Below are 72089 nucleotides of genomic sequence, written 5' to 3'. Positions count from 1 at the left end.
TCCTGATGGGTTTTAATGGGCTCTCTCTTTTCTGAGGAATTGGTGCTCATGCATCCCTCTTTCTTGATAAAGACATCAATGTTCTCACAGAAAACCCAGAAAGTTAAAGGGCAGGAAGGACATTTGATCTGGCGTTCTGAATTCTTTTGTGATGCTGTAAGGGTCTGGCCTAAGCATCTTTCGTGCGTCTGCTCATTTTCCTCCAATCTGGGGGATAGACTCACCCATTGTTTTGCCCACATGTCAACTCTTCACAGTTTTAGCCACAGGAGATTCCTAGAGATTATGACCTAGGCCCCTTGTCCTGTTAACAAGACTGCCATAGGCTCCAATGACCACTGATATCTTCAACCAAGCAGCTCTTCTTATCACTTCAAGGAAGAGGCCCCCCTTTGGGCACTGCAGCACCAAGTGGGATGTAGTGAGATCACAGGATAAAAGCCACTTCCTGGCTTTAGTCTCTTTGATTTCTTCTTTAGAGAATCTCAAGAGGGAAGCAGATAGAGATGGGAAAGCCCACACCGCTCCTTTAAAGGTCTTCTTGGGGAACTCGCCACTCTTAGCGGGGCTTGAGTTAGTCATCCTGAATTCCATAGTCTCTTTGAATTGGGTTGTAGTAGTGTTAGAGGTTACTGAGAGAAATCTAATGAACTTCCACTCAACCCTTTCCTTCCTAATACACATTGTGGGACCTGTATAGTGAGGCTCAGCATCAACAGCCAAAACATCTCCATTGTGTCCTTTCCATTATAAGCGAATGAATCATTAGCTGTTGTTTTTGGAGGCACATCTTGATCCCTATGGTGAGTGCTGCTGTCCTCCCTAGCACCAGAATTCCTGTCAGTTCTTGTCCCAGTGGGAGCATCACACATCTCATCTGTGTCTTGGAGAGATAGAGCATGACAGGGTTTTTCCAGAACTTGCCTGCCATTTTTCATGAAAATCTCCAGACGTTCCCTTGTTAGGAAAACTTCCTTTTACCACCAGGTTCCCTCTTAGTGAGGTGTACTGTCCTCAGTCAGTTTGAAGCCTCATGGGACACAGATTCCTTGTCAAAGTCTTCTCTCTAACTGTAGTTGGTTCTTGCACTCATCTCTATAGGCTCGACCCCAATCCAGAAAACAAACAAAACAAAACCATGGGGCAACTGCTGTCATTCGATTTGAAAATACACTGATTTGGGGTCAAGTGTAACTCAGATCTCAGGTTTAGTTTCTGTCCCTTCATTTGGCTGCAAGTCTCTACCACAATAATAAGATCATCTCACCATGATGGGGCAGGAGGAGGAAGGAGGTATTTATGGTACAGGGGTTAAGAGTGAAGCCTTTGGAATCCTATCACTTGAGTTCACTGCTTGTGGGATCATGGGCAGGTTACTTGACCCTCCAAGTGTCAGTTTGTTCATCTGTAAAATGGAGACATCATATCAAATAATCTCCATAACAGTCATGTTAAACTAATCCAGGGAAAACATTCAGTGCAGTATCAAACATGTAGTAAGGAGAGGATACTGGATTGATCTGACACGACGTTACTAGTGACTTAAAGAGTGCAGCTTTAATGATGTGACATGGTATGAGAGGCCATTTCTAAAGCACTGTCCCATGGTCAGCTTTGATCCCTGGAGCACCAAGCAGAACCCTCAAGTTGGTTCTCAATCCCTCAACCCTTTCCTGTTCTTGTTTTATTTATCTAGTTCCTCCATTACCCAGACCTGCCCTTGTCCAAGCTCAATATCCTCCTCTCTGTCTATCCCATTCAGGACCTGATGGGTGAAGTCATCAGATGGTGAAGCCATCAGATGGGGAAGCTGCCCCAAGAAGTGAGTTCATGCAGTACCTTGACAGCATGTGCCAGCTTCCATGCTAGATATTGCAGAATACAGCACTGAGCCAGGTAGACGTGATCTCTCACAGGATGGAGCTTACAGCTTGGATTAAAGGCTGACATGGTCACTCTGCTCTAGCCACATCACCTCCTGCTTCTTCAATGTCCTGAATATGTCAAGTACATTCTTGGCTCAGTGCCTTTGCACTGTTTCTGGAATATGTGTCCCCAGACATCTTCATGGCTTATTCCCGATTCCTTTGAGCTGATGATAAAATGTTCCCTTATCAGGATGCCCTTCTGGATCGCTTCATCTAAAATAACCTTCCCACCCCTATTTCCCTCTGTCTTCCCTGCTTCATTTTTCTTTATAGGACTTAACACGTGACCTATTATATAGCTGTGTCTCCACTTGTTAATTGCTCATCTCTTTCCACTAAAATGTAATTTTAGGACAGGGATTTTGCCTATTTTGTTCACTACCAGGTCCCTGGTACCTAAAATAGTGCCTGAGAGATCATGGATGCACAATAAATATTTATTGATGAATAAGTAAATGAACACAACTACTTAAAAATGCAATTCCAGGTTAATGAGCTAAGCATGAAATCAGAGATACACAGGATAGGATCCCCGGTAAAGGGTGCTAAACTCAGATGTGGGTGTCAAAGGCAGGGGCAGGAAGGAAGACAGAAGAAACAGATGTGCAAACACCAGGTGGCAAAAGAGAGTGAACATAGTGCACTCAAGAGTCTGAAAGGTCTTCAGGTCAGTTGGAACATGTCACAAAGGGGTGAGAAGTGAAGCTGGAGGGACCAAATCATCCAGGGCTGAAGGGGTAAACTTTCCAGTTCTGGACTTTCACCTGCCATATCAGTCTCTCCTGGCAGCTGAAGCAGATAAAAAACAATCAAGAAGTGACCCGAAGTGCTGGGATTAGCATAGAAGCCATGGGTCTAAGCTAGAATGTAATGTAATGGAAAAAACAGGAGAATGATTAGTAGTTTAATCTTGTGTTAGACTAAGCTAGTAAATTCTATTTGTTCATTTCTTCTTTAATATTCATTTGTTCTTCTAATTTATCAAATATTCATTAAATGCCTACTATGTGCCAGTCACTGTGTGGTCACAGGGGTGATTAACCTGGACATATGACCTACTTCCTACCCGCACAGAGCTCATTGCTCAGGGGGTAAAAGAAAACAGACAAAGAGATAAAATCACTGCAAGTTGTAATAAAATCTGAAGACCGAGGGTACCTACCTGCAGCAAAAGGATATGAATCCAGTGAAAGGTACATTTAATCAAAGATGACAGGGTGTGTAGTGAAGGGTGGTCGAGGGGGTCATGAAAATGGTCAAGGTTGTGCCTCTCTCATCTTCGTTCCCAGTGCTGATGACAATTACCTAGAAATGCTTCGGTGAGGACCTGACCAGAGAATCATCATTGGTATGTTATCTGGGGGACATCCATTTTATTCTAAAACATCTCCTGCCTTCCATCTAATCACTGACCATTCTCCTTCCAAGAGGTGCCAAGAGCCTCTCCTTCTGTGTCCAGGCCTTTCGCTGGGCAGCTCTGGGCTGCCTAAAATGTCCCAGCCTACTTTTCAATGTCACCTCTCTGTTCCTTTGCCTTCAGTTCACTTAGGGCAGTAGGTATAAATGTGCTATCTTCACAGACTGTGCAATGCAGAGGAGAGAGCCCTCCAAAATAAGGGGGCTCCCCTCTCCTGGGGTTAGATAAATGCAGTCAGCTAACATCCACCTATTGCAGGCCTACCATCTCTGACGCTGTTCTAAGCTCACCCTAAAATTCCCACAGGTCACTTTACAATGAAGAAGTTGTCAGTCATGGGACCCCAAGATAAATGGGCCCCCTCATGAGTTGTGCTATTGCTCTGGTTAGGTTACCTCTCAGGCTGCACCTGTGTCTGGAATGTGCTTCCTCCCCCACACTGCACAAACGTCTCTTCTGCCACTGAAACAAGCTCTGAAATTTTCCTTCCTTCCCTGGAATCTCTTCTGTAAGAAAGGTTCTTTCCCTTTCACTCCACCCTGTCCAAGTATGTTCCTCCCACGACCTGTTCCCTCAAATACACCTTCCTTGTGACTGACATCAAGCGAATTGTCTGCTGTTTGTCCTTGGGTTCCTCTGAATACCTGTGGGTGGGCTTATCAGTAAGCTTCCAGAGGTCAAGAACTGTCTGTTTATTTGCACAATTATTATTACAAGGTAAATGCATGAATAAAGCAAATGGGAAAACATAGCACCTGTCCCAGAGAAGGGACAATAGAAAGTACTGATCAGTACTGAAGAATAGAAGAACAGATGGTTTAAAACTCTATTTACCTTTTTGGAGAAGGAATATATGAATATGATATGAAAGGGCATAGGGCAAATTCTCCTTCCCAGCCACACATTTCCCCTCTGCAGGTAGCCACTGTTGCCTGTGGCCTGTCCATCCTCCCAGAGGTTTCATGAACAGCCTCTTAATAAGTGAGGCTTCTCTATGGAGAACTAAGTACTAGAATCCAGCTTTAGTTACATGTGGAGATGGTCATCTATCCTTCCCGCGTGCTTCCAGTCCATCCCTGGTGTCACCCTGACATTCTCATTGAGCGATTCCACCTTGAAAGAGAAAATGAATCAAAGTCACCAAAAGGGTTTGAATGAATGTAGACTGGCCACTGTGAGCAATGTTAGTGGGGAGCTGTGCTCAGCCCAACCGGTGGGGCTCTACCTGCTGCCCAGCTCTCAGCCCGAAGCTACTGGCCCTACGATGCAGTTGTTCACTCTAATTGTTTGCTAATGACAAGGTGTTCAGAGTTAGAACAGTGATAGGATAGTTATGTATTTTAAAGCCTCCCGATAGAGGGGCGCCTGGGTGGCTCAGATGGTTAAGCATCTGCCTTCGGCTCAGGTCGTGATCCCGGGGTCCTGGGATCGAGCCCCACATCGAGCCCCACATCGAGCCCCACATCGAGCCCCACATCGGGCTCCTGGCTCGGCCGGGAGTCTGCTTCTCCCTCTCCCTCTGCCTCTCCCACTGCTCATGCTCTCTCTCTCTCTCTGTATCTCTGTGTCTCAAGTGAATAAATAAAAAAAAAATCTTTAAAGCCTCCTGATAGAATAAATATACTAATGCTAGTATACCAGCAGAAACTGATAGATGGGAAGGTGGTGAGACTATTAGTGAATTGTTTTCTTTCTTTTTTCTCCCCTATTTTTCGAAATACTCTTTAATGTGCTTTATAATAAAAATATACGCACTTTACAATTTACAGTATGTTATTGGATCTCATTGTCTCTTTCTGGCATTCAGTCCACATGTGTATTTAAATATTGAATATTAGGTAATTAATAATATTTAATACATTAATAACATTAAAAGGGGAAAGGTAGTAAGCGCTTCCATTAATACAAATACACTGAGCAAATGAAATTCGATTCCATTCTTGCCTATATGCTCATTTCTTGAGAACTCACAGAGCATCATATGAAGTGATGATTCTCTGCCTTGCCTGAATACTGGGATCACCTACTGATCTTTTGAAGAAAACTGGAGCTTAGTTCCTAACTAGAGACTGTGATGTGGGCCTGCTTTGGGGTTTTTACAAGCTTCCCAAGTAATTCCAATGTGCATTAAACGGTAAAAAATCTGATTTGAAAAAAGAAAACAGGAACACACTACACCAAAAACTAATGATGTACTGTATGTTGGCTGATTGAATTTAAATAAAAGAAAAAAATATATATATATATATATAAAAGAAAGCAGGAATAAATCCCATTGAGAATTTATCAAAATAAAGCATTGAAGACTATAAATTACAACCCATCTTGTTCGAATCTAGAGAAAAATATAGTATGTTTGCAGTTCAAGAATGAAAAATATTCTAGAATTTAAATAGTTTATTAGAAATAATAACAATCCCCACTATTGAGCATATGCCTGGCATTTTATGTATATCACCTCTAATCTTCATAAGAGCTCTGAAAGAGAAGTAGCATGACACCCATTTGAAAGGTGAGACTCAAAGAAGTTATATAATTTGCCTCAAAACACACAGCCAGTAATAGTAGGGACTGGGGGCTTAAGCACCGTTCTGATGCCCTGTACTGATCTATTAACCCACATTACTTCCATTCACAAATAAAGACGTAACATCACACAGAACAATGCACGGAGTGTGATGTAACTTTTGTTAAAACAAACACACAGCGTGCATTCTGGGAAGAGGCCTGAGTGGATGTCCCTCCAACCGCTAAGCCCCTTCTGGGGAAGCAGTCCTATTACTTTCTGCTTTAACTACTTTCGGTGTTTCTGTTGTTTGGACTTTTTCACAATGAACATGAATTATATTTGTAACTGATAATTTACAAAGGCCAATCTGTGAGGTAACCATCACAGTAGTGTGGGTGCTAAGGGCAAAACCTCTAGAGCCTGACAGAGGGGGCGGCATTCCCATCTCCCTCTGACTTGTCCTCCCTAAACATCTGTCCCCTCCTCTGTCAAGTGGGAATAATAATAGTACCTAACTCGGGGGTTGGGGGAGGGGGTTGAGGATTCTCACAAAAAGAATATCATGTATACTGTACCTATATTATATTATCTATAATCATTGTAATAATCATTACTTGATCATTCTTTATACTTTTTACACAAATATTGTGAAATTTCTTCCTTATTTAAACCTGGCAGCCAACTCATGGTAACTCTCATTCTTGTGGATGGGGAACAAGGTCCCAAATCACACAATACTTTAATGGCTGTTCAACCCAGCTCCAAAGGTCCTGAATTCCAAACCCCCTTCCCTCAGTGCCAGGCCGGCTTTGACTCCGCGCTCCCTGGAGGTTGGTGATTTCCCATGAAGTAACATTGGACAAACATGAGGTCATTTTAAAGATTTGTTTTTTCTTTTAAGCATGAGGACATTAAAAAAAAAAATCAAAATTAGTCAAACAAAAACAGCAACCATATGTGTCCAGAGAGGTCTGTGGAGCAGCTAAAGATAAACAAGCCGCCATCCTGCACATCCTAACAGCGGTTTGCCTCGACGGGCTCAACAGCCACGGGGGGCCAAGCCCCAGGTTTTATCAAATCTCCTTTCTAAACCCTCCTCATCCAGCCCCCTGGTTCTACCAGAGCTCACTGCAGGGGACCAATAGCCCATCTTGCGGTCTCTAAATGTCAGGGCAGGCCTCCGTCAGAAACATGTTTTTGCGTTTAGTATGAGAGAGAGAGAAAGTGAGCAAAAAAGCTCTGCAGACTGCTTTATCCTGGGTAGAGCTGATGAGGAGACACACTGCACCACACAGACACCTGTATCTATCTATCATCTATCTATCTATCTATCTATCTATCTATCTATCTATCTATCTATCTATCATCTATCTATTTAAAATGTTAGGTAGTTAACATACAGTGCAATATTGGTTTCTGGAACACAGACACCTTTTTTTTCAGATTTTTAAAAATTTATTCATTTGAGAGAGATACAGAGACAGAGACAGAGAGAGCACAAGCAGGGGGAGAGGCAGAGGGAGAGGGAGAAGCAGACTCCCCGCTGAGCTGGGAGCCCGACATGGGGCTCCATCCCAGGACCCTGAGATCCTGACCTGAGCCGAAGGCAGATGCTCAACCATCTGAGCCACCCAGGCGCCCCCCAACAGACACCTTTTAAATTAACAGGACCTACAGAAACCAGACATAATTATACGGGCAGGACCAAAGAAAGAGTACCTGCTTCGGAAGACTTTTAAAACCCTTTGGCTTCTCAAATTAGAAGCCCAACATGTAATGGTCGGCCTGACTTCCCGAAGGAAGTGGGCTGGAAGTCAAGGGGAAGGAGAGACTGACCTTCTCTCCGCAGGAAGCAGGGGGATCCTCCGTGTCTCCATTGCCCTTTCATTGGAACACGTAGCTGTGGAGACGGGGCTTCAGTCTGAGTTAATGAACAGTGCGTACGAGGAGAAAGTTCCTGAGCAGGATACGGAGGTGGAAGGAGGGGCCCACCAGAGCACGTAGCACTGTACCGTCCTGCTGGGTCACTGACGACAAATGGCACGCAGGGGTCTAGATTAAAAAGTGGTTCTGGCATTTAAGAGGGAAAAACAGACGCGTTTGGGAAAACACACGTGCTTTCCCTCTCACACACACAGGGGACAAATGACCCTTCCGTGTAGCCCAGATCCATTAATGGTAGGAAGCATAAGGGAAAAGATCTGTGTCCCAACAGGAGCAAGATGGGAAAATGGCTTTAGCCATCCAGTCACATACCCTCAAGGCATTGGGGACAGCGGAAATGAAGGGGCCAAAGAGAGAAAAATAATGGATGACGGGGAGTGTGTGTGAAGCTGGGAAGGTGAAATTTGCATGAACAGAGGAGGTTGTTTATCAGAGTCTGTGAGTGTGTGTGCGGACGGGAGTGCCCATGAACGCAAGTACTCATCAAAGAAAGAGGTCAAAGCCTAAGAGCAGGTTCTTGGATTTAGAAAGAATGAAGCAAGACTCGGAATCAGGGGAAATGAGAAAGTGACACAGGGAAGGGTTGGAGCAATAAGTGACACTTGGGGAGCAGCTCCTCTGGCTCAGGCAGTGTACCAGACCCTTCAGCTGCACTGTCTCTCTTCTTTCCATGAACTTGAAGGGCTTCTAGGATTCTCCTCTACGGACAGGAATCCCGAGGCTCAGAAAGATCAAGTAACACGGCCACTAAAGGAATGGAGATGAGATTTCAACTCATTTCCGCTTGATACCAAAGCCCCTTGCCCCATCCCCTCCACCATGTTATCATTCAAGGTGGGACAGACCACAGAATGCCTTCAAAAAAACAGCCTAAGAAAGGCGAGAGCAATAAGAAAGTATCACATCTAGTCTGGCTGACCCTCTCAAGAGCCCTGACATCTTAAGAGGGACTGGCCTGTCCCGGGCCATGCGTGTTCTACGTGACATAGTGCCTGAGTAGGATATTTTAATATTTTGGCATATTGTCTTTCTGGGTGTGGCACACTTGTTTCAGGCCGCACACCCAGACAACATTGTAGGAGGGTTGCTGCTTACCTGGAAACTCCGGGCATGGGGATTTTAACTGCAAGAGTCAGAAGGCGTCCACCCTGTGCAGGTATCTTGCTATAATAATAGCTGGTGGCTGTCTGTAACCCAGAACTTCACCAAGATGACAAAAGGAAGTATTCAAAAGAGAGCTTGAACCCATGCTATGAAATAAGGCCAATCCAGTTACTTCTGGTTAACTTACAATCTCATGCAGCGAGCTATAGGTGATAGAGAAATGCACTTTGTCATCAACTTCCAAATCCTTCTAAGGAGTAAGAAAAAATCTTAGCCAGGGATGGCTAAGAGAATGTTCCAGTCTGGTTTGAATTCCTCTAGGTCTTGGGTTTCCAAGTTCTGGTGATTCTCCTAAGAATATTCCATGTTGATCTTGTCATAGACCTCCAGTAAAGTCTATGTCTCTACATTGGGACTTGTTCAAATTTCATGTTACGCCCTAAATATGTAGTAATAAGATTCCTAAGGAGGTTTGTTCTCTCCCACAGGCTCATCTGAATGCCTGTTCCTCATCACTTCTGCTTTGCAAAGGGCCTCTCTATATTTTCGAGGCCCTGCAAGTCTGCAAACCCAGTGTTCTGGCCAGTTGCATTTGAATTCTGCCCTTTCGTGTGGTCAGAAATGATTATATTCAGTTTCTTTTGGTGGTAATAGTGACATCTTCATTTGGGAACTTCCTCTGATCAAAAACAGAGATACTGAGATCTTCTTGTTTAATTCCATTACAAATCTTTTGGGTCTAGCAGCTCAGGGGTGTTACTATTAACTGTTTCATCCTCAGTATTGTGTGGGCTGCACTGTGATAGGCTGCTAAAGGCCGAAATAGGTCTAGATCCTTAAAAGAAAACCATTCATGGGGCGCCTGGGTGGCTCAGTTGGTTAAGCGTCTGCCTTCGGCCCAGGTCATGGTCCCAGGGTCCTGGGATTGAGCCTTGAACTGGGCTCCCTGCTTAGTGGGGAGCCTGCTTCTTCCTCTCCCTCTGCCTGCCATTCCCCCAGAGAGCTTGTGCTCTCTCTCTCTCTGTCAAATAAATGAATAAAATTAAAAAAAAAAAAAAAAGAAAACCATTCAGGTATTAATAATAAGGAACTAAATTTAGTGTATTTCATTTAATTAAAATGTGACTACCTCTTCTGGGCTAGTGGTATGTTAGGAGCTTCATATACTTCTTTTCATTTAATCCTTAGAATATCTCTATGAGGTGCATATTCTATGCCCATCCTACAGGATTTTTTTTTTTTTTTTGATGGTGGTCATGGTAAAAAGCATATAAAATTTCCCACCTTAACCATTTTTTAAGGCTGTAATACAGTAGTGTTAACTCTACTCAAACTATACGTAGCACATTATGCAACAGATCTCTAGGAAGTTTTTCATCTTGCAAAACTATAACTCTATACCCACTGAACGAGAACTTCCCATCCAGCCTCGCTCCAGCCCCTGGCAACCACCGTTCAACTTTCTGTTTCTATGAGTTGACTACTCTAGGTACGTCATGTAAGTGGAATCATACGGATGGCATTTATCTTCTTGTGCCTGGCTTATTTCATGGAGCGTGATGTCCTCAAGGTTCTTCCAAGATGTACCACATGTCAGAATTCCTTTCTTTTTTAAGGCTCAATAATATTCCATTGTATGTGTATACTACATTGGCTTTCAGATCTAGGATTTTAATCCAAGTCTCGGGAGGACGCAAGTCCCATGCTCTTTTCTTGTGAGTAACCACGTTGCCTTGTCAGCATCATAAGTTAAAGAGAATCGCAAACTTCTCCTTATACGTGAAATGAAAGTGAAATGAGAGAGTGGTGTCCTGGCTCTGTTCTTAGCCTTCCAAGCTCAGAGATGGGGGGACAGAGGGCTGACAGGGCCCTTGGCTGACGTACACACTGGAGTCCCCGTCTTTCTCCCCGGTGAGAGCCCAGCTCCCCACTCCTCTGCTCACCTGGCACCACCCAGTACTGCCTCCCACCACCCTCCTACCCCAGCACATACCCTGGCCTTTCCTCTTCCCCAAGTCACGTACCAAGTGCTCCAGGACGTCTCCAGCTGAATGTAAACAGCCCTGAGACCCCAAACTCCCCACCCTTCCTCACCCAGCCTTCCCTGTTGCCCAGCCTCGTCCTATGGGCTGTGCCAATGTCCTGTTGCTCCTGCAAGTCCGACACCTCAGTCGTCGTGGCCTCCTCTCCAGTCTCAACCCTCACCTGCAGCTGCCAAGGGCGGCAGCTGCCCCCCTCCCAGCCCCTCGAATCTTTCCCTTCTCCACAGTCCCGTCCGAATCCCTTGACCCAGGCCCTGCTGGCCCTACAGCTGCAACATGGCGCTTCGTAGCCACTCCCAGCCCATTCCCACCCTCCTCGAGCTACCCCTTCGCTCCTCACCCCCCCCCCCCCAGCGGTCTTGAATGACTTACAGCCATTCCTCCCACAGGTTGATCTACTGCACTGGCCCCCTCTCCAGCATCTCATCAAATCAGACTCCACACCGTCCTGCTCAAACCTTTCCCCCACTGCCTGCCCACCTCCTCCATCTTCACCTAGGCTCTCCTTGTCAGCTCTCTTCTGATCAAGAATATTTCCTGCCCCATTTCCACCCCAATCTGTGCACTTCACAATTCACCTCCAACCTGTGGACGTTCACCTGAACCCCCTCCAGACCTGGGGCTCCTTTCTCTTCTATTGTTGAAGGGAACCCCCCTCTCTTCTCCCTCCCTCTCTTTGGATTGCCCTTTGCAATTCAGATGAATTCCACCCCGTCCTGTCATTTGTCATTTCTGACCTTTCTCAGATTTCAATATAATTAATGTTCCTTTATACATATTTTAAAAACAATATGGGGATTTATATCTATCTAAAATGATATATGGATATATATCTTTTCACCTAGGTTCCTTTGAGGATTAGCCAGGCCCACTCGTCATATGCCCAAATGGCTCCCTCACTCTCACAGCATATATTATACCATAAATAACATATCATAAATAACTTATACCATAAGCATCAGGGGAGAGGGGAGTCAAGATAACACAAGAGCTGTTTTTCCAGCCAAGATGAGTTTAATGGGGTCAGCGATGGAGAACTGGAGGAAATGGGGCTTGGGTCCAGACGTGGATGGGCTCCCGGGAAAGGGGCAGCATTTTTTAGCAAAACAAGCCCTGAGAGAGATCCCTGACAAGGTAGGGATGTTGGCTCACAGTGGACTCTGAAACCAAGAGCAACCTGCACAAGGTCCTTGGGCACTCTGTCAGAGCCCCCCACTTCCGCATGATGCCAGGGGAGCATTTTACAGGCCCCCAGCACCATCTGCCCTTCAGCCGGGGTTACAAAGAAGGGCCAAAGGAAGGAGGATGCCACGGGCAGGACATCATAATCAGGGGACCCCTCACCACCAGCAGGGACCGAGGGCCACACTCTGGACCCAAGAGGCCAGTCCCGGCTCACTGGAAGCCAAAGACAATCTCAGAACAGACAGAACTTGCTCTTGTCCCCTACCCCATCACAGACATGACAATATGTTAAATAAGACTTCCTAATCCAGAGCCTATCCCGAGAGGAGGAAATGAAAAGACAAAAGAGAGGATTCTGAACGGATTGAGGGGTTAGCCCAAGGCAACAGAGTTTAAACTGGAAGTGACTGAGTTACTCAAATTGGCCAGATTCACGCTTCCACCACCCTGAGGAAATGGGGCTGATGAGCGGAGCTGCCTTCATTACAAAGTCTGTGGAATTCCTCTCCTCTATACACATTGTGCACCCAGCAAACAGCCACAGGAACGTATGACTCGTGAATTAGGTCCTCTGGGATTGGTAGGGGCTTTGGAGGTGACCTAGGTGGAGCCTATCACTTTCGTGACAAGAACCCAGGACCCAAGGAGGAGCAGGGATGTGCCCATGCTCCTGCCTCTGGGGCCAGCCCGTCTCACCTCCCTCCCTGCCTGCTCAGCTCTGTTTGTCCCTGAATGCGGGAGATGCCATGGTGAGGGGAGCAAAGAAGACAAATCACGCTTAACGGGACAGTAGAGATTTAAATGAAAGGACTCAGTAATCCCAAGTATCATATTACACGTGTATGTATCAGGAATGTGGAATTTGGAGAGTAAAAAGATTCTGATTTTTTCTTGTCCTTTTTTTTAGATCAGAATCAAGGTGGTGTAGAGCGGGTTTGAGGAGTGGGAAGGCTAAGGCAGCTTCCTATCCTGCCCAGGCCCTGGGCCTGGGTGACTTGGGGTCAGAGGTGAGGTACGTGGAGCCATCATCCTGAGAGGCTCAGAGTAGCAGGTGTCTTGCTGGGCATCTCTGCAGCTAGGGTGTTAAACTCCCATCATTCCTCGCTCAACAGAATTTGCTTTATCTTTTATAGGGAGGGTGCTTTCCAAAAATATATACCCACTGTCACAATTATCTAACACTTTTTCATAGTTACAGAGAAGATTCAAACCCAACTTGTTCTTAACTTATGTGAGAGTACAGACCTGGCCCAACTCCCTCTCAGCTTCCAAGCCAAGAATAGAATATGTTAGTGTTGAATTAAGGAGTCACGGATCATCATTCTCTGATGATTAAGAATTCATCTTCCCTGTGCTAATGCTTCATTTCCCCCATGTGTAGCACAGAAGCAGAGAAATGTATTTAAAAGCTTATTATGAGTAATCTCATAAGCTTATTATGAGTACACTTATTCCAAGTAAGTGAAAGCAAATACATCTTTATATAGCGTCTAGATAAGCACGATGATGTTTGAAGAAGCACTTACTGAATGAAAAGTGTCCCAGTGATTACAGGCAAATGTCACTATCAATTTCACTGGATGGAATAAGTCAAGGCTTATTATGTTAATCACATCTGACATTTCTATCCAGAGTGTAATTGTTCTTACAAGTTTTCAAGTTTGTGAACCTCATTTACCCAGTCAACTTGTTTCTTGCTGACCTTTTAGGGGGATGGTGGGGGTGGGGAGAAATGAAGGAAAGTGCGGGAGACCCTTGGGGCCTTTGGCTGTGGGGTGATCATAAGCCTACGCTTATATCCATCCACAATAAACAGTCAAAAATGAATCCTGAGCTGTCAGGCCCTGGAAGCACGGAAGGGGTCCGCGCTCAGACTCATGCATGAGGCTGAGGACAAAAGAGCCAAGAGGGAAGTTTGCTGTCCTTTCTGCTTACAACCCCCCCAGATGATGTAACATTGCAGCAGATGAGCGGACCCGTCACCATATCCTTGCATTGCATGTTAAAGAATAGCTAATCATTCTCCAACATTTTTTTGTGTGCAAGAGTCAAAGGTTAATAGTAATGTAATGACCTTGTGAATGTCACGGCTGTGCTTAGCCCTTCACACACACTATCGAATTCAATGTTTCTAAATACCATATGAAGGAGGTATGATGGACCACTGCTACAGACTGAATGTTTGTGTCTGTCCCAAATTCATATATTGCAACCTAATCCCCAAGGTGATGGTATGAGGAGGTGGGGCCTTTGAAAGGTGATTCCATTGTTAGGATAGAGCCCCCATAAATGGGATTATTGCCCTGATAAAAGAGACCCCAGAGAGCTCCTTCCCCACTTCCCTCATGCTGTCTATGAACCAGGTGTTGTTCTATGAACCAGAAAACTAGAAGGTGCTGTCTACGAACCAGGAAACAGGCTCTCACCAGACCCTGAATCTGTTGGTGCCTTGATCTTGGACTTCCTAACCTCAAGAACTGTGAGAAATAAGTTTCTGCTGCTTATAAACCACCCAGCCTGTGGCAATTTGCTGTAGCAGCCCGAATGGATAAGACAACCCCTTTTTACAGATGAGAGGCCTTTGCATGTGTTGTATAAACATGTAAGTGGGGAGCTGAAATCTTAAGGATATACACTCGCTTTGTTTTATTTATTTATTTATTTTTATTTGTTTTAAAGATTTTATTTATTTATTTGAGAGAAGTGTGAGCGAGAGAGCACAAGTGGGGGGGCGGGGGGGAGGGGTAGAGGGAGAGGGAGAAGTAGGTTCCTGGCCAAGCAGGGAGCCTATTGTGGATCATGACCTGAGCTGAAGGCAGACGCTTAACCGACTGAGCCACCCAGGCGCCCTGCTTTGTTTTATTTTTAATACCAACATAATACTTACTATATGCCAGGCAATCTTCTAAATGCTCGACTCAGGCTAACTTGTTTGCCCCTCATAACAACCCTGAGGCTGGTCACTCACCCAGGGAGCTGGAGCTGGGACCATAGCCCCTTGGCGGTTGGTTCCAGTCTGTGCTCCATACCCTATGCCATGCTGCTTCTCTGAGAATCAGCAGTGCAAGCTCACATCTCCCCCTGTGTACCTCTCCTTCCTAGCCCTGATCACCTTGAGAGCCACGTGATCATTTGTTTTCTCCTTCACCACCCTGTGCACTCACAATGGTGAGGACTAGATCTTCCATACTCACCACCATCTTCAGGACCCAAAACAATACCTAGCACATTGTAGGCCCTGGAAGAGGGATGGCTGAATGCAAGGATCTATCTGTTCTATTCTTCTGTGATAATCATGCAGAACGGAGCTGACAACACAGTTTTATAATTAATCTCATTGGTTTGAAATTGATATATGCTAAATATATGAGACATTTCTAAAGCCTGAAAGAGTCTAAAAACTATGGTTTTGCAAAAGATATGGTTTTGCTTGAGATATCATCTATTAAAGATGGACTAGTTTCTGGGCAATCCGTTAAGCATTTGACATGCATTTTCTCATTTACTTCTCGTAACAACTCTATGATTTAGGTATGATTTTGTCTATTTTGGTTTTTTTTCAATTTCAGATGCACTCCCACAACATTGTGTTAATCGTAATCTTAAATTCAGAATGCACTGTCATTGTTCCAGGCATGGCCCCTTTTCATTCATCTTTTATTCATTTATTCATATATTTCTGGAATAAAGTTGACACACAACATTATATCAGTTTCAGGTGTACAACATAGTGATTTAACAAGTTTGTACATTACGTTTTGTTCACTGCAAGTGGAGCTCCCATCCTTCACCATACAACATTATTACAATACCATTGACTCTATTTCCTATGCTGTGCATTTCGTTCTTGTGACTTACTCATTCCATAACTGGAAGGCTATACCTCCTGCTCCCCTTTGCCCATTTTCCCCATCCCTCCATCCCTTTCCCCTCTGGCAACCATCAGTTTGTTCTCTGTATTTGGGGATCTGACTCTGCTTTTTGTTTGTTTATTCATTTGTTTTGTGTGTGTGTGTGTGTGGTTTTTTTTTTAGATTCCACTTATGACTGAACTTGGATGGTATTTGTCTTTCTCAGTCTGGCTTATTTTGTTTAGCATAATACCCTCAAGGAACTCCCGTGTTCTCTCAAAAGCTTTACTTACATTTTAAGTAATAAAATGAACTTGCCAATGAACTTCCCGCCCAACCCAAGAACAAGAACGTTAATAACTTACGTCCATCTCTGTGCTCCTCCCATCCCCTTCTCTTGCTCTCCCCACACATAACCACTCTCCAGAATTTTGTATTTCTTTTTATACTGTTTGCCTCATACTTTACTGCTGAGTTTTCATTATTTTTGGATTTTATAAAAAGAGTGGCACACTTTTCTTCACTCAGCATCGTATTCCTTACATTCATTGATGTTTTCATGAGGCGATGCCGTTCCTTTGCTTTCTCTGCTGTGTCTTTTTCCCGCCTATTCTTCTATTGATGGGCATTGCAGTTGCTTTCTGGTTTTGTTTTGATGAAAGCCTGTCTCTGTTGGGTGTAATGCTGATTTTAAAGAGGAAAAAAACTGAGGCACTGAGAAGTTAAGAAACTTGCCCAAGGTCTCCCAATGAGTGGCTGAATCAGGATTTGAACCTAGATCTCCCCAGCTCTAAAACATGCGGTCTTTCAGCACTACATTACACAGCCATTATCGGTCTTCCCATGAGATAAAGATAATAGGAGGTAAAGAGCACATTTTCCTTCCTTATTTTACTGGTAGAAGGTTACCCCACCCTCTCTTTGTCTATAGGAGAAGAAAACTTGTAAGTTGGGTTAATTAGCCATTCAAATAAAATCACCCTCTTGGATGCAGTAGCTATCCACTCCTTTCCATTTCAAAGTGATACTGTTGGGTACAATATTTTCTCAGAGACCACACACCCAAATACTTTGGCTTTGCACCTGTAATCTGCTTAGCTCTCGGTTTGGGACCTAAATTCCCTTTGCAATAGAATCAATTGTGTGTGCATGTGTGTGTGTGTATGTATTTTTAAATCAAGTGTTCTGGGCGCCTGGGTGGCTCGGTTGGTAAAGCAAATGCCTTTTGCTCGGGTCATGATCCTGGGGTCCTGGGATCGAGTCATACATCGGGCTTCCCCTGCTCTGCGGGGAGGCTGCTTCTCCCTCTGCCTCTGCCGGCCATTCTCCCCACTTGTGCTCTCTCTCTCTCTCTGTCAAATAAATAAATAAAATCTTTTAAAAAAATAAATCAAGTGTTCTAAAGAAGAAAATGATGAAAAAATTAAGAAATATGTTATTTTCTGCAGCCTGTTAAAATATTTCTAGAAGCAAGATAACTAAATTCACCTGTTCAGATTAAAAATAGATTTTACATGGAAAATAGCTCAGTAAAATAAAAGAAGCTCTGATCATATAAACTGTAGATCACAATTTTAAAACAGAAATGATTTCACTTATCTAGGAAGGAATTTTCTAAAAAAAAGCTTAGTTATTTAGAATTCAGAAAAAAATAGGAATGAATGCAATATGTGTTTGTATTTATAGTTTATTCTTTGAAAAAAAGAGACATTTCTGTACTTTGGTGCTAAACAAAGTAAACTCTGAGTTTAGGTAGATGTTAAATGTGGACCAGATTGAGGTCTGGTCTCTACGAGGTTATATCCTTCCACTCTTGACCTGCTCCCAAACTTCAGTTCCTCCTGTGTTTTCACCTGTTCTCCTTACAGCAGACTATTCTGGGGGCAGCCCACTTCTTCCATAGCTATTGCTTACGTCTGTTTCCAGCCTTCTGGGCATGTGGATTTGGGGCATGCAGATGTTTTCATTGCTGTTTAAAAATAGAAGACAAAAAAGACATTTAAAAGTCATATAACAACTTCACCGAAAGTTTAGAAGATAGAGGGCATAAACTCTAACGTGCTCTCACCATCCCCATTCAATGCTTGCCATTGTGGTTATTTCCTTTTCATCCTGGCCTGCCACACATCAGCTATGGTGGCAAAGAGAGCTAGTCTTCCTTTCCCTAGTCTGCAGGTCTTGGTTTGGATTGGCCCAGAAGCAGACCCTGAGAAATAGTAATTTCTGTGGGAAATGCAGGCAATGCTGGTTGGGTAGTGGGGAAGTACTATAGGGAGGGGAAACAGTCAATGAAAAGTGTACTTGGGAAGTGATAGAAGCGTATTCCCCAAGAAAATTTGGGGACATGATGCAAAACACACACCTCAGAATAATTCTACTCTAGGGTGATGGAGCTGGGCCCTTTATACATCAACTCCCCACAGTCATTGTTTGAGGACTGCTGGTGGGGGGAGGGTGGAGAAGGGGAGCCAATTCTTCAGCTCTGGGTATGTCCCCAGGTGGGGGTGGTCAAGAAAGAGCCACCAGGTTCAGAGATGCTCAATCTGGCAGCTGGAACTTGGCTGGAAAGACTGAGAGCCCTGAGTGACAGGGGCGGACCCAGAGCGTCTGCTATACTGCTCTGTTTCCTTAACATGAATTACAACACCAACACTTCTTGCTGCTACACAGCCTTTACATTGATGAGATGAGTTTCCGCATATTTCATAATGGAATCAGCATTTAACTCTCCCTCTAATATTGGATGTGTGCATTGCTTCAAAATGGAATGAGTGGGTTGGCAGCAAGTAGCTAACTCCTTTCAGTCTGAACTCTAAAAGCAGGGAGTATATATGCCCAGGAATGGAAGTGTCATATGTTCTTAAAGATACTGGCAAATCTGGGACGCCTGGGTGGCTCAGTTGGTTGGGCGACTGCTTTCGGCTCGGGTCATGATCCTGGAGTCCCGGGATCGAGTCCCGCATCGGGCTCCCTGCTCGGCGGGGAGTCTGCTTCTCCCTCTGACCCTCCCCCCTCTCATGTGTGTGCTCTCTCTCTCAAATAAATAAATAAATAAAATCTTTAAAAAAAAAAAAAAAGATACTGGAAGATCTCTCGGCAAACGAGCCAGGCAGAACATCTCAGACGAAGACACCCTGAAAATCATGACCAAGTAGCCTATGCGGGATGTGCTCCCAATCGGATGTGCTGTTATTTTAATTGACACTTAGGAGACTGGTGCACGTTCATGGAAGAGCTGTACTTTGTTCTTCAGAAGTGCTAGGATCTATACATTTTTGTATATCAGAACTTTGTACCAGGGCCATGATAGTTCAGAAGCATGGAGCTGTCAAATAATTTCGTGCCAAAAAGAAATAGTGAAACAAGAGCCCTGGATTTTGCCACGGTTAACTTCCAAGGAGCTGTGCCCCCCCGGGGGGCTTCATGCTTCTCTGCGCCTCACTTGCACATCAAGGTGTGTGGCAAACACAGTCTGCAGCTTCTCCAACCGGCCTTACTACCTTCCGTCTTTGTCCTTGCTGACACAGCTCAGATTTTCTGTAGCTGCCAGGGGAGGAATGCCTGTTCTCAGGGAAAGACCTCCTGTGACAACACCAGGGGACAGTCATGATCACTTTAAGTCACTTGCAGTCATTCCTTTTTCCTTAGCCACATACCCATGTTCCCAACTTCCTTTATAGGGAAGGCCAAGGTAAAATAATAATTCTTACACATTATGACACTTGCCATGGGCTACTCTTTAAGTACTTCATGTATACCTTAACTCACTTCATTCTCTCCACAACCCTGTGAGCTAAGTATATTGTTATCACCCTATTTTACCAAGGATCAAAAATGTGCAGCAGAGAAGTAAGTTTGCTCAGGTCACACCTAGTAAATGATGGAGCAAGGACCCTCATGCAGACTTGTCTGTCTTCACCATCTATGCTCCTTTGTTACATGCAGAATACCCGGGCTTGTCTTTATGTAACCAGTAGTATATCAAAGCAGTACACCTGAATCAGCAAGGGTTGGCCTTGGCTCTCCTATACAGCCTTCCTCATCACCACTGATTCCAACAGAAGTTACCTCCTGGCTTTGAACGATCAAAATTTGTAGTTTCCTCTTAAAGGTCCCATAATTAAATGCAAACATTAGTCAAAATCACATTACTGAAAGGTAGCTGGTAAGAATGCTCTTTCTCCTGGTCTTTGAAGGTCAAGCTGTGTAGGTTAGACTGCTTGCAAAATTGCCTCCCCTCTAGTTCTGCTCTGTGTCACACACACACGCATGTGCGTATACATACACACAACTTCTGTGGGCATCCATATATATGGTACTTCAGGATAGGCTCTCCTATGTGCTCATTCTTCAACATCCTATTTGAGGAAAACTTTCCTCACACCTCATGCCAACCTGATCTCAATTCTTGAAGTCACTGACTTCTACTTTTTCTTCGGTTTTTCTGTTGACTTTCTTTTTGGTCAGAGACACACTGTCATCTTTCATGCTAGAAGAAGAATGGAGGGCGCCTAGGTGGCTCAGTTGGTTGGGCGACTGCCTTCGGCTCAGGTCATGATCCTGGAGTCCCTGGATCGAGTCCCGCATCGGGCTCCCTGCTCTGCGGGGAGTCTGCTTCTCCCTCCGGCCCTCCCCCCTCTCATGTGCTCTCTCTCGTTCTCTCTCTCTCAAATAGATAAATAGAATCTTTAAAAAATATAAAAAATATATATAAAAAAAGAAGAAGAATGGATTCTTCTCATAGAGTCCTTATTTTGTTTTAGCAACCAGCTAATACCTCTTCCAATTCCACAGAGCCCTTAGGTCCAGCTTACCTTGACCCCAAACCCAAAATCGCAACTTCAACCAGAGCTTCAAAGACTCCAGGCAGTAACTTCTTAATGCTTTTGGTTGTCAGTGATTCAGTACTCTCCAGTGAGCTCTGCTCATCCTTCATTCCAGGTAATTATAACTATAGTAATGGGAAAAAATAACACGAGGTTTTGCCTGGAGAACCACTCCCAGTTCTCTTTGGGAAATCATATAGAATGAGAGTTTCCAAAGCACTGGTTATAGGAAAACATTGTCCCGGTTTTCAAATGGGTAAAGGCTGTATTACAGAAACTATAACACTTCAGTTGGACGTGACCATGAACATTCAGAAAAGGAAGCACCCCAAGAGTTGATATGAACTCACTAAGAACAAATCAGGCCAGGCTGAGCTTGTTTTCACTTTTGAGAGAGCTGGTAAATGAGAGAAGCAGATCTTAGCCTCAGCTCTAATACCCTGGTGTGTGACAACCAGTGGAAGGGGGTGGAGTAGGGTTATAATTTGCCCTCCAGGAATGATACATATATTCAATCTATATTGATCTGTTGCAGCCCCTTAAACTGTAAAAGAGAAAGCTACAAACTAAGCAACTGTTCCACTTAAATACTTAGAGGGGCTGTTGTGTGGAGGAAGCATTAGGTTCTAGGGGACAGAACTAGAATAAGTGCGTGCAGATCGCAAGGAGTCAGCTCTGCACTCCATATAGGGAAAAACTAATGCTTAGAATGGAGTTTCTTAAATCTGAGTCGTATACAGACCTTCTGATAGAGAAAAAATACTCTTGCAAATCCCCAAGGTTTACAAACATTTTTTCTATGATGTTTCTTAATTATAGGCATACAGCTAGGTACAAAGTCCTTATGCTTACAGTTACGCAAATTTACAAATTAAAGGTACAAACTACATCTACAAATGTATAAATTAAATGCAAACAAAGCGATGGCAACAATATTTAAATAACCGTATTTCAACGTGACAGATTATTTTGTTTTGCTGAAACAAAATCACCATTCAGAACCTGACTATGGTATCAATGGCTTTGTCTTGGGCAGGTGCAGACCACCACATAAACTGTGATAACCCAAACCTATTTCTTTTTTCTGAACCGCAGAGAAACCTTCATTTAGGAGGCATGCTGTGATGCACTTTCTTTCACTAAAACTGACACCATTTGTTGCCTGTTGAATCCAACACTGTTCTTTTCTTATTCATCCCAAACAATTAAAGTAGAGCTACTCTCGTAGCCCATAAACAAAATAAGCACTGACAAATATATTCTGGTGGTCCTCAGATAAAAAGATTTCACTACATTTGTCAAAGCGCATAGAATGTACAACACAAAGAGTGAACCTTAATGTAAAGAATGAACTTTAGTTAATAGCAATATATAGAGCGGTGCTTGGCTGGCTCAGTCAGTAGAGCACATGACTCTTGATCTTGGGGTCATGAGTTCGAGCCCCACATTGGATGTAGAGATTACTTAGATAAATAAATAAATAAACTTTAAAAATGTAGCAAGAATTTATCGATATTGGCTCATCAATTGTAACAAAAGTACACATTAATATAAGTCATTAATAATAAGGAAATTAGAGGTACAGTGTTTAGGGGTATATGGGAACTGTATACTTTCCGCTCATTTTCTCTGTAAACCTGAAACTGCTCAAAAAACAAAAAGTCTAATTTTAAAAAAAGGGTCACCATAACATGCTTATGTATTAGTTCTTTCTAGTTCATTGTCCAAATGAAAAGACAAAATTTCTCGGTCTTGTATAAAACTCTTAGACCTGCAGGAATATGTCTGTGTGTTGCAGATTCCCCACCATCGTTTAAGAAATGCTGAAATCAGGGGTTCAAGAATGGAATGGGGCATTCCGAAAAGTTGTTAGAGCTCTTTCCTCAAAGTGTTCCAGAAAATGTCTGGAGGGTCATCTTTCGGAGATGTCCTTCTGGGGAGTTTTGCTTTTGGTGGGAGGTCGGAAGACGTGATCTCCAATCCCAAGATTATATAATTCCAGTTTTTATGAAGTTTCACCCTGAATTAATTTGCTTTTGGTCCTACTTTTCACAGACTGCAGTGGCCTGATGCCAGAACCACAATGTACTTAAACTTGTAACTTTCTGTCTTTTTTTGAATTCCCACAACTCTGTCCAAAGAGTGACAATTTCATTTAGGCCAACCAATTGTCAATTTTTTGGTCCTGGGAAAGAATAATAAGTCCCACTTCATTCCAGGGAGCACAAATAGCATTCCTTCCCGATGGCCTATCACATTCCATTCTGAGCCAAGTACCATAGTTACAGTTCCATTTTTACATCTTTGGGCAGTCCATTTTCTAACTGTTCTCTTAGGCAAACCCTAGAAAACCTTTCTATTTCACTATTCCCTATGGAAAATATTTCCTTCCAGGAACCCGAGGCTAGGAGAGAATCTATAAAAGGACTCTTGTAATTGTAAACTTTTTTTTAAAACCACTTTTTATACTTTATTGCATTTACATGTGTACATCTTTGCTTAGTTTCAGCAAATGACACTGGCATGTTAGATGTTGTAATATCATTGGCATTAGTTTGTAAAATCCTTGTGCAAAGCATCAGTTGGGTCTAAAATACTGAATTGCTTCAGCTGGGGTAGAATTCCTAAATTGGGGTCTAATCGTTTTCTATTTGAAAGTAAGGAAGCTGGGTCCTATTCATAAACGTGGATACCTAAGGGAGGAGGAGACAGCCATGTGTTCTGATTCCAGTCTGTCCCCCTCTCTCTCCTGGGCAGCTCTTATCCCCTATCCCATTACATCGGACTTCTCACACTTTTGCCTTGGGACTTCCAGAAATGAAGGCTGGCTGAGAGACATGGCTTTTCAACTCCACCTACTGTCTGTTCCAAGAACTGCATTTAGGGTTTTTTTTGTTTCGTTTTTTAAGATTTATTTATTTGAGAGAGAGAGAAAGAGGGCAGGGGGAGGGGCAGAGGGAGAGGGAGGGAGAGAATCCCAAGCCGATTCCCCACTGGGCTCGATCCCACGACCCTGAGATCATGACCTGAGCCGAAATCAAGTGTGGGGCGCTCCACCCAGGCGCCCCTCCAAGAACTGCATTCGTATTTCAGACATCCCAGTCCCAAATCCAAGAGGGGAGATGGCTCTCCTAAGCAGAAAGAGGAAATGTATTGCAGTAGAAAGAAAGGATAAAATGGAAGAGCAAGTGAAAAATCACAGATTCTTGGGACGCCTGGGTGGCTTAGTTGGTTAAGAGTTGGCCTTTGGTCAGGCCGTGATCCCAGGGTCCTAAGATTGAGTCCCACCCACATCAGGCTCCTTGCTCAGCGGGGAGCCTGCTTCTCCCTTTGCCTGCCTCTCCCCCTGTTTGTGCTCTCTCTCTCTTTCTGACAAATAAATAAATAAAATCTTAAAAAAGAAAAGAAAAGAAAAGAAAATTCACAGATTCTGGGGAATAAGCCTGAAAAATAAGGCACAGAGGGAAACCTGTTTCTCTCTCTTTTGACATTTCCAAAAGGGAAGACTTATTTATACAAGATTACAACCAAACTCCAGTAGATTGAAGAGAGATGATGTTTTCCATGTAGTAATATAATCTACTAATTATTCTCAAGTTGAATTAATATCAGTCATCTGATAATATTTCTAGTAAAAGAGATATAAATATATTTCTTTTTGTAATTGTTATCCCAGTGTGTTCTCTGTTTGAAGGGTATTACAGAGTTAGTATCAATGCATTTTTGAACACGGTTAACAGTCTAAAAAGAGACAAAACATGCCTCCCTGGGGCGCCTGGGTGACTCAGTCAGTTAGACTTAGACGTCTGCTTTTGGCTCAGGTCATGTTGCTAAGGTAGGGCTCCCTGCTCAGTGGGGACCCTGCTTCTCCCTTTCCCTCTGCTCCTCACCTCTCCCCCCAACCCCCGCCCACCTGTGCTCTCTCTCTCACACACTCTCTCTCTTTCAAATAAATAAAACCTTAAAACAAAACAAAAAAAGCCTCCCTGATGTGTTGAAATTCTGCCTTTTTCTTTTTTTTTCACTTCAGTGGTTTTTTTTTTTTTTTTTTTTAATACTTTCACCAGTTTCAGGAAAGGGTGGGTTGGAGTCAGGGGCTTCCTGAAACCTTTCAGAACAAGAATTCTAATGAAGCAGTGTGTTTAGAGGGGCCCCCTGAGAATCGTGTTTTGGAACATACCGACCCCACGTGGTATTATCTTTGTCACATTTTGCAGTTTTGTGTGAAATTTATTTTTAATCTTTAACAAAGCCTGCCCATGTTTATCTTATGTTATGAAAAAGTGTAATGGTTTAAAACAAAACTTTTTAAAATAATTAAATATACAATGAATGCTGAAACATAAAAGTCAGACAGAATGTTACCTTAACAAGAAAGAGCTTCCTAAGAATCAAAGGGTTGTTGTTTGTTTTATTTGCTAAAGACAAATAACAAGTACTTTCACTTTAAGGGATTCTGATGGCTCTGGAAGGAGGTGAGGAGAAGCTTGGATTCCCCACACCCCCCCAAGACAAAGGCTTCCTACCCCTCGTATTCACAGAGCTGAATACTTATTGACACAAAAAACTATATACTTTGTGTTTAGAGTGGAATGCTGAGATTTGATTGAAGACAGCACATGGATCAAGCAAATGGCTTTCTTGAGCATGCTTTCAATCATATTTAAAATTATGGGAGAGAGAGAGAGAGAAGACACCTTGGGCTTGCCTTATTTTGTGTATGGGAAGTCAGTAATCAGGGCAGCACGGAGTGGGAATGAATTGCAGGGGCTGCTGTCTCATTGTATGTAAAAGCCTCGGAGTTCCATCCACTTTTCACGTTGAGCTGATTTCAGTGCTATCTTTGATAAAGAAGGGAAGATCTGGGCTTTTCAAGAAGGAGAGCCTTTTTTCTCTAAGTACCTACAGATTTGGGGTTTCTTTAAGTCAGTGATTACTTAAGTCAGTTATGGGCTAACGTCTCAGAATAGGACAAGATGGAAATATATTCTGTTTAGTTTGTGGTGGTATGTAAGACATGAGTTTGAATAGTGGTGGTCCCTTTCTTTATGGGACCACTGTAATTAGCCAAAGCACCTTTGGATAGTGTAATATCTATCTGGTCCTCCCGCCATCTGCAGCTATCTTAGGGGCCCTACCAAGTGCTACAAAAATGCTGTTCAAAGAGAAACAGTGGTTCTTTTTCTTTATTTTTTATGTGTTGCCTGCAAACAGCTTCAAAATACGTTTGGTAATTTTTATGAAAGCTCTCAACAAGTATTTATTTTGCATGTGGCTAGATAGTGATTTCTGTGTTTTTATGGAAGTGTTGCTGAATTTTCCACGCAGTTAGCATAGTAAAATGGTTAAGAGCTTGAGCTCTAGAATTTGACACACCGATTCTGTCACTTACTTGGCAAGATCTGGGCAAGTCAATGGAGACCAAATTTGCTCATTCACAAAATGGCAAGTAGTAATAGTATTTAACTTCAAAGGTTGTTGTGAGGATTGAACACAGGTAACGAAACAAGCTCAGCACAGGACCTGGCATTAAGCGGCAACTCTTCTTATGATAAGTACGGATATATGTCCAAGAACTTAAATCAGTTACAAAGAACATAATGCATGTTCGGCAGTAGTTGAGGGAAGTCTAACACTACCTCTCTTTTAAACTTGGTTCCTTTCTGTGATAGTCTCATGGAATGATATGCAAGTTCTTAGCAGAATGCTCATCTGTAGGCAGTCCACAGGCTTGTGCTGTGAGGAGGAAGGTCACAAAGCAAGGAGAGTGACCCTGATAAATATAGACATGACAGAAGTCATGCTGAAAAGGATTTTGTTGAACCAATCATTCTTTAAATCTCTATGTGGGACTGGATTTAATTGCAGTGTGTGTGATAAATGATATACCATGACTTCAGGAAATCTTACAGAAAACAAACAAACAAAAAAACCTCTCATGGTTGGAAGTGCAGTAATGCAAATATTCCAAACACCAGGTACTCCCTAAATCATGGCTTTGGAATGCACTGAATCAACAAATTTACTTTGTTTTGCTTAGTTTACTTTAATGGGAGGCAGTAGGGCAGAGTGGTGAAAGAGGCAGCTCGACTGCTATTACTATTTTACAGATTATTTCACAATATTGTTATTAATAATTGCTTGTGATTGTTGATTGGCATTTTATAATTATATACACATTAAAAGAGCTTCATATGTATTAGAGATGTATTAGAGATATGTATTAGGGATAATAAAAGTATGTATGTATTCATATGTATTAGAGATAATAAAAGTAAGTTTAAAAGTATCAAAGACATGAGGGCGCCTGGGTGGCTCAGTCGTTAAGTGTCTGCCTTTGGCTCAGGTCATGGTCCCACGGTCCTGGGATCGAGTCCCACATCGGGCTCTCTGCTTGGCAGGAAGCCTGCTTCTCCCTCTCCCACTCCCCCTGCTTGTGTTCCCTCTCTATGCCTCTGTCAAATAAATAAATAAAATAAAATAAAAAAGTATCAAAGACATGATAGGGGACTAGTTTTATAAGGAAGGATTCGGGAAATAAGACTAATTATTTTGAGTAGGCTAATTCTGTTATTTCAGGAGTCTAAGAGAGTTGTTTTGGTTTGCAGAAAGACTGGAGTTTGGATTATACCTATTGGATATATTTTACATACACTTTTTTTAATAAATAAAAGATTAATAATAAAAAGATTTTATTTATTTCTTTATTTGAGAGAGAGAGAGAGAGAGAGCACGAGCAGGGGGAGGGGCTGAGGAAGAGGGAGAAGCAGGTTCCCTGCCGAACCCAGAGCCCAACCTCCAGGCTCTATCCCAGGACCCTGAGATCTGACCTGAGCCAAAGTCAGAGGCTTAACTGACCAAGCCACCCAGACGCCCCTCATATATGTTTTTATTTACTTTTCAATTGATTGAATAGGTGAGTTTTAAAAACCCTTTACTTCATCCACAGCATGATTAACATTAGTATTAGGACTGAGTCTACAATGTTTTTCCTAACGTTAATTTCATAGTTGTTTTCAGTTCTGGATGTGAAGAAGGTTAGACCTGAGGATGGCTGATTCTGAATGAACGTAGGCTCTGCTATAAGATGGCCCCATAATACCTCTACTGGAATGTTCTTTATAGCAACATCCTGATCTGCAAAATTGATAGTGAGTAGACAGTTGTAGCTTCAATCCCATAACTCTACCACAAAAATAGATTTTCAGATTCTTTTAATATGAGCGTTATCTAGATAAAACTATATCTAGGTCCTCTTTGACAAGTTACATGATTCAGTGCTTTGTTTCTATAAACTAAAGTTAGAAACTCAGAGTGACTCACTTTTCTTTTTTGTATGCATCTAAGTGTACAAGGAAATCGGACTGCTTCTGGTGTTGCTTTCTTTAAAAGAAAAAAAAGATCTGCTCCTTCTCAAGTATCCTTTTTAGGTCAGCAATTTTGAAGTGTAAGACTTATTGATATCCGAGCGGAAAGGGCTGATGCTCTGCTTTATCACGACCCTGTGAGTAGAGCTCTTCCATAGCTGAAGAAAGGAAAACATTTGTTGTACTAATACTGAATGTGCTTCCTGTGTAAAATAACCTTTAACTCTGTGGAGATCCCCCATTTTAATGATCAGGGACATAGTGGAAAGAGAAGGAAATCCAAACACCCCACTGCAGCCATTCTCCTCAACAGCAGGTCAAGCTGCAATCTTCCTCATGACAGAAATGGCTGCTGGCAGAATGTTCAACTAGGCTCCTGTTTCTCCTATTTTAAGATATGATGACTTTAATTGTTTAAAAATGTGTGTGACATTTTGACCCCGTAAGAAGGCTGGGCCACATCAATCAAGGATCATGAGGTAGATGGACCAGAGGAATCCTCTTACTCATGCATCTGTCATGGGGATTGCAGGAATCTGGTCAACTGTAGAATCAGCTTTTAAATCCCAAGCATGACTGCATGTTTCTCGATCTCCATCTGTCTGTTATAGAAACGCTACTGAGTCTGCATTGACTGCCCTGGCCATTGGAACAGTTCTGTTTATGCAGAAACTTAAAGTGGGATTTCCTACTCCGAATGAGGGGGAAATCCAGCAGTGTTCACCTAGGGAAACAAACTTCTCAAGTATATTTTCGTTTTAGAAACCCCCTGCAGGAGCCCAGCTCCTTAATTTCTGTGAAAGTATGTCTATGTGTTAGGGAAAGAAAGAGGTTAAAATATGAGTTCTGAGCTTCCCTGGTATGCTTGCACTATGCATCCCACTGCAGGACACAATCACATTCTGTCTCAGCAAACTCACCTTGAGAACTGCATCTGGTATTCCCAGAATGCAGTTAGCATTGGATGAACATGAGAGCTTCCCACAGGTCAACCAATGTCACGTCTGCCTCCGAGCTCACTTGCAGATTGCTCCTTCTTAGAAAGATATGCCTACTTTCAAAAGACATCGGAACTGATTGGAAGAGAAAAGAAAAAGAGTAATGGGGACTGATTAATTTAATCTCCTTCCCACTCTGTATTTTCTCTGTCTGTCTGTCTTTCTCTCTCTATCCCACTCTCTCCTTCTCCTTCCCACTTACATGGGCAATCCCCTCAAGCCAGATCCTCTGATTCATCTTAATTTTCATCTGTTTTGTCTCCTAAGAATGAGTGATTGGTCTCTGAGTACAGATCAAACCTAATGACACAAGAGTTGTGTATTTCACATGCCTTAGATGGCATTACTGGGTTCTAAAACTCTAGAGAAGTCTGACATGGATTTATGGGATAGTGGAAAGAACACTATCTCGATCTTAGTAGGTGTTTGATAACTATTAACTTTGTTTGACATTTGATATTTCCTGATGGGTTAAACACTGGTTAGGAATCATGAGAGCCAGGCTCTGTCAGCATTCTGCTACTAATTTGATGTATAACCTTTGACAGTCTCCCATCCTCTCTGGGTTTACAATTTCCTGGCTTTCTAAAAAGGAATTGTACTTTCATGATTCTTGAAATGGGGCATTCATGCTCCCAGACAGAAGAGTTTAGGATTGTATCAGAGGATGTACATAGCCAGAAGAGAAATACCTTCCTAGAGTTATCAATTTCACTTGAGGGTAAAACCTGAAAGTTTTGTTTTCTGTTGTTATATGAAACCAAACAAGGATATATTAGGTACTCCTGAAATGTAAAGTGTGCCCAAATTTCATGCCTGCAGTCAAGTTTTGGGTCTTGACCACAGATTGCTTCTTATTCATATTCACTTTCTTCTGCTTTTAGAAGTTCTTCAGTGGAGAACTCTGAGAAGTCCTCTCAGGTGATAGGTACTCTCCCTTTTAGCTTCTGTTTCTTCTCCTAGTCTTAAAGTGTTATCTCTTTGAAGGATCTTCCTTGTGCCCTAGGCTTAGACTACCACTTACCTGCATCTATCCCTCTCATTTAGATGTCTCTTCTGGGCTCCAAAAGCCTGTATATCTAGTTGCCTACTTGGGATTTCCTTCTCGATATCTCAAACCCAACATGTCTAAGGCAGGACTCATGACTTTCCCCCCAAACCTGGTACCCTTGCAATGTCCCATATCTGAGTAAATGCTACTACCTCCATTAAATTGCACAAGCTGGAAAATTGTGTCATCCTTGACACCTGCTGATTTCCAACAACCGATCCATCACCCAAACTTGTAATTATTGACTTCTAAATAGCTCTCAAATCCATCGTCTCTCCATCTTCAAGCTACTCTCATCCCTTGTTTTAGCCTCATTACTCCACATCTATTGTGGCCCCCTGTGTAAGACCCTGCATTTTCCTGCCTGTACCCACCTGTAACAGCTTCATTTCCTGCTCTAGCCACACTGGCCTTCTCCTATTCGCTCATATACACCAGGCTACCTCTTCTCACTGTACCTTGCCTATGTCTATTTTCACTTTCTCCTTCCTTCACTCACTTAACTTCTACTCTTCAGACTCAAGAAGCCTTTTCTGACCTTGCTGACTAGTTCCAATCTCCTTTATTAGGACCACTTATTTCTCTTTTGTGGCACTTGCTGAAGCCATAATTTTTTGTTTATTTGATTATTTGATTGATAGGGCTTCCCTCTAAGGCTGAAATTCCATGAGGACAGGAATCATATCTGGCAGGCATTGTGACCCCATAAGCCATTAGTTACTTTAATAGTAGGCACTTTAATAAATAAATATTTGGTGAATGAATGAAGTAGTTATTCACTAGCAAAGGAATGGGAAGTATGGATAAATGCCACCAATAACAATGAGTTAATATACACAGAAGAATTTTGGGATTCTAAAATGTTCAATTATTAAATTTTGTTTGGAGTGATTAGTTGGGATGTTATTTTTCAAACATCAAGTGCTGATTGTTTGAAATATATTGTGCAGATATATAAAGACAAAATGCAAAAAAGCATTTGGAGTCAAGCACTTAGAGCTTTTAACAGAATCCAATCTTTTTTTTTTAAAGATTTTATTTATTTATTTGTTAGATAGAGAGGGAGGGTGCGCAAAAGCAGGGGGAGCATCAGGCAGAGGGAGAAGCAGGCTCCCTGCTGAGCAAGGAGGCCAATGTAAGACTCAATCCCAGGACCCTGGGATCATGACCTGAGCAGAAGGCAGACGCTTAACTGACTGAGCCACCCAGGAATCCCAGAATTTCCAGTCTTTTAATTTTAATGGCTGCTATACCATTAAAACAAAAGAGCATTCAAACAAAAGAGTGGTTTTTATACATATCCATAAACCAGATTCTTCATTTCTTTTAACAATTAAAATTATTTTTCTGCACTTGCATGACTTTTGTCCAAACAAGACAAATATATTTTCACAGTGTTCCCCACTTAAAACAAATCTCCTTAAGAATTAATGGCATGACATGGGAATGCCAACAGCAGAAATAACTTTAAAATGATCTTCCTTTTACTTGTAAGACCTAAGATTTCTGTTTAAATGACAACATGAGTCACAACACTAAGTTTAAAAAGTAATCTCAATATATACAGATTTCCAAATAAATTTTCAATGGAAGGTGAAATCCTACAAGTTGTCTTTAATAAGTGATTAATCTTTTCTTACTAGTCATTAATTAAGGCATACATATGCATAAAAATAAAACAGATTTCTTCAGGTACATGATACAAAATGAGCAGCGGTTATTTGAAAAACATTGAGCACTTACTCTGTTACAATGTTCTGTTTGCATTTCACAGGGAAAAATAAAGTATTATGTTTTAAGATTATTTTGGGGCCACAGACTATCTGACTAAAGAGTAGACATTAAGCAAAAAAGGCAATTATTTTTCTCCTATAACATGAAGTCTAGGGGTAGGCAATCTGTGTTCAGTGAGGTTATCAAGAACATGGGTTCCATTTCTCCATTCTTGTTTTTATCACCTCATGATCCCACAATTGCATTCAAAGAAAGTGGTGTTATAAGGGGGTAAGGATAGGCAAGGGTAAAATGTGACCATTTTAGAGTGGCCCTCCTGTTTTATCATAAAAGTTACCACATGCCTCAAAAATTCAAGGCGGGAGAAATAAAAAGGCATTCATACCAAGACACACTGTGGTCAAATGCAGACAAAAAGAAAATCTTAAAGCAGCCAGGGAGAAAAATACAGATTACCCACAAGGGAAAAACAGACTTATGGTATACTTATCAACAGCAACAATGGATGCCAGAAGGCAGTGGAACAATATTTTCAAAATGCAGAGAGAAAATAATTGACAGGCTAGATTTCTATATCTAGCAAAACTATCTTTTATGAGGGCAAAATAAAAACATTTTCCAACAAACACAAAATGAAAGTTTACTATCACTCACCAGAGAAATTTCTACAGGATGTATTCCAGGATGAAGAAAACTCATCCCAGAAAGTAGGTCTTAGATCCAGAGCAGATAGCAAAGAAAATAATAAACACATGGGTAAATCTAGCCAATCACTGTGGTAAACAACGATAGTAATGTCTTAATTATAAGATTAAAAAATACATATACAACTAAAATGCTGGTAAAAATGGCATGTAAGTTGGGAGGAGATAATCAGGAATAAGGCATCAAAGGTCTGTACTTTGTTCAGGAGGGTAAAACACTAACTTCAAAACTTATTAAATTACACACTTTATTAGTTACATACTTTATTAAATTACACATACACATATGTACGTTAAAATTATAGAACACCTCGTAAAATATTAAGAAACAAAGGTATAAACTCCAAGCTAATAAAGAGGAAAATAGATTAAGGAAAAAAAAAACAAAAACATAAAACAATCCCCCCAAAAAGTCAAGAAGATAAAAAAAGAATATAGAAAAGGCAGAATAATAGAATGCATAAAGTAAAATGGTAGAAATGAAATTCAAATAATTAAAATAACAATAAGGGTGAGTGAGCCAACCTTTTTATCAGATTAGATAGAAAGCAAAATTTTGCTACATGTTGTTTACATGAGATGTGTAAAACAAGTTCACAGAGGAGTGACAAGTAAAAGTAAACAACATTACTAAAGATAGAGGTTTATTACTTAAGGAAAGTCCAATTCATTAGAAAAACGTAAGCATTTCTAAACTCACATACTTCTAATAAGATAGCTTCAAAAAATGTCAAGCAAAAAATGACAAAACAAGAAAAAGAAATTGACAAATACACTATGATTGAGGTAGACTTGAACGAATCCTTGCCAGAAATTGACAAGATAAAAATATCAGTAATAATAGGGATGATTTGACCATCACAATAAACAAACCAGGTCTAATAAACATATATAGATGCCTGTACCCAATAAATGGAGAATACACTTTCTGTTCCCAGGAACAGTTATAATTGACAATGTACTAGCCTAGAAAGTAAGTCTCAACAAAGGCCAAAAAATCACTATCATATAGAACACATTCTCCGACCACAATGCAATAACAAAAAATAACCCCCAAAACTTGGAAATTTAAAAGTATAATTCTAAACTGTTCATGGGTTAAAAAAGCAAAAGGAAATAAGAAAATTAGAACCAACAATAACAATTCTATAGGAAAGCTTGTGAAATACAGCTAAAGTGGTAGATGGAGGAAGTGATAGCCTTATAATACATTAATAAAAAAAGTTGAGATTATAAAAAGAACAAAAAATCTAAATAGAATAGAATAAAGGAAATAATAAAAAGACCAAAATTAATGAAATAAAACATTCAGTAGAAAGGATAACAATGAAAATGTGGATTCATTGAAAAGAAATTAATAAAACTGGCAAACCCTTAGCAAACTGATGAAGAAAGAGAACAGATACAATTTTAAGAAAAAGGAAATCATAAATACAACAGCAATTACAAAGATAAAATATTACAAGCAATTTTTAAATAAATTTAAAAACAAGTAAAATAGGCAAATTTCTGAAAATACAAATTTACAAAACTGACTTAAGAAATTTAAAATTGTAAATAAGCCTGATATTTAGCTTGTATGCAATTGTAAACTATTCTGTTTGCTTAGGGCCAGGGTCAGTTCTGATTGATTAGTGTGACCATTCAAATTGATTGCTAAATAATTTGATTACCACCCAGCCCATAACCATTAATAAAAATTTTCCCACAAAGAAAACACCAGGTCCAGGAAGTTTTATAAGCAAGTTTACCAAGATTCAAGAAAGAGATAATTCCAATTGTAAACTCCTTTAGGGTGTATAAAAGGATGAACATCCCCTAACTGACTTATGAGGCCAGTATAACTTTATACACAAAACCAGACAAGAAAAAATTATAATCCAACTTCACTCTTCATTATGGATGCAAAAATCTTCAACAAAATATAAGCAACTGTATCAAGTGATATATATACAAATATAATAACCAATTGAGTCTACTCCAGGAGTAGAAGATTGTTGTACCATTAGAGGGACGCCTGGGTGGCTCGGTCGGTTAAGCATCTGACTTCGGCTCATGTCATGATCCCAGGGTCCTGGGATGGAGTCCCACATTGGGCTCCCTGATCAGCGGGGAGTCTGCTTCTCCCTCTGCCCTTTACCCCACTCATGCTCTCTCTCTCTCTCTCTCTCTCTCTGTCTCTCTTTCTCAAATAAATAAAATCTTAAAAAAAAAAGATTGTTGTACCATTAGAAATTTATTAACACAATTTACTCCATTAATAGATTAAAAGGGAAAAATCATATGGTCATTTCAAAAGAGGCAGAAAAACATTCAAAAAAATCTCACAAGCCATTTATAATAAAAACAAGCAAAAAACTTGTAACCAAAAAGGAATAGAAAAGAACATCCTTAGCCTACCTAATAAAGGGTATCTGCAAAACATCTCCAGCAAATATAATACTTGACAGTAAAAATGTTTAAGGCATTTCCTTTAAAAATAAAGACTAAGACGGAAATAAACTATTATAATTCCCAATTACTTTATGCTGGCATTTTAGCCACTGCAGAGCATCAAGAAAAATAGCAAAGGAGTATTAGAATTGGAGAGGAAGAGACTATTTTGTCATTATTTACAAATTAAATAATTGTGTAAAACTCAAAGAATCTACCACAAATTTTAATAAAAAATGTATCAAGATTACTAGATCTAGGATCAATAAATGAAAGTTAATGGCATTTCTATATACCAGTAAAAAGCAGCTAAAAATTTTAATTTTAAAGGATACCAGTTACAATAGCACAAAATAAGGTATCTATTAATAAATCCAACAAAAATATTTAAGAAACTTCATATCGAATATTATAAATATTTACTGAATCAAGAAAAAGATAGGCAGACCCACTATCACCATTATGTATTCAACATTATTTTGAAGGTTGTAGCAAGGAAAGGAAATAATATAAATTTGGTAAAGAAGAAATTATCTTTTTGTTGATAATATGATTACATATTTATAACCCCCAAGATATGCTTTCAAAAAGGGCCTACTAGAATTAACAAGATAATTGAGTAATGTAGCTGGAAACAAGATAAATATAATACAGAGACACATATATGTATATAAACATACATAGAGATGTGTGTGCACATTGTTCTCTATATGGTAGAAGCTTTCTTAATTCACTTCTACACAACTGCGGGATTTACACAAGTTCTCAATTTCATCTGTAGAACTTACAAACTATTACCTATGGCAGGCTAAATGCCCTTACCTTGTGAGATAACCATGTATTCCACTTCACCAGTTGAGTTGTATGCTTACTAATATCCAGTTGTGCATTCTCCTAAAATTTTTTTTATGACAGGTGTACTGCTATTAAAACTAAGTAATTTAAATAAGTATTACTGAATCCAATAAATAATAATGTGAAAAGAATGAATTGTTTTTATGAAAACTGTTAGTTGTCTGCTTTAGAAAGATTCAAGGGGCGCCTGGGTGGCACAGTCAGTTAAGCGTCCAACTCTTGGTTTCGGCTCAGGTCCTGATCTCGGGGTCGTGAGATCAAGCCCCACATCATGCTCTGTGCTCAGCACGGAGTCCTGCTTAAGACTCTCTCTTCCTTTCCCTCTCCCTCTCCCTCCCCTACCCCACCCTGTACTCTCTCTCTTTAAAAAATTGTTTAGAAAGATTCAATAAAGGCAAGTTACAGTGCTGTTGGTTTCAGTGTGACAATTATAAAACAGGAGGAGGAAGTTGTAAGATTCTACATTTACATTTTACTGCAAGTATAGTTCTTGACCCATGGTAGAGAAATGTAAACTGCAAATTGTTTAGGATGCATTATGAATGTGGTTTATGCAAGAAAGATATCATGGTACTCCAAATCAGTGGACCCATACTTAAAGAAAAGGACTTTGTCCTATATAACAATATGCATAAATGAATATATATGAAATATGAAATGAATATATATATGAATACACACACATGTTTGTTGAAATATTTAAAATATGTATGCTGTATTAGTCAGGATAGGCTAGGTTATGCTGTAGTAAACCCAAGAAGAACCCCACCACCCCCCAAAAAACCCTTAAATCTCAGTGATTTAAAACCACAAAGACCCTTCACCTGGATAGCATCCAGGGCAACTATCTTCTCCATTAAGGCCCAGCATTCTAACTACTTTGGTCTTTTGACACTTCCATATCAACACATACCTCCGTAATCACCAAGACAGGGAAGATATTATGAAGAATCATGCTCCAACTCCTCAATGCTTCCATGCAGAAGTGAAAAATATCACTTCCACTCACATTTTCATTGGTCAAGATTAGTCACACAGCTATATCTAATTTTAAGAGGTAAGAAAGTATAATCTTTTTTTTTTTTAAGATTTTATTTATTTATCAGAGAGACAGCGAGAGAGGGAACACCAGCAGGGGGAGTGGGAGAGGGAGAAGCAGGCTTCCGTCCGAGCAGGGAGCCCGATGCGGGGCTCGATCCCAGGACCCTGGGATCATGACTTGAGCCAAAGGCAGACGCTTAGCGACTGAGCCACCCAGGCGCCCTAAAAGTATAATCTTCTTACACATTTAGAAGTAGAGAGGAAATGGATATGGTTGAACAGTGATGTTTATCACACACATATTATTTTCTAAGATTTCTCAATCTTAAAAGCAAAACACTGTGACAGTTTGTATTACTGATCAAAATATTTGTTGTCCTTCCTGTTGGAAGATCATTTCAATCCCATTGGCACTGTGACTTGAAGGGCCCTTTCCTGTAAAATGATTATGGATCTCTTGACATTTCAATATCAGATATGAACATATGTCTTGCTTTGGCTTATGAAATGTGAGGGTAGGGGATGTGGGACACTTCTTTGTAGAAGCTTTAAGAGCCATAAGATGCTGTACCTTGATTTCCTTCCCTCTACTACAAAGCTGCAATGTGCTTAGCAGTTACTCCGTTAGCCTGGGTCCCACAGTGAAGATGGTGTGAAGCTGATCTGCTGTCAGCTTGTGATGGACATGCAATATGAGCAGATTGTCAACACAAACCACTGAGACCTTCGGGTTCGCACTGCAGCATAATTTACCCTAACCCGACTAAAATGCACACCATCTTTATGGCACTGGTAAGAATGCTGATAGGAATAGCCAGATAGAAATAAAAACGAAAGACATATATTCCATTTGTACTAGTGATAAAAGTACAGAATACTTAAGGCTAAATTTGACAAGACAGGTTTAAGACATATGAAGAAAATTATAAAATATTACTGAAGGATATATAGCATGTGACTCTTCCCAAAATCAATGTATAAATGTTATGCAATCCCAATCATAATCCTAATGGTTTCTTTTTAATTTGATAAAAGCATTTTAAAGTTCATGTGGACTATTAGAATTGACCTATAATGTTGCTGCCAAGATTAAATGGGCTAAAATATGTTAAGTGCTTAGGACAGTATTTGGCACATACAGGCACAATAAACGTTAGCTAGTTTTGCTGTTTGCAAAACTATTTAGATCATTAGAGTGGAGAGTCTCAAAATGTATCTTAGTGTAAATAGGATTTTAATATGCCTTTGGAGGAAAATAAAATTAGATTCCTCTCAATCTATATTGAAAAGTAAGTTCCATATGAACTAAAAACAGAGTATGAGAAATAGTATTTTAGAATAAAATTTGAGAATAAATTCATATACTAGGGGTTAGGGAAATGTTTTCAACTGAAACAGTTAGCCAGGAAGTTATAAAGGAAAAGAGACATTTATTTAAAAATGTATGGGGTGCCTGGGTAGAGTAGTCCATTAAGCATCCAACTCTTGGTTTTGGCTCAGGTCCTGATCCCAGTGTTGTGAGACTGAGCCCCCATTGGGCTCTAAGCTCAGCAGAGTCTGCTTGAGATTCTCTCTCTCCCCCTCTCTTGGCCCCTCTCACTTGTGCTTGTGCACACGCTCTCTCTCAAATAAATAAATCTTTAAAAAAAGAGTACAGGGGCACCTGGGTGGCACAGTCGTTAAGCGTGTGCTTTCATCTCAGGTCATGGTCCCACGGTCCTGGGATCGAGCCCTGCATCGGACTCCCTGCTCAGCGGGAAGCCTGCTTCTCCCTCTCCCTCTCCCCCTGCTTGTGTTCCCCCTCTCGCAGTCTCTCTCTCTGTGAAATAAATAAATAAAATCTTTAAAAAAAATAAATGAATAAATAAAAAGAGAGTATAGCTGGAAGATGCCAAAAGAAAAATATTAGAGATTATGAAAAATATCTGTGATGCATAAGACAAAGGTTAACATTTATAGTATATGAGCACCTACAAATTTATAGGAAGATGAAAAACTCCATAGAAAAATGAGAAAAGGATGTGTGAATAGGCATTTCCAGGAAAGCAAATCTAAACAATAAACAAATATGAAAAACTGCTTTATCTTACCAGTAATCAGGAAGAATCACACTGAAGTAACAATAAGCCATCATTTCTCACTCATCAGATCAAAAAAAAATTAATTGTTGACAGAAATGTGCATTTACACATTCTTAATCACTTTTTACATCTATTTAAGAAAAGGATGTCTCAGAACAATCCTTTAATAAATACAGTGGTAAAGGAAGAAATTATTTTATGTTACAATTAGTCACATACAAACTACACTATTTTGTAATTTCAGGTTCTCATGGAATGTATTTTGACAAGACTTTGACTTCTGTTGCTCTTTGTATCTTCCACACTGTAGGTCCCTCTCAGCTCCGAAGAATTTTGCAACTACTTTTGGTCACTGGACAGTGTTTTTTGTTGTTTTGTTTTGTTTTTTAATTTTAATTCCACTTAGTTAACATACAGTGTTATATTCATCTTAGGTGTACAATCTAGTAATTCAACACTTCTATATATCACCCTATGCTCATCATGACAAGTACACTCCTTAATCCCCATCACCTATTTAACCCATCCCTCCATCCCCTGGACAATGTTTTTTTGACTTCATTATCTTTTTGGATCTGTGACTTGCATGATTCTTCACCTAGTTTCTCACAGGTACTTTCCTACTTAACTCCTTACTCCTCCCCTACCACATTCTGGAATTTCTCAGCAGGGTGCTAGGGCCATGGCAGTCTTAATACTTACTGTAGGAAATAAATTCAACTCGGTGCTAACTGTGCCCTGGAGCTAATTTCACCCAGTCTCAACCACCAGACCTTTGAAACATGCAGCCATTGTTCCTTGAGTCTACTGACTGTGATGATGATGTGGAGAATGGATTAGGGAACAGGTGAGCAAGGAGAGAGGCAGGCAGGCCAGCTGAAAGGCTATTACAATGTACCTAATGAAAGATGAGAGCTACAAAAGGATACAATCAGCTCCAACAAAGATGGTGAATGGAGTTTACAGTCTAACAAGAAGAGGCACATGTGAAAAGAAGAAGGGCAACAATGTATTACAGATGCTGTTATACGATTTCTGTATGTATATGCAATGGAGCACCAATCTAGCCTCCCTGGAAGGGGGAAAGCAGGACAGTAGAGCAAGCCAGGAAAGGCTTCATTAGAGGAAGTGATGCTTGCCCTGAGACACTGCAACAGAGCCTTCTGGGAAAAAAGGGGAAGATAGGAGTAAAAGTACAGGGCATGAAATTCACAACATTTTCAAAGAATTCCAAGTAATTTAATATGACCAGAGTAAAGGATTTAAGAATGAGATGAGGTTGGCAGTCAGATCACAAAAGTCCTGTTTGACACTCTAAAGAGTCTGGAATTAATCCTGTAGGGTGGGCAACAAGGAGCTATTGAAGGGCTTTAAGTAGTAGATTTGAATTTTAGGGGACAAAACATCCTTGGCAGCACTATGGAAGATGGTTTGGAGTAAGGCAGGGAGCTCTTCCTAATGACCAGGCATCAGGCAATTATTCTGTTAACCATGATATCCTATTTGTCAGGCAATTTCACTGAGGTATTTGAGAAATAATACTTTTCTTTCTTGCTGATGTAAAAACACCTAACTAGAACAATAAACAAACAGGTCTTTTTTTTTCCCTATACTCTATTGTGCAAACTTAGTTGTACACTCTAATTTAATAAATGGAGTGAGTCTGAACAGCCTTTGGCATTAATCCCAGATACTAAAACAGTGAGAAAACAACAAAACAGGGAACATAATATCTATCCATAAATCCAATTGTATGGTTAAGGTTATGGAGCACTTTAAGAGTTATGATTTCCCTGGCAAAGTATCAAAAAAACATACCTTTGAAAATTATTCAGAACAGCCATTTGGCATCCTACCATGCTGACAGAATGAAAAATGTCAAGTAAATAGCCTACGTGTAATTCACCATTCTTGAAGAAGTAAAGGAAGGATGTTTTCTAAGGCTTCAGAATGACATATTTTATTAAATAAAAACATGGTCATGAAAAAAAGCCAAGTGAAAACTTCCCAACTCACTTAGAAAACAGAGTCAATTTATTTTTTTAAGAAATAGATATATTCTGTCATATAAAAGAATATCTGAGAGCCAATCTGTTCCCAGTGGTTCTTTCTGCTCTGATTTCATTCTTTTTGCCCTTTGGTGTTTTCTAATTTTCTACAATGAACATGCATTGCTCCCATAAGGAAAAACAAAAAAACTCAAATAGACTAACCATACAATCAGAATGACTCAGGCTGTCTTTCTCAGCTTTTAGATTCTAAATTCTGAAAAAGATTAGTGTAAACTGCTTTTGAGGTAACCTCCTAGTATGCTTTGAACATAGGCAAATTTTCTCTCCTCCAGTTTTTAACTGTCTTCAAGGAACAGAATTTTGAATTTTCAAAAATATAAAAGCTTCCCCTCAATTATTCATGCCACTGGAGGAGAAGATTGACCCTAGTATTCAAAAACAGCATCTGAATCGAAAATATCAGGTGTACATGCATATTTTATTTGGTTCTATATGCAACTATATGTTTTTGGCAGATCTGCCTTCTGAATTAAATTTTTCTTTAGCTAGTATTAACGTGACTCTATGCTTCTACACGTGGGCTGGTAAATGAAGGGTAATAGAAATGGGGCTAGCACTTAAACTCTGTTGCAAATAATCTACAACTCCACAGATTAGAATAAAGACTCTTTATGATGAAAGTATAAACCACTTTTTCAAAAGCATAGACCTGAAATAGGGCTACAAAAGCAGGGAACATGGAATGCTAACCTCTGCAATGCAGATGTAAAATAGTAAAATAAAACACCTGGATTCAAGAGTCCACTTTAGCACTTATTTTCAATACCCAGCTTTTCATATTCAGAGGACACTCTTTTAAAAGCAGCTCCATCTGAAATCATAGTCAGCAAGTATTTCAGAAGAAATATGAAACACTCATCTCTTAGGGTTAAGGAAAAGGGTCTGTCAAATAAACTGGGTGTAAAGTATTTCTCCATCCCTTAACACTTATGAAGGGACTTGCAAAGAGTTGTGTAAATATCATTTATCTGAAATTAAGCACTCTGAACCTTCCCCAACCCTACAAGAATTTAGATCATTTAAAGAAGAGTTGGGTGTACTATTTATAATTTATAGATTCTATTCAGGTCCTCTGAGCCATAGTAACTTTCTTATTAGTTGAGATTTGTACCACCCCTTCACAAAAACTCCCTCCCCAACCTCATAGGGGAACACAATATCTGAAACTTACACAGCCATACAATGTTCTAGTTAATAGGTACCTTAGGGAGAATATGATTTACAGAGTTTTTACACTAATTATTTCTCCCTCCCATCTTTCTAAAAAAATGGAGCTCTCATGCTTCTCCTATGCTAAACTCTGAGGGAAAACCATTGCCACCAACCCTTGTCGCCCGACCCTCTCCAAATCCCCCCATTCTGCTTTCAGAGCTCAAAAGAATCCATCTGGCTAAGAACTGTCAGAGACAGGGAGGAAAAAAGACCAAGCAGGATTGGCCAGACTTTGTAGCTGGGAGGGGAGGGGAAGGCTGGGCACGTTGTGCGCGCATGCGTGCGCGCACACACACATCTGTGGCTCTTAAAGTGAGTGATGTCAGAATTGTAGACTTTTTGGTGAGGTGCCAGTTTTTGTTGAGTCTAGCCCTGAGACAAAGGAGATAATTGGAACCAGATAAGGATTTAGGGCCTTAGCTTATAGTGCTGAGCTTTAAGGTTGTTCACCAGGCCCAGGGAAGTGCTTCTGGAAACTTCTTCAAATAAGTTTTCTTGGATCACCCATGTCCACCTCCACCTATTTCCCAATCATATTAGCCTAGTGTTGTCTATTAGCCACAACTATCCATTCATCTGTTCTTTCCCACACTTTTCATTCAACATTTACTGGTGCTTTCTGTGTGCCAGATACAGATACAGTAATGTGTAAGGCATAGCCCCTGACTGCAGAAGCTTGTTGAAAAGAAATAGATAGATGTGGAAATAGATCAACACAACGAAGTGCTAAAGGTTATGCTAGTGTATCGGTCACATCAACTGCATAAAGGAGAGAGCCTTGACTTCTCTACCCCCTGTACTCCTCTGGTACCATTAAATGCTCAGCCCCTGAACCTGCTACTCACTGGTCTTCCTTCCACAAAGCCTGCTACTAAGCCCCTTAGAACATTCAACTAGACCTCCCTAGTTTATTGCAACTAGATTTCCCAGTATTTTTAAATTTGTCACAAGTTCTCTTCCCACATCTTAGCCCTAACTGAAACCTATCTTTCTCATAAATGATGCCACTTTCCTCAAAAGCCTGTCCAGTGATGTCTACTCCTTCTCCCACTTTCCCTAACTCACAGAGTAAGAAAAATGTCAACCCAACTTCTTGCTCCCCACTTTACTGCTTGATCATTTGTCATTCAACTACCTTTTCTTTGAAATGCATGCATTTGTGGGGCGCCTGGGTGGCTGGATCAGTTAAGCATCTGCCTTCTGTCTTGGCTCAGGTCATGATCCCAGGGTCCTGGGATCAAGCCCCCACATTGGGCTCCCTGCTCAGTGGGGAGTCTGCTTCTCCCTCTCCCTCTTCCCCCTGCTCAGGCTCTCTCTCTCAATAAATAAATAAAATCTTTAAAAAAAAATGAAATGCATACATTTGCTTTACACCATCCTTTCTTTACTTTTGAAGGGATGAGGACTCAACCAATCCATGGGCATTTTTCAACTCAGCATGCTTTTACACCAACCCGAGCTGTTGCCTGGCTATCTTCATTCACATGCTCTCACCCATGTTTCAACAGCAGCCTGCATTCTAGATGGGTTTCTTCTGCTATGTTCAACAACATGCATTCAACAAATATTTTTGCCAGAAAAGCTTAAGAGTAAAGTCAAGGAAGACAACAAAAAGTAAAGTAAAATAGAGTACTTGTGCTACAACGCACATGAGCCTGTTTCTTATGTAAAATGTGGATAATAGTAGTACCTACCTCATAGAGTAATTGAAGATTAACTGAAACAAAAAGAACTAAGAATAGGGCCTGACATATAGCAGATGTCTATCCTCCAAACCATATTACATAAAGCCTAAGCGAACATATTAACCCATTCTAATATCCAATCTAACTTAATTCTTTAAACTACTTTAGCACACTCAACACTGACTTGTATTAGTTAATGCTGTAACAAACCTTTTTAGGATATAAATATGGGTGTGTGTATATGGCTCAAAATAAGGCAATTTTCCTCCTTGCTCTTCTACTGAAATTACCTTCACAATCAGTCACCAAAGATCTATTTTTGAGACTTCATGGTCTTTTAAAAGCTATCTTAAAACTACTTTCTAACCTTTCTTTTGAACTACTTTTCAACCGCTCAACACTTTCTTCCCCTTTGGATTCTATGATAGCACTTTGATTTTTCTTCTGATTCTCTGACCATCTCTTTTTTGTCTCCCCAGCAGGCTCTCTTTCCAATGGTTGCCTCATGAATTCTAGTATTTCTTAAGGTCCATCACTACTTTTCACTGCTTCTCAAAGTCTCTGCAATGTGCTGTGATACCTTTCTACCCTTATCTCTTCTGTGGACTACTGCAACCCTCTAAATGGTATCTTGGTTCCTAGTTTCTCCCAATTCCAGTATATTCTTCATGCTGCCACCAGAATAATTTTTTTTAACGTCAAATGTTTGTGAAAAGACCTCCATTATTGCCTATTTTCTCCAAAAAAAGAAAAAAAAAGGAAAAGGAAAAAAGGGGGGAAAAAAAAAAAAGCCCCAAGCCTCAGCACACCATACGGGCCCTTTACTTTACCCCCAACCAATCCTTCCAATCTCATTTCATCTTGTTCCATCTACTCCCCCAGAACTCCAAACACATGGAAATCCTCATTGTTCATATTACAACATGCCTTTTTGCAAATCTCTGCCTTTCCACATTTCCTCTTCCTCAAAAGCCTATTTTCCCTGTTCCCAACCACTTCCTGATCCAACTCCTTTCTCTATTAAGCATTTACCACATTTATTTACCATGTCTATTCCCCCAAGAAAATAAAAGCATCTCAAGTATAGGGAAATGGCTTTTTCTTCTCTTTAGCTCCAGAATCCTATGCTCAACAAAAACTTAACTAAATTGTGAGGAATCAACAACATTAAAATGATTTCTTTTTAAGAGTTGCAGTTTTAAAATTTCTCCTCAGGTGGACTGAGTGAAAGGAATAAGATGCAAGTGAAACATTCAAACTCAAATCTCAAGGTAGATATGGAGAGACAGAAGATAAGGACAGCAGTGCAGAATATTCAAAATCTGGGCTATCCTGGAACTTCAAGGTTGTAAGACCAGGGCTGTAGATATACAGAACATGTCTGACCTTATCGCCTCCCTCCTCAGAAATCCTTCAATGGCTGTTTAAAGTTAAAGCCTCATCCTTAATTGGCACAGAAGCCTCCATAATAAACTTGCCTCCACCTACTTAGCCTCATCTCCCACTACTCTCTACCGTACTTTCTGAACTTCAGCCACACAGACCTCCTTTCCCATTTTTTTACCTAAGCAAATGCCAGTAATGTTCTTTCATATATTCTCCTACCTCAAACGAGTTCATTCTATCCCTTCACTATCAGCCCAAGGATTCCTTAAGTTACCTCCATTATACAGTGACAAGAGTATGAGTCCATTTTATCACATTATATTTGGAAGACAACACAGTATAATGTTATGACAATGGATTATGGGTTCTTCGGCATATTTAACTTTTGTCTTGCTTTCCTTGACCGTAAAATTGAGACAACAGTAGTACCTACTACCTAAGATGATTGAAGGGATTAACGGAGATAGTTCATGTAAAGCACTTACAATTGTGTTGCTATAAATAGAAGGCCAATCTATGTAATTATCAACCGTACTTCATTCGGTATCACCCTTCCCCGCACCCCCGACGGTTCCGCGGCTCCTCTAGCCCAGGAACCGCATCAGCCTGATTCATTTCTGTATTCTTAGCCTCGGCACAGGATTCTGAACATAGCAGGCCTTCGACATATGATTTGTAAAAATGAACTGGCAAAGCCTCGTGTTCTACTTTTGCCTTACTAGCTGAAAGACTGCAAATTATTCATCCCACCTATGCTTAGTTTACCCTCACGAAAAATGTAGTATCTACTTCAGCGAGCTTTTGTATTAAATAAGGGGATGCATCTACCAAAGCACACTGCACATCTTCAAATACTGTACCAACGGTAGACGTTTATTATTAATCAAGCGGAGGTCCGCGTCTTCCCTCCTCTTCGGCACGTCTCGTCCCGAACCCGCCCTCCTCGCAGCCCACACCCTTACTGCGCCCTTGGCCCCGGGTCCCTCGGGACTTCAGGCGTGGGAGCCCCGGCCCCGCGCGGCTCCCTCCCGGCGCCCCGCGCCCTCCTTCCTTCCTCGCCCGGACGGACGCACTTCCGGCGGATGTGGGGGGGCAACCCCGGAAACGGAAGTGAGCGGCGGGGCCGGCTGACGGTAACGGGGCTGAGAGGCTGTTCACAGAGCAAGTGAAGATGGTGAGTGAGACCCTGAGCGACCCGAGTTCCCGGCGGGCTCGGGACCCTGGCCCGGCAGGAATGGTCCGCCTCCTCCTAGCTCGTCCCGGGGTGGCGGCGGCGGCGGGAGGATGAGGCCGGCCTCGGGCGCCATGATCTGTCGAGTCACGGGGTTGGGGGTTTCGTGGCTGTCGTCCGGGATGGGCTCCAGCGCGGGTCCCGCGAGCAGCGCTTCGGCTTTATTCCCTTCACTTGTTTCTCTCGATTTGCGCCCACTCAACCCCAAGTCCCCGAGCACGCCCCGGCCCCTTCCCCGTAGTTGGCGCCTAGCTGGCAAGGACAAATCCGAAAGTGTAGCGTTGTTCCGTGGTGTGTGGTGCGGCTCAGCCAACTACCCTTCCCATGAGGGTCGAACCTTGGGGGCCCAGAGCCCTCGAATTCTTCACTCACCCCTGACCTCGGAACTGCTTTGCTAACAAGCCCAGCTATAAAGTCTCCTTTTTATCTCTCACCTTTACAGACATTTGGGGGAACTTGTAGTATTCCAGAAGTTGGAGGGGGGAAAATCAGACAGTTGTAATTCCTCGTTTGTCAGGATTGTTAGTGCACCCCCTTTCTCTCTTTTTAACTTAAAAGTTGTGATGCTTGGGAAAGACTTCTGAATGGCCATGGCCACTGACTCTGATACTAGGCCATCTAAATCTAGAAAGTTTCTGTTGGTAATATTGCTGGTTATTGTGAAGAAGTTTTATAAACACTTTGAGGTCTAGTGGTACTTAACTTTTCATAGACTTATTTTCCTCTGCTGCTTTAATAGAAACATCAGGTACCAATCCTGATATTTTAACCAAGGAAATTGGGGGAAATCATAACAGTAAAACCCAGAAATCCGAATTCTCCTTTTCTTTGTGCATAGAAGAAACTTTTCTTCTGTTATTTTATAATAAAGCAGTCTGGGAGGAGGAGAATGTTTATGTGGGAAAGTACCAGGAGATGCATTTGGAAATGTACAATCATATAATTCTAGATCTGGAAAGAGTTCAGGCACCTGGAAGGATGAGTAAATGGGGGCAGAGAGATTGTATGCTTTGATTATAGTCACATAGTAGGTTAGAGACAGTCCACACTAGATTCCAGATTCTTTTCCTGATCAACTTTGACTTCTGTGTAGGGGAAACTCTTTTGTAGGTTCTTGAGTTGGACTTTATTTTTCAGAGAAGACATTGGCGAATCAGTGAAAAGTTTTATAACAGCTTGGTGGGGGAAATTATATGTTTTAGGAAAACCTTGATATGCAGAATTGGAAAATGGAAAAGTCTAGGGACGGCAAGACCCAGTCAAGTGCTGTTAAAGTTATCCAGGTGTGAGATCCTGAAGTAGAGTGGTGGATCGAAGAAACTCTGAACAGGATAAAGTACCTGACCAAATAAAATACACAGATAAATTAAGAAATCAATTTAAAATGCTGGTTTCTCAGAATAGTTTCTCCTAGAATAGTGTAAGGTGGATACCAAAATACCTGTAGCTGTTTTACATTTTTCTGCAGAATTAAAGCAATATTGTACTTGAGGAACAAGTGATTAAAAGTCAGCTTTTGTGTTTTACCTGTTGTAATGTTTATTGCATTTTATTTGCTTAATCTATCTTCATTAGACTAAACCCTGGAAGGTAGACATGTATCTTCAGCATCTACCAGAGTACCTGCCACATAGTAGATGTTTAATAAATATTTGATGATTAAATGTTTTATGGTATAGATGTGTAGGGTATAATACACCAGTACCAGATATACTGTGAGTCTTTGTTTTTGTTTGGTTTTGTTTATACTGTGCTGATCAGATTTATTTTTCATAGGGAGAACCCTGTTATAGAAACCAAATACTTTCTGAATGTCTCTTTTTTCCCTTAGCTTCTGTGACCACATTCTTCTAGCTATTCTGTTTGTTCTTAATCCCACTTCCTTGTTCTTCATTAAGGAATAGTATTCCCTGGGATTCTTTCTTCAACTTTTTTCATTCTGTGCTAATCACTCCATCCTAAGTGAGGGATCTTTCCAATGAAAGTAAATCTGATCAGGCCATAACCCTCAGAGGCTCTCTGTCAATCTCAGAATAAAACCTGAATTTCTTTGCATGTTTAAGCCTTTTTGTTTTTTTCATTTTGCCAGCCTTGCTTTATTTTTGCCTCACTAGACGTGTAGTTAGCTGGTCAGGTCAAACTACTTATAGCTTGTTCATTTATACTTTTGTACCTTCTTTACCCATGTTCTTTTTTCCTGGAATGCCTTTCAATTTGACAATATTCAGAGATCAACTCAGGAATCCTTCCTACGCCCAAATTTGATATTATTTAGTGTACCATGTATAATCACTCTACCATAATGCCAAGGCTCATCATCTAGACTGTGAGCTCTTTGAGGGCAGAGACTTTACTTTTTTTTGTCTAGTGCTTAAACTGTTTTTTATGTAGATGTTCAATGTGAGTTTTAAAACATTTTTGTATTTAATAGTGTTATTATTTGTGTTGTAGAATGCCAGAGGACTTGGATCTCAGTTAAAGGACAGTATTCCAGTTACGGAACTTTCAGCAAGTGGACCTTTTGAAAGTCATGATCTTCTTCGAAAAGGGTATACGGGGGAATTGTGACTTTGACTTTGTTATAATAAGATGTTTCTGTGATTTTTTTCACAGTATTCTTTAAATATTTTGATAGACCATAAATATGTATTTAATTTGGGACATAGCAAGTAATATACCTTAGCCTGGGGGAGGATGGGAGTGGATGTTTTCTATAATGGAAGAAGTGTCTTAACAGTAGTGGGTTCCCAGGACAGGGCATCCTTCAAGGAGCTGTTACCCAGTAGCATGATTTGGTAGGATGCTTCTTTTTGATACTGCTAACATGGAAAGCCATTTGTCTCCTTATCTTATTAACTACTGGAATAATTCTCTGGGAGACACTAGAGCACAGCAGTTAAGAGCCTACTCAGGAGTAGGCTGCCTGGGTTTTGATTCTGGCTCTGCTGTTTACTAGATGTATGACTTCAGGAAGGTAACTTAATTGCTCTATGTCTCATGTCTATATCTGTGAAATAGGGCTGTAAATAGTATAAATCTTATTTTGAGAAATAAATGAGTTAATACATGAAAAATACTTAGAATAGTACCTGACATTAATAAGCTCTCAGTAAGTGTTAGCTGCTGTTACTTTATTTTTCTAGCTTCAGCACAGTTGTACCCCTTCCCTTGATTTCTTCCATGTTTCTATATGTTTAGGTCTCAATTTCTGGTACTTTTGGCAGGTTGCTTTTCTGCTTAATCAAATAAGGGTAGTGTGCCTACCTCTGTAAACATCTGTTTTGAATTTTTGAATTTTATATGTAACTTTAAGGTAGTTTGGTCTTACTATAATAAAATGTCATTCTAATACTGATGTCTGGGGACAGACATAATGCTTCATTATTGTCTTTCCATTTTCTAGTGAAAGGTGCAGTTTATAGTCTTTGGATTTGGAGATATAATTTGATTTATGGTATAGTATAATCAAATTCATGAAACTATTCAGTAACCAGGTTCTGATGATTTCTTATTTATTTATTTTTTTCCACATAAAATGCTCCTTTTTCTTCATGGTTAGACTTTAAGATAGCCATGAACAGAACCATTTTCAAATTCTGCTTCTAAGATAATGTTCTGTACAAAGACAGTATTCAAGAAACGATTGTTGCAGGTTCCTTTCAGCTCCCAAATGCCATTTTGGCAATAAGGATAGTCATCTTTAATATATCTAGAGTGTTAAAGACCAGTGGTCTGGTTCTAGCAATATATGACCTTATATAGTAGGTATTCAATAAATGTCAAACACATTTTTCAGCATGTATTTATTAAAGATACATTAAATATTGAATATGTATAGACCTAAACAGAAGAGGTGTAGATTTTTTTTTAAGATTTATTTATTTATTTGAGGGGGTGGGGCATGCGAGTGCGGGGAAGGACAGAGGAAGAGGGAGAGAGCGAATCCTGAAATAGACTCTTCACTGAGTGTGGAGCCTGATGTGGGGCTCAATCCCAGCACCCTGAGATCATGACCTGAGCTGAAACCAAGAGTTGGACACTCAACTGACTGAGCCATCCAGGTGCCCCTAGATTTTTAATATAATACAGGAAGCATGTTATCAAATAATAGTAGTTTCATTTTTTTTTTTTTAAGATTTTATTTATTTATTTGACAGAGAGAGATACAGTGACAGAGGGAACACAAGCAGGGGGAGTGGGAGAGGGAGAAGCAGGCTTCCCACGGAGCAGGGAGCCCGATGAGGGGCTCGATCCCAGGACCCTGGGATCATGACCTGAGCTGAAGGCAGACGCTTAACGACTGAGCCACCCAGGCGCCCCAAATAATAGTAGTTTTAAACATATTTTATTAAATTTCTTCTAGGTACAGAGCTTCATTTAACACTGTTTTTTGAAGGGCTCACCCTAGTGAATTAACCACTAGTATCTATAATCGGTACATTTTTTTAAAAAAGATTTTATTTATTTATTTGTAAGAGAGAGAGCGCACAAGCAGGGGGAACGGCAGGCAGAGGGAGAAGCAGGCTCCCCGCTGAGCAAGGAGCCCGATGCAGGACTCGATCGTAGGACCCTGGGATCATGACCTGAGCCAAAGGCAGATGCTTAACCAACTGAGCCACCCAGGTGTCCCTATAATCGATACATTTTAAAACCATTAGCATATATAGTAAATTTGACCTTTTTTTAATGTTATATAATTCATTATGTTATAATTCATAGTAATATGAATTTTAATACATATGTCAGTTTCTACAACCACTGCCACGATCAGGCTACAGAAGTGTCATTGTCCTAAAACCTCACTTGTGCTGTTCCATTGTAGTTACACCTATTGATACAATTTTGAGCTTTAGGTATTAAGTGATTTATAATCTCTCTCTTAAATATTTTCTTTAGCCTTCCTTGTGTGAAAAATGAACTTTTGCCCAGTCATCCTCTTGAATTATCAGAAAAAAATGTAAGTATGTTACCTATGTTTTTATTTTTATCCTCTAGTAGAAGATTACTTTTAGTAATACTTATGTGGTTTCATTTATTAAGACAATTTTAATGTTGAGCATTTGACCATGAAGAATATGAGGACTTATTTTCAGTATCCTTGTAGAGTAGGCTTTTGAATTATCATTAAACTACTTCACTAAAGCTCTTTTTCTACACATTGTTCTTTTGCCTTTTTTATGGACCAATTTAACTAGGCTCCACGCCCAACATGGGGATTGAACTCACGACCCTGAGATTAAGAGTCGTATGCTCTACCGACTGAGCCAGCCAGACACCCCTTTATGGACATTTCTAAAGGCCAATCCCCCTTTCCTTTCCTCTCATAATATTTCCTTATTTGATGACCCTGTTTTCTTTTATATTTTTCCTCTGCCATTTTTGCTGTTGACCTCCAAGTCCACATCTCTAGCCTTGACCTCTTTCTCAAGCCCTCCATCTCCAAGTTACTGAGGGACATATCCTCTTGCTAGGCACAGTAGGTACACAGATGAATGTGACATAATCCCCATCCTTGAGGGGCTGGAAATTTAATGGGAAGACAGGCAGTGGATAGGGGCTTCATAAAATGGTATAGAGGGCCAAGATGGAGCAACCACCTGTGCATAGGGCTAGTGGGAGGCTTTGTAGAGGAGCATACATTAGAATAGTTTTAGACCAGTATTAACCAGGTTAATAGATAGGGAAGGGTCACCCCCAAAGAGGGTATATAGCCTGTATACATGTTCTAAAGACAACTTAAAGACTTTCTAAATACACGTTCAGAGCAAGAAGAAAGGTATCTTAACACTACTTCAGGAAGTTGGTGCAGTGTTGTTATTAGTAAGATGGGTCTCAAATCAAGGGAGATTACAGTCTCACTTTCCCAAGTACTAGCCTGGCCGTTAGATTTGGAATATTGATTTAGATCTGAGCAATACATGTTAAGAGAAACTTGGACAAATCTGAGTGAGACAGGCCCAAATGGTGAAGAGTTTAAAAAATTGCATAGATCATTTGAGACTCAGTTTACATCAGCTGCTTCTGTGTAGTCTCCTTAATCACTTAACCAGCTAATGGCAGTCTCTCGAAATTCTGTGGCACTTATTAACTATTATAAGTCCTTTAGCGTGGGTTACATAATTGAACTATATAGGTTTAGATTCTTGACACCATACTTAGCAGCTATATGAACTTGGGCAAGTTCCTTAATCTCTGTTTAAGTTTTAGTTTCCTCATCTGTAAAATGGAGTTAGTAATAGCCCATGTCTTGGCATATGCTGGCTTATAGTAGCTCTCCATGATTGGGAGCTGTAGTAGTGATAGTGATGGAAGATGAGCATCATTATTCATACCAGTGGTTCTCAACTAGGGATGATTTTACCTTCTTCAGGGGACATTTGGCAATGTCTGATTCTCACAAGTAGTATTGGGAGAGAAGGGTCTTTGGTCCTGGCATCAATTGGATGGGGCCAGAGATGCTGCTAAACGTCCTACAACGTATGGGATAGTCCCCATCCACCAAAACAAATAATTACGAGCCCAAGATGTCAGTAATGCCAAGGGTTGAGAAGCCCTGATCTATATGTAATGTCTTCCCAACTAGATTATATAACCTTCTCCATGGTAGACCGTTTTGTGGTATATTGCCACAGAGCCTGATTCTAATTTTGCATGTGGTTGCTAATAATTAAGTACATGTTGATTGATAATTGCAGTTTGACATCATATTACAAGGTGGGTATAGTCATCAAAGTTTATAAAGTTGAGTTTTTTACATAAAACTGTATTTACTTATAAGAATAACTCAATACTTAAAGGAAACTTTCAGTGAGAACTTCAGATTATATACCCATAGTAAAATATTGCATGTTTTCTGTAAGGACCATCTGTTAAAATTTTATACTCAAGCTAAAGTAATTAAAAACCATATCGCTGGGTATCTGACCTCAGACTTCATGTATATGGCCCCAGGTCATGTCTAAAGTGGTTACTAATCTCTCAATAGGTTTTTGATCAAAATTATCCCCCCCCATGACCTAAAATCTTATCAAGAGAATGTAGTGTAATGAAAAATGATCACAGACGTCACATTATCTTACTATAATAATCTTAATTCAGGCCTTTGTAGCAGTCTATCTGCAAATCATATCCATTACATTTTGGGAAACTATGATTAGAATTCATGGGTCAAGTTGATTCATTTTGCCTGAAGTACATTAAATTGCAGTAAAAGTTTTTTAGAAGTAATATTAGTGTTTAGTAAAAGTGTGATTCCAGAAAAAAATTGCCTATTAGCACCCAATACAAACTGGACAAACTTTAGAGTTTTGGGTCCTCCTGCCACCCGGGAATCTCTTACCCCAAAAAGTGGAGTGTGAACTTTGTAGCCTAATTAACAGGGTGGTATCATGGGTTTGACTATTTCTTTTGTGAAATCTTTTGAATTGTATACTTGCATACTTAGAAATTCAGTATTTTTGTCACTTGTATGTAACTGTTTCTAGATCTCATTTTATTTATACCTTTGTTTTATCAGTTTTGTGGTAATTCTAATCAAAAGCACTGAAATATTTTGTAAATATGCTTTTGCAATGTAAAAAACATTCCTTAATTTATCAGTTTTGTAAATTCAAATTTTAGGTGGTAATTTTATGTTGGTGAAGTACACCTGCATGCTGAATAAAACATAGACATATATATTCGAAGAAATTAATAAAAGTACTTTGTTTTTATTTCAGTTAGGGATATTAAAATTCTTTTAAGTGTTGTGTTACATATGTAACAGTGCTGTTTTGAAAACAATGTTGAGTGTAATATTTAAAATTACATTGTTTGCCTTTGTAGTTCCAGCTCAACCAAGATAAAATGAATTTTTCCACACTAAGAAACATCCAGGGTCTGTTTGCTCCACTAAAATTACAAATGGAGTTCAAGGCAGTGCAGCAGGTGAGTTTATGGATATCAGTTATAATACATTCCACATGTATGTTGCTATGGATTGGAAGGACTCTTTTCCAATACTAGCCCTATAACCCTTACTTTCTCTTCTCCTCTATAGCCTATTCTATTTTGCCCGTTTCAGGGTATGACCTCAATTTCTACTTTATAGAGAAAAAAGACATTAAGTGGAAAACTTCAAATTACGAGCTCAGTGCCAAAACTTACCTGCATCTACTTTCATTTTTTTCTCTTTTTGGGGAGTTGAGTTGAATTTGAAATGCCTCTAGGAATATCCATGTGGTGGTATGTTTGTATATAGGCAGTTTGTATATAGCTGAGTGCACCTGTTGGTTAGGAATAAGATCTTCAGAAATGTCCTTCCAAGTGTGTAGGAACTGTCCTTGACCTATGCTCACACTATGTCAGGGAATTCCCTTTTCATGGATCCTTTCTATAGCTGATATCTTCATCCTCTTTCTACTTGCTCAGACTCTTCAGCAGTGTTTACATACATTCTAACCTTTTTTGTCTTTTAAAACAAAACGTCTGTCAGTCTCTTTGTAGCACCTTCTCTCTCACTGAGTGTGCTTTTGCAGGTTGAGCGTCTTAAAGTTGCCTCCATTTGCTGTATATGCTGTGTATGCTCCTTTACCTACTATGAGTGCAACCCACTGTTTCTGGGTCCCATCACACCAGTGAAACTGCTCTTGAACAATGTGGACATCCGTATGCCCTCTTTTGTTTGATCTCCCTGTGGTATGTTACACCAGTGATTCCTTCCCTGGGGTTTTAGGACACCACACTTTCCTGATATCCCCTCGTCTCTGAAACCTTGCTCTCAGGTGTTTCTGCATAGGTTCCTTTTGCTTTCTTCTGTACCTTGAAATACCTGTTTTGTTAGTTCCCATCTCCAGTCCTCTTTTCGTCCTGTTATTTCCTATCTATTCCTATGACTTCAGGTATCTTTTATATGTTGATGACTGCCAAGTTTTAATTCTCATGAGCTGTAAACCTATAGACTTCTCCATTGGAAGTCCACAGGCATTTCAGATTTCACATGTATAAGTATAGAATAACTCATTATTCCTCACATACTCTGCATCACGTATGAATAGGTTGCTTCCTAAGGCAGAGATTGGAGCATGAGCTTTGGTTATCTCACCCTGCACCACATCCCTACCCCCGAACCATACCTCCCACCGTCTAGTCAATTAGATCTTCTCACCATTGGTTTTGATCATCTACTGTACTTCATCCAGATCACTGCAACACCCACCCCTACTGCCCTCTGATCCATTGTACATGCTGTAGCCACAGTAATTTTTATAAAATACAGATTTGACCATGTCATTCCCCTCACTTTGCCCTCAAATTAAAACTCAACACCTTAATGTGGCTGAGTCCATGAATTGGCATCTCCTTGTTCTCCACCATACTTCATAGCTCTTAAAACTACTTGCATGTCCTGACTAAGTTTTTCTCTCACCTTTTGGCTTTTGCACATGTTCTTCCTACTACTGTGTCTTTTTCAGTAAATTCTATTAATACCGTCAACTGTATTGGCCAAGTCATTGTGGAAGCTATTTCAGAACTTTTTTCTTTTTTTTTTTTTTTTATCTTTTTTTTTTTTTTTAAATGAGAGAGAGAGAGAGCACATGAGAGGGGGGAGGGTCAGAGGGAGAAGCAGACTCCCCGCCGAGCAGGGAGCCCGATGCGGGACTCGATCCCGGGACTCCAGGATCATGACCTGAGCCGAAGGCAGTCGCTCAACCGACTGAGCCACCCAGGCGCCCCAGAACTTTTTTCTAGCAATCAAGTTCTAAAAGAGTGTGTGTGGCTCTAAGTCAGAATAACCTGGATGTGAATCTTGGCTCCACCATCTACTAGCCTTAAGAACTTAAATAAATTAGAGACCTTTCCGAGCCTCAGGTCATTTGTTTGTTTTTAATGTGAAGTGGAGTTAACCGTAACAACAGTGTGTGATTATTAGGGTTATTCTGAGGATTAAAATAACGCAAGCTTGCCACAGAATCATTAGCTTCCTTTTATTTTCCTACTGCTCACATTCCAGCTATGGCTTATATTTCAGGCCTAAAATTTTAATCCCATTTAATTCAAAAATCCTTGCCCAGAATTCTGCCCCTTATCCTTTTTTCCCCTTATCCCTGTACTATTGCAGTTCTTGCTTGTTGGGATGTGTAACAACTGCCTGCTCATCCTTGCTTTTGGTACTTTCTCAGGACTATATCTGATCAAACTGTACCTACCGGCCCCCTTACTGTCTGGTTTAACTTAAAAGCTCCATTTTTGTTTCTTCCTCTATCCTCCCTACTTTCCTTTTAAAGAAAGAAAAAAAGAATATAGAGATATATATATATATTTAGAAATAGAAATAAAGTATATTATTTTAATATATAATTATTATTTTATATATAATATTTAAAATATATATGTATATATTTTTTCTAATTTTGACAACCTAAAGAAATTTTTTCATCTTAAACTCCATAGGCCATTAGTAATTAAAAATATTTTAAATCTGGATATATTTTCTTGGGGGAAATCTTTTTCTTTTTTTTTTTTTTTAAAGATTTATTTATTTTTCAGAGAGAGAGAGAGAAAGCACAAGCAGGGGGAGCAGTAGGCAGAGGGAGAAGCGGGCTCCCTGATGAGATGTGGGACTCGATCCCAGGACCCTGGGATCATGACCTGAGCCGAATGCAGATGCTTAACCAACTGAGCCACCCAGGCATCCCTGGGGGAAATAATCTTAACAGCACCCTTAGATTTCAAAGTTAGGATTATTTTATTTATTTTTATTTTATTTTATTTTTTCCACTGAGGCATTTTATTTGCACGTATGTATTACATCCCTAGAAAAAGAATCCTAGGATTTTCCCTCCTGTGTGTTTCCGTCTTGCGTCTTCATGGTCCATGATGCCAGCTGAGGTTGTCAGTACAATGAAACCAAACTGGCGGGACGGGAGCAGGTTGTTCTGCCATTTTTCTAGATCTTTCAGTGGTACATCAAATCTGGGGCTGATCACTCCACACTTGTTTAACCTGCCCGTGAGGTTCACGACAATTTTCCCTGCTCAGTGATCATCCGTGATTTCAAATTTGCCAATGTAACCATGCTTCATCATCACAGAAACTGGACAATGACTTTGGAGCATGGCCTAATAAGAACCTGGCGTTTGCCTCTCTTTTCAGCATTGTTAATGCTCATGAGAGCATCTGCAGGACATTCATGCACGCCATTATGGCGGCACGGAAAGATGGCAGAAAGAAGGGTTATTTTAAAATACTAGTATCTATAGTCATGGACCACCTATTACTACTCTTGGCATTCTTTTGTCAATATCCAAAATAATCTGCATTGTTTCCAATTATAATTGCTAGACAACTAACAGAGAACACAGAAAACTGAAAATTTGTTTTGGCTATATAGAAGTTTATTGAATAACAAGTCTATGCCAATGACTATACTATAGTACATACTTTACACCACATCATCCAGCATGTTTGAGAGGAAGGTGGTATTATCCTATTTCACAGATGAGGAAACTGACGGTGAGACGGATCAGGTGACTTAAACACAGTCATAGTATTGTAAGTAGTAGAAGAGTTTGAGTCCAGGTCTCTGACTCCACAACCCATGCTTGCTCCACTATATACTTACGTACCAGTCTGCAGTATATATATTTAATACTTGAAAAAGGTAGATACCACTAGTTGAGAATAGTATTGTGTTTTTTAAAGGCCCCACAAGTGACTTTGGTCTTCCTTTCTGGTTACCAGTACTGTTTTAAAGGGTCATAACTTACATTTTTACAATGAGCAATACAAAACAACATACAAATTGAAGTAATCAATTTACTAAGTAGAATAATGCTCTTACTGAGTTGGAATTTCTTCAGGAATTTGATCATCCCACTTTTATTAGGAAGTAGATATGACGTTAGGTGCTTGGATTTTTGGCATTTCATCACATGTATGCTGTGGTTTTCTTGGGACAGAAACAAAGCCCCAAAATATATGCAAAGCTGATGGGATTATTAAGTGTTAATTAAAACTATAATTTTCAGTGTCTTTATATATTTTGAGTAAAGTTTTGAGGAATTTTAAGAATTTTGGTTTGGGTCTAAAATATGAACTGGTATTTTTTTCCACTGGTTATATTGGTGTTTTATTTATAGCTTTGTGAATTTTACAAGTAAAGAATGAGGAGCATGAAATTAGATTATGTATTGTTTCTTTCTCCCCTTGGTTTTCTCTAATCTTGCCCTTTCATATTTTTCCTGAAGGTACAGCGTCTTCCATTTCTTCCAAGCTCAAACCTTTCACTGGATATTTTGAGGGGTAATGATGAGACTATTGGATTTGAAGATATTCTTAATGGTGAGTGTCATTTAGCACCTTTTTTTGGAGCCCTAATAATGTACAAGGCAACGGAAGCAAATAAAACGATAGCATTCTCATCCTTACGGAGCTTATAGCTCATTGGATTGATTCACTTATGTTTATTCATTGCAACAAGACAAAATTTAATGATAATAACTGTTCTTTAGCTGTTTTTTTTAAAGATTTTATTTATTTATTTGACAGAGAGAGATAGGGAGAGCAGGAACACAAGCAGGGGGAGTAGGAGAGGGAGGAGCAGGCTCGCCGCTGAGCAGGGAGCCTGATGTGGGGCTCGATCCCAGGACCCTGGGATCATGACCTGAGCCGAAGGCAGATGCTTAATGTCTGAGCCACCTAGGCGCCCCTCTTGAACTGGTTTTAAAGGTGAAAGTTACTTATGGAGTTCTGAGGTTATAGTCATTAGCAGTCAACTAATGATAGTCCTTTATTTCATGTCCTGCGCTTATAGTCTGATGTGTGAGTCTAACATAGTATTATAAGGGTAGCTTAAACAATGATTTTTGTTTCAGTATTCAAAATATTTGTGGGTTATGACTAGTTTTTAAAATGACTAGGAAAAATAAGAAAGGTTTTCTTTAAAAAAATAGCTCCCACCCCCAAAGAGTTTTTGTGCTTCTATAGGTGGTGAATAGGAAAGAAGAATCTGTCATTTTTAATAAAGTTCCTTGGATAATTTTATTATATATAAGATAAATAACTTTTAAGTAAGAACAATCCAAACAGCATCCTCTGTTTTTTCTGGTTCTGAGGAAGATAAGCAAATATAATTCTATTTAGTATTGCATCTACTCATTATGCCCCAGCAGTTCAAGAGAAACAGAAAAACCCAACAGGATTAAATTATGTTAGTTTTGCTTGGCTGCTGATGTCCGGTAAGGAAATGCTGTGGACACAACGGAAGTCTAGTGAGCCTCCCCTTTGAGAATCGTTCCTGAGGGAACTTTCTGAATGCAGGGAAATCTACAATGCCTAAGCTTTTTACATTGAACTTATACCTCATTTTACATTAGCAAGGTGATAGTTCATGTCTGTATATTTTTATCTTGAAATTAGTTATAAAAATACATTCATTTAAAAATCAATTTCTGTAATTTTGTATAAAGAAAGTGAGAGGTGCTTGTTAAGCATTTACTCAGTCAGATATTTATTATGTGTCAGGCACGGGCTAGGCTCTAAGTATACAGTGGTGACAAAACAAACTGCTTTCTACCTGGGGAAGTAAACATTAAACAGATAAATGCAAACATATAATTACAAATTGTGATAAATTCTAGGAATAAAAAGGGATAGTGGTATAGTTTGTTGTTGGATGGGAGAGACAGGCACTTCTGGGAATATGACACATAACTTGGTTCCTAAAAGATGTATGAATTAGTTAATTAAAAAGTAGAGGGAAGAATATTTTAGGCAGAAGAAGCAATATGTTCAAGATCTGTAACCTGAGAGAACAGCTGAAGAACTCTGAAGGGTTTTAAGATGTTTTCTTATCTATAAGCTAACAGGTTAGCTTGCCACGGTTTCATAGATCCTGGCAGAAGACAAGCCTCCTAGAGTCAAAGGACAGTTTATTACTCAGCAATAGCAGTAGCTGGAGTGTCAGCTTTCCTTTTGGTTCCCTGAGCCCCAGCTCCCACAGAGTAGCAAGAAGAGGGTCAGGTGATGCCACATTTACGGTGTATTTTATTACAGGTAGAGGAACCCCCAGATAAGGACATCTGAATCTTTTATGATAAGCAATAAGCCTTTCTTTTTTTTTTAATTCTTTAAAGATTTATTTATTTATTTGACAGAGTGTTAGTGAGAACAGGAACACAAGCAGGGGAAGTGGGAGAGGGAGAAGCAGGCTTCCCCCTGAGCAGGGAGCCCTATGCGGGGCTCTATCCCAGGACCCTGGGGTCATGACCTGAGCTGAAGACAGATGTTTACCGACAGCCACCCAGGCACCCTGGAAATAAGCCTTTCTGTTCTGGGCTCCAGAAGAGTCATGATCTTTGTCTTAGGCTGTTTACTTTAGAAACAATTTTGGAAAGAGAGTCTAAAACAAAGGCAGGCAGGGTATCTAAGATTTAGAGAATTTTGAGAAACCCAGGGAGAATTGTCTCCCAACACACAGAAAAGTGTGTTAAGAAGGCCCATATGGCTGGAGGGTTTTGAATTAAGTGTTGAAGTGATAGGGTTTTGCTTGCTCTTCAGGGAAGTACTTGGCCAAGAAAAATCTGCACATTTTACAAGGAAAGGAACTGACTATGAGGAGGGCAATAGTAAAGTCTAAACTAGAGTTTTAATGCTGAAAGGGGTCTTCTGTTTACTCCAGTTCCCTGACTTTAAGTGAGGCTCAGTCCTCCCTCTCAGTCTCACAGCAAGGTAGCGAGCGGCAGAGAAGGCTCTGGAACCACAGGCCGTTGCCTTGCTGATGTGGTCTATTGTTTTCTGGTGTACATGATTTATTTAATAAGCATGCAGTTTAATAAAGTGACTTAAAGTCAAAGCTTAAAATAGAGTTTAAAAGAAAGTTGTATTCTTTAACAATTTAAAACATTACAGCTGAAACTCGGGTCCTCCATGATTACTCCCAAGCCCATTACTCTCCCTTATTCTTCAGTTACTTGCTGTTTTCATTTAGTATATTTCCTTCCAGACTTTTTTCTGTGTCTTCATATGAATATATATCGTCAGAAATATTTGGCATTGCTTAGTGGTTTTTGTTTTTGTTTTTGTTTTTTAACACAACTGGCATACTGTGTATCTTACAGTATGTATGATACATCAATGCATTTATTGCTGGATGCTTTTTTTGCTTAATTTTTACATTTTAATTTAATTTAATTTTTGAGAGAGCGTGTGTGTGAGTGGGGTGGGGGGAGGGAGAGGATGAGAGAGAATCTTAAGCAGGCTCCATGCTTGATGCGGAGACCGACACTGGGCTCAGTCTCATGACCCTAATATCATGACTTGAGCTGAAATCAAGAGTTAGACGCTCAACCGACTGAGCCTCCCAGGCGCCCCTCTTTTTTCATTTAACACAAAACAGTGCTGTAAGCAAACATCTTTGGCTATCCTTTGTACTCTTGTGGAGGCATTTTTTTTAATAAGTTTAGATTTTGAATGCCTATTATATACATAGCAGTTGCTCTGCTATTATTAAGTATAGCAGTGTCAATTGTTGCTAAGGCTGCTTTGTTGTGTGATGAGTGTGGAGAGTATATAGATTGCTGAACTGATGTGACACAATAATCTCTAGTCTCTTAAGGAGATCAGTGAGGAAACATCCAGACCTGTAATCATTATTTTAATGTGGATGATTATTTCTTTTTACAAACTGATTTTATAGTTCATTGGGTTTTTATCCTAATAGGAGGCAGAAACGGAAAAATGCTTTGTTTTTTGGAAGCTTACTGTTAGCATTAATTTTAAAAGCTCTTTTATATGTACTATACAGTTAAAATAAGACTTTTGTCTGATTGCTCTCTAAAAACAAGATAGTGAAGATTTTAAAGATTTTCTTGGTCCTAAATTCTGATTTATGTTTGTGTATGTGTATGTAACAGAGCACAAAACAATAGAAATAAAATGTTTTTGCAAACTAGTTTAAGGAACTGCTCAATCTTTTAATTAGAGATTGTTTCCTAGCATCATCTGGGAAGCCATTGGAAAACTTAAGTTTTGAAAAAGGAGAACTTTTTCAATCTGTTGTTGTTGGCTTTTTTTTTTTTTTTACAATCAACTGTATTGAGGTATAGTTGACATACAATAGATTGTACTCATTTTAAGTGTACAGTTCTGTGAATGTTAGCAAATGTGTACTGTTGTGTAAGTGTCCCCCCAGTCAAGATATAAAATGTTTATCACCCTAGAAAGTTTCCTAGATCCCTTTGCAGTCAGTCCCCCACCTTTGGTCCCAGGCAACCACTGGTCTGTTTTCTGTCACTTTTGCCTGTTATAGATTTTCATGTAAGTGGAATCATTGAATTTATCTTTTCTTTGAGAATCTTTAATATGTTTGTTTTTGTTTGTTTTCAGACCCGTCACAAAGTGAACTAATGGGAGAACCACACTTGATGGTGGAATATAAACTCGGTTTACTGTAATCTGTTGTGCTGTTCATGAAAATAGAGGGGCTGCATGTTGTTTATAGTCATCTTTTTACTATAATTTGATGTACACAACATTAAAAGTACTGACACATGAGAGTTTTTGCCTAAATAGTATCTGTGATCATTTGAAGTTATTTGGGTCTTTGGTTTATGGCCATGTGACAATTGAAAGCACTAAAGGGAGATGATTTTAAAACTCCCAATTATAGAAGACAATAGCCTTCTATGTCTTTAAAAAATTGTTGGTAATGAGTATTTTAAAACTATCTACAGGTTCAAATTCAGCCTATTTTCTGGGTATTCCATAAATTTAATTTTGAATAACCATTATCAGCATTTGAGTCTGCAACCTTCATAGTAGCATCTTTCAGAATAAACATCTGTAATTGATTTCGGTGGCAACACTTCAAATTAAGTACAGAGTAAGATATTTATATTTAACCTTGTTTCAGTATAGCTTGTTGATACTCATGAGAATAATATTGGATTTATTGATGCTATTTTAGAGTTGTAGCTATTCTTTGATTCTTTCAGGTTGAAAAGTATCATAAGTTCAAAGGTTTTGATTTTGGTCTTATCTTTAAAGTGAAAAATTAAATAAAGCAACCAGCATATGTTGATTAAACTATTGTACTGCATAGATTTATATATCACAAGATGATTAGATTGAAAAGAAATTAGAATATTCATGTACGCACAAATTCCATAGTTATTTAAAAATAAATCTTCACTATAGTTCTTATGAGATATTCTTTATGAACCTGGTATACAAAAATTCATGAACTTTAGATTTAATTAGTAAGTGGGTCATCTCTCACTAAGTAAAAAATATTTTTTATCAATTTTTTGGGAACATGTGAATTGGATAGTTCACTGATTTGCAGCTGAATGCCATATTGTCCCTCCCCTTTTGGGGGCCAGGGAGGGCGGCATTTAACAATATGTAGAGATGTTTTTGGTTTTGACAACTTTGAGGAAGGGCTGCTGCTCACATCTAGTAGAGGCCAGGGATGCTGCAAAACATCCTGAAACAGAAAAGACAAAGAGTTATGGTCATGTAACAAAAGTACTAAATGAAGATGATTTGAAAAATTCATAATTTACATTGAAACAGCCTTTTCTGTCAAAAAAGTTATTACCGAATAGTGTAAAAACTGCTTACATTCAGAGTTTGCTCCATGCAACCAAAAATACTTTGGTTCAAAATGTCAGTAGTGTCAAGGATGACAAACCTTGAAATAAACAATGTGATACATTTTTTAAAATTGCTCCGAAGTGTTGAGATTAAGTTTAAAACATTTTTGCCACTACAATATTTGCCAAATCATTTTATACTTGTTATAAGAAAATAAATAATGAAGGTTCGCTAATTGCTTCTAGACATATTCTTTCAACTAATTAATAAAATGGGAGATTTCTTCTGTACCATAGTTCTAAGAATAATATATATCCTTCCTGACCAGTAGGGGGTACTGTGAAATTAATGAGCATGATTTAAATGGAAAAGCTGATCCTTTAAACAGAAGTTGGTAATTGTGATTAGCGCTTTCTGAAGGTCTTTTTGCCTCCTCTCTCCTTTTCCTCTTTTATACCTTCTTTGTATTTATACCAGTGATCCTCACTGCTGGATTCACAAAAAAATCACCTGGGAATCTTGTGAAGAAATTTTGGTATTGGGTCTGCATCTCAGAAATTCCAATAGGACTAGTTTGGGGTGGATCCCAGGAAGTGTACTTTAGAAAAGCTCTCCAGGCTTGAGAATCTTTGATTCCTATGCTTGCTTTCTTCTTGGCTTGCTTTTGTCTTTGTATTAGCAACAGTCATTAGCATCAGTTAATTTGTCTGGCCTGTGTCTGTGCTGAAAAGTTTGCTGTTTCTTAATCTCTGCAGTCTTTAGTGTGTGCTTGAAGTTGGTGTTATTTGGGTTTGTTCATAAGAGATACAGATCTGAGTTACTTGCCTAGGTGTCAAACTCTAGGCGTTTTTTCTTTCAGATGCTGTGGCTTTATTGAGAATTAGTTTACTATTGCCCTTGTTTCTGTTTTGCTTGCGAAACAGCTTTGGGTTCAAGTGGAGCTTCCTAGGTTGGTGGCTGATTAAAATTCATCTTATTAAGATTAAAATGATAAAATTCACAATAAAGGATAGAAACATACCTAATGAGGGTGCAGTCTAATTCTGTATTAAGCCTTTCAGTAGGTATAAGAATAAAGGAATTTATGGGTTTTATTGTCTGGAAGTGTTGGGGGGTTGGTAAAAAAGTAAGCACTATTTGGCACACACCGTGGGATGGCTTTCACTAAAAACACACCTTTTGGGGCACCTGGGTGGCTCAGTGGTTAAGCGGCTGCCTTCAGCTCAGGTCATGATCCCAGAGTCCTGGGATCGAGTCCCATATCGGGCTCCCTGCTCAGCGGGAAGCCTGCTTCTCCCTCTCCCACTCCCCCTGCTTGTGTTCCTGCTCTTGCTATCTCTGTCTCTGTCAAATAAATAAATAAAATCTTTTAAAACAACAACAACAACAAACACACCTTTTCACTCCTACCCTCTGTGCAAAATATAGGTGAAAGGGTTACCATTTTTCATAGTTTTGTCCTTTGCAGTATTATCCCTTTTTCAGGAGTACACATAAGTATAACCCAGAGCTCCCCTGTATTTTGTTATTCCTTTGAGTGCATACATTCAAGAATGTAAAAGATGATTTGAACAAGCAGATTATTTTTGAAAAACAGACTGTGTTGTGTATAATCTTCCACTGGAATTTATAATTGGTTAAATTTTTTTTATTAAACACATAAAATCTAAGTATATATTAACTAAATTTTGACTTGCTATTTCAATAAAGCAAAGCCAAAAATGGTGTGACACTTCATGGGACTTATCATTTAGCTCATGATTTCAAAGCTGAAATTTAGATTCCTTCATGTACAATACATGCTTACTTAAGAACCTATACTTTTAGTTTGTTATATTGTAGATCCTTAAGTCATATTAAAGAATAACATACCATTCATTAGTTTTTGAATCTAATTTCAGCAGGGTTTATTTCCTGATTAAAAAAGTAAAAGGGACTTTAACATGTTTTTTCTTTTAAAGATAAATCAAGTTTTGAAAAGTTAGAGTTTGCTTCCAGATCTCGAATTTATTTCTGGAGCCAGTGGACGTGCTTTGTCAGTTGTACTTTGTCTTTTTGCTTCTCTTCAGTGTCTTGACCTAGCGGAGACAGGAAAAAGCTATATTGTTCATCTCTGTGACAAAATAGAGGTCACAGAGGATATGGCTTTGGGTCAATGAAGGACCAGGCGGAATTCTGCTTCAACTTTGCCTGGGCTTTTTTACTTTTGGAGAGATGGATTGATTTTAACCCAAGACTTAAACGACCCTTCTTATTTGTTTGTTTTCTGTATTATATGGAAATGTTACAAACATAAGTTATATTCTCACCAACTTTTTATTTTGAAAACTTTCAAACTTAGAGAAAAACTGAACAAACAATACAAAAACACCCAACATAACCTTCATGTAGGTTCACCAATTATCAGATTGCCTTGTTTTCTCTTGGGTAGATTCAGGATGAACATTTTTGGCAAGAAGTCTACAAATGTAGTGATATGTACTTAACTATATCACATCAGGAGCCATAAAATGTTAGGTTGTCTCATTTACTGGTGTTGCTAAGTATGATCGCTTGGTTAACAGGTGGTGGCTGCCAGAACTCTCCATTGTAAAAGTACAGTTTTCCTTTCATAATTAAATAATCTGTGAAGTAGTAATTTGAGACCTTGTGTATGCCTTGTTCCCCAAGAACCTTTCATCTAGGGTTTGAGCATCCATGAAAAATCTTTGTCTCAATTACTTAATCTGGTTTTTGGGGACAGGAGGACTGAAAAACCGTGTCATTATTTCATCTACATTTATCAACTGACAAATTTTTTTAAAACCAAGTTTCTCCCCATTTATCTTTCTGAGGTATCCTTATGGATGAGATTCTTAAAGTTTTATAATCCTTACCTGTCATTACTCTTTGATGCCCTAAACCAAACCATTTTTTTTAAGATTTTATTTATTTTAAAGAGAGCACGTGAGGTGGGGAGGGGCAGAGGGAGAGGGAAAGGGAAACTTGAGCAGACTCCACACTCAGTACAGAGCTCTATGCGGGGCTCACACCAAGATCATGACCTGAGGCGAAACCAACAGTCAGACACTTAACCGACTGTGCCACCCAGGTGCCCCTAAACCTAACCATTTTAATGAATACATAGACCTTTAATTTGAAAAGAAAATTATACAGGAGTTACAGTACTAGATTTAATTTTTAGCATTCCTAATTTTTTATTTCACAGAGTATTAAATATACTTAAGATACTTCAGTTATCATAGTTACCATAATCATAGTTATCAAAGAAGTTATGACCAAAGAAATATGTTAGTCATAGGGGAAACACTGCTGGACTTAATTACTACTGATGTTTTGTCTGATCACATGAGAAAGTCATGAGACCCAGACAGGCAAGGGCAGCCATGCCTAGTGCATACATCCATTTCTTTATTATGGGTTGCAAAATGGTGATTCTAAATATGTCATTTCCTCTTCACTTTTTTAGCCAGAATATTTCCTTAGAAGGAAACTTACTACCACCTACCATTTGGTTACCCAGGGGTTGAGTTGATACAGGAAAGACAGGAAAAATAACACTTTTAGTCATTTTGAAAATAAATGACTTTTTTGGTTTGTTTTTTAAATATTCTATAACAGGGTTTGGCTTTGGGGAAAGATAGGCAAGGCTAGCTTTATTCCGCATTCCATTACCCTTTATTTCATCTTCCACTTTGTAGAATTCATTTGTCTTATTTTGGCTGTCTGGCATCCACTCTGACTTTCTGAACACTCTGAGTTTTTGTTTGGTTTGGTTTTTGGTTTTGTTTTTATTTTTTTTATTATGTTCAGTTAGCATCATTAGTCTTTGATGTAGTGTTCAGTGATTGATTAGTTGGGTATATCTGAGTCCTTGAGGCTAATCACCTTTCCTCCATTGAGCGTTGTCTTGAGGGAAGATCCTGAGTGCCTCTCTAGAATTCTAAGAGGGCATGCCTCTCTGCTCCTGGTGCCTCGTGGGCCAGGTATGTGACCTGAGTCGGCCAATTAAACTTCTTTCCTGGACTTGGACTCCAATTCACAAGGGCATGAGGAAGACAGTGAGGTGAGTCATCACTGGTGGAAGCAGTGCCCTTTTGTGCTGCATGATTATTGCTGTGTTGCTGTTGCTCTATCTCTGTAGCTTCCTTTAGCTCCTGATTGTCTTCTTACCTGTTCTTTGGCTTTTTATTGAAGCTGTGAACCTCTACGAGCATTCCAGTAAATCCAGTGTGCTTAAGATGAAAAGTACATTTTGTTGCTTCTGGTCAGGATCTCTGAATGCTACAGTAATTGGCATCAGATAGTTGGTGTTATGGGGAGCACAACCCCAGAGAATTTTGGGAAGTAGGAATTAGTTATCTGAGCTAGATTAGGCAGTGAATCTAAGTGGGAAATCTAGTTGGCTTCTGCTGGCAGTTGTAAAATAGTTATCCTGTCTGGTCATATGAAATCATATGCCCAATTTACAGCAAGGTTCTGGGCAACAAGAATGTGAAAACGTCGGGATGGTGGAGTGGCTGCTTCTAGGTGTATTGGAAAGTTTAAAGTAAGTAAATAACAATTTCAAATCCACGAACCAACCTACAGAAGCCTAAAGAATGCCATTTCTTACAGGTATAGTGCTTAGCCAAAACAAATCTGAGGCTCCAGAATTAGCACAGCTGTTGAAGTCACTGCCTTACGGGATCTGATGTATGAAAGTTGGAGCACTGATTAGGACCCTGAGAATTAAGTGGGTATATGATTGAGGAAGGAAGCAATTTCTTCACTTAGAAGAAGGGTGTTTTTTTCTTAAGACATTTTCACCTGAGGGGGTCAGTTTACCAGAAAAAAACAATCACTCTCTTGCCACTGCACTCTATTCCCAAGCCCATAGCTAATGTTAAGAGCCCAGCATGCCCCCTGGAGGCCAAATCCAAAGAAACCTAGCGTGTAGGAAGAATTTGGAGACTGCTAATTTATACCTTCAAGAATTTCAGGAACATGTGAAAGAATGGATTTTGAATGTGCTTTTCGAATATCAATACGATCCCCTTATACAAGAAAATTTTAGATACATTTAACTCAAAAGGATGGATGTGGTTTTAATAGTTTGCAAAATTAGATTCAACACAGGCCCACACTAAATAAAGCTGAAATGCCAGAGGTCCTTAGTATTGTGTAGAGCAGTGGTTCTCAAACTTTTTCGTGCATCAGGATCATGGGAGGGCTTTTAAAAACACAGACTGAGCCCCCCGCCCCCAAAACTCAGGAGGTTTGAGTTGAAGCCTGAGAATTTGCATCTCTAACAAGTTGCTTAGGTGATGGTGATGCTGCTAATCCAGGGACCAGACTCTGAGAACAGCTGGTATAGAAGGAGGAAATCAAAGACTTTGAGAGACAGGAACTTTGGATTTTTTGGTTTCTTATGTAAATCCCCTATTCACTGGCCATCTAACTGGCTTTCCCAAGATAAGCTAGGTAATGATACCTTTACCAAGGGCCTCAGACATATATTAGTGCTGGCTTCAAAGCACCAATTTAGGCTTTTTAATTTAAGGTTATTGAGGTATAATTTACATAAAATTGATGGATATCCTTGCCTTATTCCCAATCTTGTGGGAGAAGCATACAGTCTTTTTACTATTAAGGCCCTCTATCAGCTTGACCTAGTTTCTTGAGAATTTTTATCATGAATGGGATTTTGGATTTTGTTAAATTTTTCTTTTGCATCTATTGATATGGGGTTTTTAAAAATTTCCTTTAGTCTGTTAGTATGGTGCATTAAATGATTTTCAAATGTTGAGCCAGCCTTGCATTTTCTGAATAAATTCCACTTGGACAGATGTGTTATCATTTTCATGTATTGCTTGATCTGTTAATATTTTGTTGTGAATTTTTTGTTTATGTTCATGGGAAATATTAGTCTGTAGGGTTGAAATGTATCTCTGTAAGTGCCCTTCTTGACCAGAAACACAGTATATCCAGGCAAGCTAATTCTGGGCTCTCTATTTACTTCTTGTTCCTTACTCCTTTTTCTATAAAAGCTTTCTGCCTTCCACCCCATTTTGCCACTCTCCAGTTGGAGACCTATCTTCATGAAGTGTTAAAGTGTATGTCATCTAACTTGACTTTTTTTTTTTTTTTTTAAGATTTTATTTATTTGAGAGAGAGCACAAGCAGGGGGAGCGGCAGAGGGAGAGGCAGGCTTCCCGCTGAGCAGGGATCCCGATGCAGGGCTCGATTCCAGGACCCCGAGATCATGACCTGAGCCAAAGGCAGCCGCTTAACCGACTGAGCCACCCAGGCACCCCACTGACTTCTTTATTTTTTTAACGGTAGTTCACTTTTCATGTACAGACAGTCCCTGACTTAGGATGTTAGACTTAGGATTTTTTGACTTTACGGTAATGCAAAAGGGATATGCATTCAGTAGAAACTGCACTTAGAATTTTGAATTTTGATCTTTTCCCAGGCTACCGATACACAGTAGGATCCTGTTGCCATGCTGGGCGGTAGCTCCCAGTCAGCCATGTGACTATGAGAGTAAACAACCAACACAGTGACAACCATTCTGTTTTTCACTTTCAGTACAGTATTCAATACATGACATGAGATATTCGACACTTTATTATAAAATAGGCTTTATGTTAGATAATTTTGCCCAAATCTAGACTAATATAGGAGTTCTGAGAACAGTTAAGTAGGCTAGGCTAAACTATAATTTTAGGTTAGGTGTATTAAATGCATTTTCAACTTAGGGTATTTTCAACTTACAATGGCTTTCTTGGGATATAACCCCATCGTAAGTCAAGGAAGTTCTGTAATTTCTTTGTCTGGTTTTGCATCAGGATAATGCTGACTTCATAAAATGAGTTGGGAAGTGTTCCTTGTGTCTGTTTTCTGGAAATGTTTGTGTAGAATTTCTTTGTTTATTCCTTACATGTTTGGCAATGAAACCACTTGGGCTAGGTCCCATCTTGATCATATTCTAGCTACATATCATCCCCCAAGAAAGCAGTCCCTAAGTAATGATTTGAGGCTATGTACATCCACAAACTTACTTCTGTCAGCACAACCAGAATCCATCTGGCTCATGGGACTGTCTTGAGCTAATCAAGTGAGACTGCTCTTTTAAGCCCCCACTGAGTCAGGAACTGTACCAAGAGTTATATATTTATATTATTTTATTCATTCTCTGATTTCAAATGCCAATATTTACAATGAAGGACATGGCTCTCCAGTTTCCAGTAACCAGAATATGCAGAACAGGGATTCTGCACACTATTGCCAAATGCAGCTGGTCGCTTGTTTTGTTTATTGGGGTACAGCTCTGCACATTCATTAATATATGGTCTATGGTTGCTTTGTGCCACAATGGCAGGTAGGTCATTGTGACAGATTATATAACCAATAAAACCTAAAATACTTATTCTCTGACCATTTACAGGAAAAGTGTGCTGACCCCTCATCCAGAGCTGTCATTCTCAACCCTGGCCACATCTTAAAATCACCTGGATAACATTTGAAAAAATACTGATGTCTTCCCTCCCCTCCTAGAAATTCCAGGTTAGTTGCCCTGGACTGGGACCTGGGCATTGGCAGTATTTAAAGCTCCCTAGGTGATTCTCTGTGGCAGCCAAGACCGAAAACCACTGGCCCATGAAAAGGCTTGTTATTTGTATTTACTGCCCACCCCACATTTGTTATTCTAATGTGCATTTAGAATAGGGCTGAGAAGCACCCCAGTAGTGCTTCTGGAACTACTGGAAGCCAGTAGTTTCCAGATCTGGGTGTGTATCAGACACCTGGAAAGTTTAAAAATTAGATTCTAAGACCCCACTCCAGACTGACTAGATCAGAATTTCCAGGGATTT

At 39.8% G+C, this 72089-nt stretch overlaps 1 protein-coding gene, 1 long non-coding RNA gene and 1 pseudogene across 2 annotated transcripts; 1 reads left to right on the top strand and 2 right to left on the bottom strand.

Annotated features, from left to right (window-relative positions):
• Positions 1–17664: 17664 nt before the first annotated feature.
• Positions 17665–46373, bottom strand: LOC118009552. Its single transcript, XR_004678972.1, has 4 exons — positions 46286–46373; positions 29094–29246; positions 20795–20931; positions 17665–17949 (listed from the first exon to the last, which is right to left on the bottom strand). It is a non-coding gene; the product is annotated as an uncharacterized LOC118009552 (long non-coding RNA).
• A 132-nt stretch (positions 46374–46505) lies between these two features.
• Positions 46506–63204, top strand: POMP (proteasome maturation protein). The gene is made up of 6 exons (XM_035003625.1): positions 46506–46599; positions 49108–49205; positions 51553–51613; positions 54481–54582; positions 58884–58977; positions 63022–63204. The coding sequence occupies exons 1-6, from the start codon at positions 46597–46599 to the stop codon at positions 63087–63089; spliced, it is 426 nt and encodes a 141-aa protein (XP_034859516.1). The 5' UTR covers positions 46506–46596; the 3' UTR covers positions 63090–63204.
• On the bottom strand, positions 57401–58236 carry LOC118009622 (annotated as a pseudogene).
• Positions 63205–72089: the final 8885 nt, after the last annotated feature.

The sequence above is a fragment of the Mirounga leonina genome, unplaced genomic scaffold, assembly GCF_011800145.1.
Source record: "Mirounga leonina isolate KUSES-001 unplaced genomic scaffold, KU_Mleo_1.0 Mir_127, whole genome shotgun sequence".
In the NCBI taxonomy this organism is placed as follows: Eukaryota; Metazoa; Chordata; class Mammalia; order Carnivora; family Phocidae; genus Mirounga; species Mirounga leonina.
Note: the sequence above shows the minus strand (reverse complement) of the source record. Positions and strands in the feature narration are given on the sequence as shown.

Excerpts from the sequence above, each read along its gene's own strand:
- POMP (XM_035003625.1), top strand. Across the intron at positions 51,614-54,480 it reads TTGAATTATCAGAAAAAAAT|TTCCAGCTCAACCAAGATAA; the intron begins GTAAGTATGTTA and ends TTGCCTTTGTAG. Across the intron at positions 58,978-63,021 it reads ATTTGAAGATATTCTTAATG|ACCCGTCACAAAGTGAACTA; the intron begins GTGAGTGTCATT and ends GTTTGTTTTCAG.